Source organism: Poecile atricapillus, chromosome 4 (genome assembly GCF_030490865.1).
Source record: "Poecile atricapillus isolate bPoeAtr1 chromosome 4, bPoeAtr1.hap1, whole genome shotgun sequence".
Lineage (NCBI taxonomy): Eukaryota > Metazoa > Chordata > Aves > Passeriformes > Paridae > Poecile > Poecile atricapillus.
This window is the reverse complement of record NC_081252.1, coordinates 28328480-28400568: the sequence shown is the minus strand read 5'-3', so window position 1 is coordinate 28400568 and position 72089 is coordinate 28328480. Positions and strand designations below refer to the sequence as shown.

General features: G+C 43.2%; 1 protein-coding gene across 1 annotated transcript; it reads left to right on the top strand.

Annotated features, from left to right (window-relative positions):
- The first annotated feature begins 57790 nt into the window (after window positions 1-57790).
- Window positions 57791-62004, top strand: CXXC4 (CXXC finger protein 4). The gene has a single exon (XM_058837980.1). It carries the CDS (start codon window positions 57808-57810, stop codon window positions 59023-59025), a length of 1218 nt encoding a protein of 405 aa, XP_058693963.1. The 5' UTR covers window positions 57791-57807; the 3' UTR covers window positions 59026-62004.
- The last annotated feature ends 10085 nt before the right edge of the window (window positions 62005-72089 follow it).

Genomic DNA, 72089 nt, shown 5'->3' with positions numbered 1-72089 from the left:
CAAGTGGCCATGTAAGATTACTGAGTTGAAATTCATTGTGCCAAATCAGTTTGAAGATCTCTGATTTATTTAAGGGCGTATTAATTTGCTTTTTTTAGGCCATTATCTTCCTGCTGCTACGTCTTCTGTTCCTTGTCTTCATTGGCATCTGTGTCCTGTGGAAGTTTCTCAGCAACACTATCAATTCTCCTAAACTGTTTATTTTGCCTTGCATGAAATCTCGTGAGTTTAGATTGACTGCCAGGCTTAAATCCTGCTAATATCAATGATGGTGTTGGTTTTGGATCAAGGCTTAATTGTAGACCATGGAAAGAACCTTGCTTTTTTAGTTCCTTCTTGGACAGTAGTCTTGCTGAAGAGTGAATGGAACTAACTGCAATAGTGGGACCTGAGGTGGACTGTGATTTGGGATGCTTGCTGACCAGCTTGTATACAATAGGGTTTGAGCTGTTGTGTTGATTTGTTTTGAACCAGAACAAATGGTTCAGCTGTCACTCTGGGAGCTTAATGAGCACTTACGCCACAAAGTCTGCTCCTCTTTGTTAGATCTGAGACTTTATTTAAGCAAATATATAGTATGTTTAGAGAATAAATTGACCACATTGCATTTACCTCCTGAAGTTTCTTGTTTGTGGTGGCACTTCCTCATTTGCAGTTCTTCACTGTTGTAGGTCAAGTACCAGAATGGTCACTTCTTCCTCTATCTGCTTCCCTAAAAAATATAAAGTAAGGAGCACTGCTAGAAACTTGGGTACATTTTTGTACATAACAGTTTCTGTAATGTCAACTTTTCTATAGTCAGAAGAGGAATGTTCAGTTGAGGTTGCTCTTGAGCTGGTAAGAATTCGTTATATATAAATTAAAACTTTCATTGTTAATTATAATACACTTATGAGGGCTTCTGGTTTCCTTCCTGTAGGAGAATATTTTCATGCCTATTATATTTTGGCATAATCTATTTTTCTGAGAGGAAGAAATGTGAAAATTCAGTACCTAAGGTTGTAATTTTAAGAGATGCAATGAGAGACTAGGCTAAAAGAAAGTGCATCATTCTATATAATTTCATGGAGCGTTCTAAGAAAATGTGACAATTTTATGAAGACTCTTATGGAAAAATTCTGGTTTTGTGTGGATTCAGGTGACAAGGTAAATTTCATGGGATTTCTGAAAATGGCTGGATTTCACTGGTTCCATGAAATCTATGACAGCCTTGGAAAAATGCACAGTTCTTGTAATGGAGGAAATTTTTTTTTCAGTTTGCAGAACTTTTATTTTCTGTGTACATCTGTTCCTCTGACACATATTATGCATTCTGGACTTCTTCCTCATCTTGTAGTCTCTTCCTGTGAATATTTTAACCTTCTTGATGGATGCACAGTGCTCTGATCCTCAGATGATAGAAATCCATGACCGCCTACAAAGGAGCTTCAGTGTGTGAATGTGGGTGGGGGAAGGGCATGAAAAGTAAGAAATACTGAATACAGTCCTGGGGATTTTGTATTTTATGGTAATGCCACCTTATTTCATGCAATATAGGAGGGAAAATAATCAGGACTAAGGAATAGGAATGATTTATCATATTCAACAGGAGATCTAAGCAATGTAGCATCAAAAGCCACCTACCTGCAATCTGTAAAAATCCGGGCTTGTGTGGAGGGTCCAGCACAAGACCACCCAAGGAGCATATAAAGCTTCAGAGGAGAGCAAGTGTATTGTGGCATCTCAATTTGTCCTCTACGCAATGCCCTCGTTGGCTAGGACACAAGTGTGACTCTAGCATGCTCACATTGTTCCCTGTCTTCATAGAGGCAGCAGAGCTGAAATAGATCTTGCTTTTCAAGGAGAGAAATTAAGACACAGAGGAGAAAAGGAGCATATCCTCAGACAGGGCTTGAAAATCAATGGTGAGATGAGGTGAAAACTTACAGGAAGGCTGTGTCAGAAGGGCATGGGAAATGACAAAGAAAAAGCGATACTAGATAAGTAGAGGAATTGGAAAAGAAGGAGTTGTGAAGCAGATTAAGCCAAATCTATTCCAGGTTTTAAATGAAGAAGTCTGAACAGTGTCTTGAGACAAACAGGGAGCTGTCTGATTAGCTTTGATTCAATGATATTTTTAAATATCTTTGTGTGCCTGAGCAGCCAGAACTGAGAACATTCCTGAGTGAAGCCTCTTCTGGGGAATTGCCTTCCCCCCTTAGCTGAGGGAAGATGTGGAGAGTCCTGGTTTTGACTGGGTTAGAGCTCATTTTCTTCTTAGTAGCTGTTGCAGTGCTGTGTTTTGGATTTAGTGTGAGAATATTTAGTCTGTTGATGACACAGGCATGTTTTTATTTCTACTGAGCAGTGCTTACATAGAGTCTCAAGGCCTTTTCTGTGCCTCAACCTACTCCACCAGCAAGGAAGCTGAGGGTGCACAAGGAGTTGGGCCAGGATAGCTGATCCCAAGTGACCCAAGGGATATCCCACACCAAATGGTGTCATCGTGGTCAGCATATAGAGCTGGGGGAAGAAGAAGGAAGAGGGGATCATTTGGAGTGATGATTTTTGTCTTCCCCAATAACTGCCCTGTGTGAAGGAGCCCTGCTCTCCTGGGGAGGTTGAACACCCACCTGCCCATTGGAAATGATGGATGAATTCCTTGCTTTGCTTTCTGGCACATAGCTTTTTATTTGGCTATTAAACATCATCATCTTTTGCTACATTCTTTAGAAGGAGATTTTGACCTGCTGAGACCTAGAACTGCTCTTCTCACTTTTCAAAAAACCTACAGTCTAACTCTTCTTTGCTGCAAGTTCAAGGCCAGGCTGGATGGGGTTTTGAGCAACCTGGATTAGTGGAAGATGTCCCTGCCCATGGCAGGGGCTTGGAACTAGGTGATACTTCAGGTTCCTTCCAGGAGATAGCATTCTGTAAATCAGTGTACTCCATGAATTTTCTTGCTCTTACATTTTGATATTTTGATTCTCTTCCACCATTCCTGCCGGTGGGGAGACAGCAAGTGGATGCATGGGCCTTAGTTACCAGCTGGGGTTAAACCATGAGAGGGAGGAGCATCACAAAGCACAGCAGAGGTGATGGTAATGTGGGTTATTACTCATGCTGAAAATGGAGAAGACATGAATATCAGGGTCCTGGGTGATGTCATGTACCATTCCCACTGCCATGAGAAATGGGAAGCAGAAAGCTGACACTAAGGCTGGCTATTGATGCACACAAAGGCTTGTCTATATTTAGCGACGCCAAGGGGTCTGAGGTTCTGAGGGGCAAAAGGAAAAAATGGAAAGCAGTGACTGAGGTATGAGGGAGCTGTTTGTATTAACTGCCATGGTCACAGCTATTTGTGCTGCATGTTACACTGTTGATTATTGACTGCTATCCACTCTTCACTGAACCTAATAAGTTCCTAGGACCTTTATTCCCTTTTGCTCAGTTTCTGTAAATGCTAAATAGATTTTTGCCACATATAATGCTTTCCAGAGAAAACATCATCACCTTTTGTTATATTATTTTGAAGGCGTTTTCGGTCTGCTGGGACCAAGAACTGCTTTTCCCACTTCCCCATCAAACAACTTGCAATCCAGCTCTCCTTTGCATAATCCTATTTCAAATACGAATAATATGAATCCTCCAGTTTATACTAGCAAGGAAATTTGCGTGGTTATATTTCATCATTGCCTTAGAGAAGAAGGGCAGGGCAGCTGCCAGGCTGTCTGTACAGATTTTCTCTGCTGAAATCTAGTGAAGAAACTGTAGTTGTCTTGATAACATATTCAAGATTTTTTTTCGCTTCTTGTGCTAGCCAGGAAGTTGTGGCTGTGCACTTTTCACTTGCAATAGATAACAGCCTGCCCACCTCATCCTCACAGTGTACAGGTCAGACAAGGTCCTACTGTCTCTTCCTCTGGCTGCAGCATCCTGGTATATCTGGCTCTGTCTTGGTGACACTCAGATCTTTCCAGTGATGCCTAAGCCATCTCTAGTTTTAGTGAGCTTTTCAACATAGAAAGAAAGGGATGTTCAGCTCAAGGACAGCAAAGCCTGGAAGCAGATCTCTGTAACAGTATTGACCAAGTCAAACCTGTTCAGCCTCTCCTTCGGGGAGCCTGCAGAAGGAACTGTGAGAGGTTGGAGTGGGTGGTCTGCATCTGGTCTGTATTGCAGTGACCTCTCCTTTGCCAGGGAGCTGACACATGCTCTGCAGGGCTGATTACCAGCAGAGCTTCTCCAGTCCCACTCTTCATGTATGGCAGGGAAGGGTTGGAGTTTGTAACTCATCAGGGCTCCAGTGCTGCACCTGGTCCCTGTGGCATAGGAGTCAAAGCTCAGCGTAATGTCTTGTGGAGTCAGAACAGGATGTGTTGGTACATCTAGTCTAGAGCATAAATCAGTTTTGTTCTCTGAAACTTCCCAGTTGATCCTTTTCCTTACATCCAGTGTATGTTTGTATGTTTTGTCAAGTCAGGAAGAAAATGTCCACCTGGTGTAATATGTTTTGGTAGATTGTTCCTTTTTTCCCCAGAAGAAACTTGCACCAATATTCCTTCTATTCTATCAACTAAATAGACATGGCTAGCATCTACAAATTTATTCATGCTGATGGGCCCCAGTTGTTCAAAGTGTTCTGTTCACACCAGATGCTGCAACCTTGACCATACATTTGTGGGTTAGCACATTTGATTAGTATGAGTACAGAACTGGAGATCACAGTGCAAGGGCATGGACTATCTCAGCCTTTAATCTCAAATATACCCCATGGGTAAGGTAGATGGATTAGTACCATCACAGGTAATAATATAATTTTACTTCTCAACCTCATTGGTTGTCTTCAACTTGCGAATCTCCACAGATCCATGGAGAGATGTGACACCTGAGTTCACATAAGCAGAGATCCGTGTTACCTGTGGTGGTGGTTTCTTTCCACCAAAGAAGAACTAGGTGACAACCCAGGTATTTCCTTTTGAGTGTTCCCTTTCAAAACAATCAGAGGCAGTGGGACTTGGAGTGCCTGATACCCTGCTTTTTGCATGTATTTGACATCGTCATTTCTTCTCCAGAGTAAGCTGGCTAAATTGATTTGATTTTAAAGAAGTGAAGCACTGAGACTGTGCCTGACATTTTCAGAATTCCAGGACGCTGTGTTCTCAAATCAATATGCTGATTTAGTAACATAACTTATGCTCAGGAAGGCCATGTGACACTCTCAGACCCATCTATCTTAGTTGAGCATTTCTATTAGAGCTGTGCAAATCCTTTCCAGGACTGCAAGTGAGATTTTACAAGTAGAAGGGGGTAGTGTGGAATTACAAACACCCTACTATCCTCTGTACCAAATACCAGATTTGAATATACCCCTTTTCTTGTTTGAGTTTCAAGCAGGCTGTGACACAGGCCCATCTCTATATTGCTAGCAGTCAAATAGGCACATCCATAGATGTGCAGATATAGCAGTAGTAGCCTACTGCCCATAAAATATGCACCTCCATATGCAGATAAAGATCCATTTTAAAGCAGGCACTTTAGGGAATCAAAAGAAGCACTTGAAAAGGTAAAAGGTTACCTCAACATTTAAGTTTTTCACAGATTTAGATGGAATCAGAATAGTGCACAAATGTCTGCGTCTGTCTACATGAAAACAAACTCAGTACCATTTGGCCATGTAGCTTATTTAATATATATTAAAAGTGTTTGGCTGTAGGCCATTTATGTTTGATACCCACGGAAACAACATGTTGGAGGCAGCAATGGCTGAGTCACTCCAACAAAAAGTGACTTTAGGACACAGACAATGTGAGTGAGCTTCTTGTTCTGGCAAAAGTGTTGATAAAAGTATATCAGAAAAAAGGCTACTTTCATTTTCTTTGTTAGACATCTGATGGTGCAGCCTTCTTACATGGCACAATGCCTTGACTTTGCATTTCTTTTTACTTATAAGGTACTCCTTATAAGTAAATGAATCTCCTAATAGTGCTAGAACAATCTCTGTGTATTATTTCAAGATGCATGGAAACTGCTTTAAATAGTGAGATTGTTGCAGTGAAGTTGGCTATTTTCTAAATTGATATCACTTTTTTCCGTGTAGGCCCAGCTTTGACTGAGGGTATTTCAGTACCATCCTGTTTACCTGTAGGGACATTTGCCTGACCACAGCGTCTAAGAACATGCTTAGATTTATTTAAAAGTGTCTTCACCTTACCAAAGGACACACATTTTCTTCTCAGTGCCTTTTTCTACTCCAAGTAGCCCAAGTACTCTTGAAGGCATCACATCTTTTATGCCCTATGCAGTGGCTGGCAGAGCCCAGCACATCAGAATCCTTTGTGCTCACCAGGGAACCAGGATTTGAAGGATCACTAAACTTAGCCATTTTGTATATCAATCCACAAGGCAGCACTTTAATCATGTATTTTCAAGGTTAGAGTGTTCATTTTGGCCTCATACTTGCTAAGTGGCACAGAGATGTTATGCACAGTACATGGTAATGCTATAATTTATTGCTTTCTAAAAGCCACCCAAAGTACTGCACTGTAATCAAATAGCACTTCTTGATGACATTGCGTGCTCCAGATATAGCCTGAAACAGACTGACACAAATAAGTAATTTAAAGGTGCACAGCCAATCAGAAATTCTTGCCAAATGGAAGATTTGTGAATAAGCAGTTCTCTGTTTTTAAATGATGGCTTTGTCTTAATGAGACATTTGCTAACAGTGAAGCTATGTACGTGCATTCAGTCTGTCCCTGCTACTCTGAAGGAGGTAACTGACATGTCCGTATTCTGATCTGCAACATGGGACCAAACTGAGCTCAGCTTGTCTCTACGAGAGGAAAATATTCCTGTTACTACTTACTTGACTTTGGTTACTCACTAAAAAAATTTTTTATACTGGGGGAAAAAAGAATCAGAAGACTTAGACAGAAGATGAAAGTTGCACTCAAAGTGGCTGTTTCTAAGTAGGCTTGTTTTTTTGTTTTTTTTTCACTGTAGAACTTTGAATCCCCCACAATCTAACTGCTTTCTGCCTCAGTTGGTTCTTACAAACGTTATCAGGTTACTTTATAAAAGATAGTATGGAAGGCATTAGGTTTTATTAGGCTTGCATAATTTAAAATCTCTGTCTTCTGTCTACAGTGACTTTCAAAGTGTAACAATCTTCCTCATGAATTCCCCTTTTTATGTGAGGACCCACCAGTGACCACTTCCTACCATGCTCCTCCAGGAAGCCTGGAGCCTCCTTGAGTGGCCAGGCTTCTGCCTGTGCTACTCTCTTGGCTCTACCAGACATCTGAGCTCAATGTCTGCGTGTTTACTGCGATGATGTACAGCCCAGTCCAGGCATCATTTCTGCTACACTGTGCTGTCATTTGCCCACCAGTTACAGGAGCTGCTCTTCCATGCCTCAAGGTACCTTGTCCAGTACCTTCAGGTACAGAAAACAGCTTCAGCTTCTCGTGACTGGGGGAGATGGGTAAATCTTAGTGCACCTGTTTGCTGTATTTCTGAGACTACTGAAGAGGTATTTATATGGGTAGGTCAGCCACCACAACTGTGTGAGGCCAGAGAACATTTACTTTTGTCTGCTGGATTTTTAGAGTTCTCAGGGACAGGCATCATTACCAATCATTACTGACAACAAGTAAACAAAGTTCATAGTATATTCAATATTACTCCTAATTCTCAGTGTAATATTGCTCTGTGTCTTTGCAGAAAATGTAACTTGTGTCCCAGGAAACAATGGACCACATTTGACACTGGGAATATGTGCAACAACATAAATACAATTTTGGCACCTTAATTTGTAGAAATGTAATATTTAGGTACGTCTGGTATGTTTTTAAATGCTTTTCAGCACAATTCACCTGAAGATAATTTATTCTGTAAGGTAGCTTGGTGAACACTACAGTCTTGGAGTCCTGTGTTCTGTAGCAGAAAGAGAAGCTGGTGTATTTATGCCTTGTGAAGCCAGTGGAAGTCTGTCTGTTGACTTTCATGGGGCTCTGGATTAGATCTTTAATGAACATCTCCTGATATCATTATGGGAGCAAATATTGGAGCAGCATCATGAAAACTTCAGATTTAGTCGATACGGAGGATTTATTAAATTTTTTTTGAACATACAGTAGTTTGAAAATTGGTTCTTGAAAATTGCTTCTTCACCTGCTGCTGTGTTCATGCTTATCCCACAGTGACCTGAGCCACCCAAAAGATTATTTTGCCAGAAAGAAGTTGAGGCCAAGATTAGGGCAAATGAAGAAACCATGAAAAATAAAAGCAACCGTTTGTTTTGAAACAAATAGACAAGGTGCAAATCCAGAAATCAAATCTGAATGCGCCCAGAGATACGTGGTGAGAACTTTTTGAACCTGTTAATTTCTGAAGTGTGGTGTGTTGGGTTGCAGAGAACCTAGTAGTTTTGAAATGTAAACACATGGTATGTAAAACATAAACCACAGAATCAATGAATCATGCTAATTTCACACTGCCCCCGCTTTGGACTAATTAGCGCAAATTAAATGTTGCACTTGTCAAGCAGAGCAGTTTGTGCACCATGTATTGCATTAAGAATTATTTTTGGATCCATTTGCACAATGTGAAAATAGTCTGAAAATATTTTTATTTCAATTAGGGGTAGTTTTACAGTCATTAGAAGATTTCTTTAATAGGCTTAGACTCCCATGGCCTGCACAGCTGCATGAGGTCTGGTTTGCATTTAAAGGTGGGAAAAGATGTGGTGGGAAGAAGGACATTTAGCTGACTGGATTTACTTAATTACCCCCCACCCATTCTAAAATGCCAGACCAGGCTGGTCAATTATCTGTCCCTTCGTCAGAGGCCAATTGCTTAATTGCAAATTATCCATAATAATTACACAGCCAAATAACTACTGGATTTATTTTTAATGAATGTGGAATCCCTTAACAAGGATTTAAATGTACCCACCAGGATTAGTCAAAATCGACAGCCATCAAAGGGCTGGAATCTGCCACGCTCACTTTTGTAGAGGAGAGCATCGCTCTGCTTATTTTCCGTTCATTTTGAGTGAGATTCAGAGAAGTGAGAATGCTGTGTCCATGCTCTGTAATGTTTCCAGGGTCTAATATTTCCATTGTTTCAGTGAGACAGACTGAAAAAGAGGGATTACTGAAAATGGAAAAGGCTGTCAGAACGTGGGATGCTGTGAAGCCGGGGCAGAATATAGGACAGAGTGGAAATACTGCCTTTGCTGAAATGAGATGGAGCTCTGCCAGGCAGCAAAAAAAAAGGGATTGTCAAAACAGCAGCGCACTCCCCCTCGGAGGCATTCCTGGCGCGGGAGAGGAGGGTCTGCCCACTGCAGGGAGATGGAGGCCTTCCCTCTCGGTGGGATGCAGCGCTCGGAACTGGCCGGCAGCAGCAGGGATGTAATTAGCGCTGACACAAAACACAAGGCAAGGCTTTTGACGCTTGTTTTTCAGTTTTGACAGAGAGGAAAATCATAAGAAAGGTGGCTTTGTTTTGTTTTGTTTTGGTTGTTTGCCTTTTGCTTTTTCCTTTCTCCTCTCTCTCTCTCTCTCCCCCCTTAAATAGCTTTCTCTCTTCAAACTACCTGAAATCACTGGATACGTGGGCCACGTTCCATGGTGCTGCCCACTCCTCCACACTTGTCAGCCTGAAAAAAAAAAAGGTGTACTTTACTGAAATACTAAACGAAATGAGAGCAGGAATTTAAATATAATGCTCTGTCTGCTCACAGGCAGATGAAGAAGATTCAGTAGTTGAAGACGTAACAGAAATTTGGAGTATGAAGGAGGAAATAAACTGAATGCAAAGGAGCATGCAGAGGGGAACTAAACTATGTAATGTGGTGCAGGTAGATTAAAGTGGCTGAACTGCTTTTGAAATGGAAACTTGGCATCCATCTCTTCTCTGTCTTGCCTATATTGACGTCTGGAGGTCCAGTTCAGAAATGTGTCCCACTGTGCTAACCTCAGTGAAAAAAACACTGTAACTCAGTGTCTCCCACCACTATTACCCAGCATCTAAGCAAAAGCAGTCTCTCAGTTCTAATTTGCTTCTTCACTTTTATGTTGCCTGCTCTTTGTAGGTCATGTGTAAGCAATTTTTTCTGCTGCTTTTTCTAGGAGGTTAAGTAATTAACTTGGAGGAGAATGGGAAGCTGTGATCTCACCTCACTTTGAAAGGCCATTTCCTAAGATTTCTGCAGCATGTTTCTTCTTCCTCTGAAATTTCTTACACTGAATTCTTGCATGGGGAGTTGATATTCTTGACATAAAAGCCCCAGCTGGGATCTTTCTTGAAGCATCCTATGGAATATTATACTCCTAGAGGGACTTTAACAATGATAGAGTGAGGCATGATGAAATATTGGACTGTTTTGTTTTGAGGCTTTTTTTTTTTTTCTAATGTCTGAGCCCTGTCTATAATGGGCTTGTACCCTACTATGATGGGTGTCAAAGTTTGCTAGTGCAAACACAGCCTGATTTCAGATTCAGATATTTCAGATTGTGCTTAATGGCTCAGTGGTTAGAGGATGTAGTCCTGAAGTCCCTGAAACGTGTCTGGATCTTCTGGATGTCACTACATGAAACAGTAACCCCTAACTGGTAGAAACTTGACTTGTCATCTAAAATCTGGATTTATTTAAGATGTAGCTGATCCCCAAAATATAAATTCAGTACCATTCATCATTTTCATCTATGACTTTGAATAGCTTCTCCAGTCTGTCTCTGCTGTTGTCAGACAGTCTGACAGGTTTGTTCCTTACAGAGTTAATTAAGAATACACTCTGGTTCCTACACATGAAATCTGCACATTAAAATCAGTGTGGATTTCTACCTACACTCCTTGTTCACAGATAGGAAATGAAGACCCTGCACTATGAAAACAGTTGCTGGGTTTATTCTCTGTACCAGTTGCCATTAATGAGGTGGGCAGGAACAATCATCCATCCATTCTTTTAAATGAGCAGATATCTTCTTCCCTATTTTTCTAATTGATATATCTTACCCTTTAATGTTTTTATTATAATTTTCTCATTCCTTCCTCCTTAGTTTCTTTTTTCCTTAAATAGACATCCCAGTCTGCACTGCTGCTTGCTTTTCATGGTCATGGTGTAGTTTTGACTCTTAATCACATGAGGAATATCTGTTTCCAGTATTTCCAGCCCTGAGATAAATGCCTGTAATCGTTTAATTGTTAAGGGTGCCAGAAAATTCCAGCGCTGTTGTTTTTTCTTATATTTTTATTTTTAACTGGTAACTAGTGCATCTTCCAGCTTCCTCAGCACCTTCATATTTTGTTTAGGATGAACACTTTTCTGAGAGCAACACTAGGTATGGGCACCTTTTTTTTTCTTTCTTTTTTCTTTTTTTTTTTTTTTTTTTTTTTAGTTCTCTTTTCCATCTCTAGTGTGAATTTTTGCACACCAGAAATGACTGCAAAGCAACCTTTTCCTCAGCCCGTGTTTCTCAATGAATTTTCCCTTTCCATGTTCTTTGTCTTGTCACAATAAACAATCGACGGTTCCAAATAACGTTGTAATTAAAATTTCCTCAAGGAATAGTTGTTACGGAGAATAATGAGAAATGTCGGGGGGTTACTGGGAAAGAGGAAATAGAGGAATTAGAAGCAATAGAAGGTAATAACCTGGCCCCCCGCCCCTGGGAGGGCGGCTCCTTGTGACGCGGCCCGGTGGAGCGCTGCCATGGGCTCCGTCCGCAGCATCCTCGGAGCATCCCCGGAGCATCCCCGGAGCATCCCCGGAGCAACGCGGCTCCGCGGGGCTCCCCCGTGCCCGGGACACCTGCTCGTTCTACCGTCGGCATCGCTTCGTGCTCCAGACCTGGCAGTGCCTGCCGGGCCGCTCTCCTTGGCTTGCCGGGGTGGCAGTGTGTGTGTGCTGGGGTGTTCTCTGCTTGCTCTGGCCGGCAGCCTCGCAGGGGACTGGCAGATCAGAGAAACTCCGCCTTCCGTTCCCCACAGCACGAGCTTCAGCTGCTATTGCCTGTACTAAAGTAAGACTCTGAAGGCACTCTTAGCCATATACACATGTAAATTTGCTTTACAGCGTTGTTTGTTTTGCAAAAAAAGTAATGAAAATTTGCTGAAAAAAAAATAATGTATTTGTTTCTGCTCAGCCATTTAGCTCCTTAATGCCTCAGATTTTTTTTTTTTAATATAATTTAATCTATCCCATCTGCTTCATTTGGCCTGCTACGTTGTGCTTTTGCTCCTCCTAAATGAAAAATAAAGCATGGTGGAGCAGAAGTCTCTGTTGTGAGTATAGATTCAGGGAATTCAGAGAATCTCTTTGGAAAATAGATGCTAGCTCACCCAAGATAGAAACCATGGGTTTGTTTCAATTCCCTATTGCAACTATTACCCTATAATGTCAGTGCTGCTGGCTGTGCCCGCTAGGAAGGGCAGCAGTCTGCCCAAGAACTCTTTAAAATGCATAAAATCAGATTGGAGGGAAAACAGGACATTACCCTGGGTCATCCTGGCAAGCCCTGGAAAGTCCTACAAACAAAAGTAAGGAACGTCTCAAATGAGCTAAAGGAAAGATGAAGCTTAAAAAACATTTATAGCAGGGAAAGCACAGAGTGGGCTCTCAATTGATATGAGGTCCTCTTGTATTTGAATACCTCATTAGGAAGCTGCACCTAAATGAGGCACCTAAATATCTTAAAATATGGTCCCAAACAACTAAGATTTCAAGCTGTCTGAAAAGGGAAGTGATCTTCTGTTTCAGGATACAAAAATGTGGGATGAGCAGTTACTTTCCACTCCACGTGTTTAAGATTTGTCTCATCAATCACAAACCTAGGAAATAACAGTAAAGATTTATATTCTCTATGGTCTGTACTGGTTTAGTCTGAGAAATACAGAACAAGAAGGGATGTTAGAGGTCCTACTTTATGAATTAAATGTCTTATAAGTGGAAGTTGTATCCTGTGAAGTGATTGGCTCTGAACATGTGTAGCGCTCTGTGGGACTATCCCAGTGCTTGACTGGGTATGTGTGTGTCCCTTGTGAAATCAAGGTATGTCCTAGTTCAGCCTGGAAAAGCTCAGAGGCTGGGACAGAATCATTCTAGGTGTACAGACGTATTCTTTCCTGATGCAGATATTTCAATCTGTTGTTCCTTTAAAAAGACAAACCTAAGCTTTTTCATTCAATCTTAGGCATGACAAATTTGAAGTTTTAGAGGAAAACTGCTTTTGATTTATGATGCTGAGCTAAATTTTAAAATAGTGGGGAGGAAAAAAAGGCATTCCAAAGGTAAAATTTGGAGTTAATGATAAAAAAATTCAGTATCTAGACAAAATTATGAGTAGCCAAGAATAGGAATTAAAAAACTACTCTGCCCTCTCAGTACATTGCTACCATGACACTACAGTAATTCATTGCCGCAGAACATTCCCTTCTAGAACTCTCTAAATATTTTAAAGAATTTCAATTACATATTGCAGGGGAACATCTTTAAAAGCGTTCAGGTTTGCTAGCTTTAAGGACCTTAGAGGAATCCATATGCAGAAAAGCAAACAAACCCGGTGAGAAATGTACACTGTTTAATTAAAATACTAAGGTTTGGCACATTTTTTTTCTTACTATGACTTATTAAGGAAAAAATCCCTGCATAAAATCCCTTAAGTGTACAGATAGATTTTTTTTTTTTTCTTCTGAGCTTTGTACAAATGGCTTGTATTGTCACCAAAAAAAAGTCATTGACTTGGGAGTATATTTAGTTCTTTTCATATGTTAATGATTTATGGACTGTGTTGCACCATTTATACGATCAGCAGTTAGTTAAATGCTCATTGTCCTGAGAAATGTTGAATTCATTATGAGAGAGAGGAGTAATAGATTCCCTATCTTCATCTCAGTAATCAGTTGTTATGATAGATGCTCACTTGCTGTGGATGCAGGCAGACAGGAGAGCTGCTTATGAAGACAATTGCCACCCTCAGTGCCAGTCAGAACTCTCCGGCTCTCAAGTTTCATATGGAAACACACATTTTTGCTACACAGGTGTATGTAACTAGGAGGTGTAGCTCCCAGGCTGTTACAATTACACAGTAGGAATTTTCAACACAAAACAGCTCTCCTCCTTGCTCTTCATGCCAATCTTGAATGATTTCAAAGGGTGTGATTAAGAAGGGGAGGAAGGCTTGGATGCTTCAGTAACTTGGTAAGGGCTCAGTTATAACTGTCAGTCCTGTACTGCCTGTTTCTGCAGTGCAATGCATGGTACTTCACAGCAAATGAGTGCTATGTAAAGCATGGCATTCCAAATTTTAGTCTGGGAGGCAGTAAATGGTGTTTCTGTTTTCTAACTGGCATTTGCTTGGGAGCTGGACTTTTCCTGTGATGTCCTTCACTTCCCTTTGATGCTTGACTCTGATTTTGCCTGCTTTGCGAAGCTGCATAATATAAGTAGGATCAATCTTTAGAAATAGATATTTGCTTCCTTTCAAAGCCTAAACTGAGCCTACTTTTGATAGATTAAGGTTGAAAGGAGTTGTGAGAGGGTTAAGCCTCTACCATGATGATAAGTGACAGAGCCTTTTTTGGGAGTAATGCAGAAGTCTTGGTGCATCAGGAAAGACATGCTCATTCGTTGTTGATTTCTCTCATAGCAGGAATCAGCACTGCAAAGGAAGGAAGATCCTGGGCATGATTCTGAGCCTTGGTGACTAGACTTGGCTATACAGTTCGCTGAAGTACTCCATCTCTGCTTGCAGCAACCTAGCTTCTCCCAGTGAGTACAGCGAGGGATATGCACTGTAGGAGCTGATGAGGAGCTGTGCCTCTTACGTAGGTATGATCACCATTAAAAATTTGTTCCAAGTTTTGATCCTGCTGGCATCAGTGCTTTCTTGAAATCAACCAGGAAAGAAAATATAGCTGAGAGCAATGTGGCTATTTATTTTTACAGTCTCTTGTGTTTGTGGTCTCACTGGTGGGACCTGACAGTGTCAGCGCCCTAACTCAGAACATCTCTCAGCACGCACTCAGCTTACCAGCCTGGCCTGGGCTGTATGGTACTAATTAATTCTAAAGAAGGCTAAATGGATTTCAGGTATGATAATATTGATAGTGAGATAACTGAGTGAAATACCAAAATAATTTTGAATTGCTAGCTCAGTTGTGAGCATAAAGGACTCTGGCTTGTTCTTGCTTAAATACTCTCTTTCTATATTCCCTCGGCTGCAACTAAACTGCAGAATATTTACCTGCTTGATTGTTGTTTGTAAATCTAGGCTCTTACCCTGCCCCCCCCCCTCTGCCCCCCCTAAATCTTCCTTAGGTGCCGAGAGGAAAAAATAGCATACAAGAAAGTGGCTGTAAAGCATTTCTTTTCTGTTCTGCCGCTCTGTGTAGAGCTTTTTGTGGCACTCTGGGGTGCAGTAGGGCTTGAACAGTCCAGACAGTGTGCCAAGGCATATTCCTGTAGGACATTGCTAGAGATCCCTGCTCGTAAACCCTGCCTGCAGAGCTGTAACTGGAGAGAGAGAGAAAGAGAGAGAGAGGGAAAGAGGTGAAACAGAGAGGACGCAGAGGTGTGATTAAGAACTTACAGAGAAGACAGAGAGACAAAACTGAGAGAGGGAGCATAGTGAACAGATTGGTAAATGGAGAAGAACCTCCCAGCGCCAGGCTGAAGACAAAGGGGCTGAAGCAAAAAAAAAAAAAAAAAAAAAAAAAAATTTGCAATTTTGGGGTATTACATTAAGATGAAAAGCTGGGCCGCTCCCAACCAGCTTATGTGGAAAGTCCAACAGCTGGCTTGAAATCAGCAGGCAGAAGCTGTGAAAAAAAGGGAGAGGTAGTAGAAAGGAAGGTTGGCCTTGAGAGCAATAAAATGTGTTGTGCTTTGTGCAGGATTGAAAATTGTTTAGCTGAGAAGGTGCATTTGGTTGTGGACAAAATACTTAGAAATCTATAGGGAGAGATGGAAAAGGCCTTTTGCAAAGAGGCTGTGTGAAGAGCTTTGCATAGCGATCATTTGTAACAAAGTAAAAAGGGTGGTGGCATCATTAAAAAATGCTGGACACTTACCACAGTTTAATCTCAGGCCACTTGCCTGGGTATCTAAACATGGATTTAAGGGCACAGTTTTACATGTGTGAAAGAAAAAGAAGTGGAGCGGGGGGCTTGGTCTACCTTCTTTGCTGGTTGTCTGGGAATCAGATTTATCTGGATGTCAGGAGGCACAGATTACTGCTGTTATAGTAGCTTGTTAGAAACTCAGGTTTTCACTGTTGGAACTAGGAGAGTCTGAGATAATGGAAAGAGAAGTCAGTGGAGCTCTTGCAAACCTTGCTCTAGTGCAGAATCTTCCTGGATGTTTTTAGTTAAGAATCAGCTTCATCTTAGTTTCTAATGAGTGATTTGGAAGCTGTTGCCCATTTGTAAGTAGTGCTTTCACACTGATAATCTTGTCATGTGTTGTTAGTCTCATAATTTATTTCTGTGTTTGGCTAGCTATTCTCAGGCATGTACAGTCTAAAACTGAACATAAATTCCATACCAGCTATGGTGTTAAATACCAATTTTAATGCAGATTTTTATTGTGTTTGGCTGTGACTGAACAGAAACTAAAGAATACAGGCAGCATTAAGAGACTCTCAAGAATTTCAGCCATTCCCCTTATTCTGACTAGGGACATCATGAGAAACTGGAATTGGGATAAGTGAGTGGGGCTGGTTAGGGGAGTTTGAGGGTTCCTTTTCTTCCCTTCTTCAAGTCCTTGAAACTTTCATTAAATTATGGATAAACTCTCAATAAGAACAAAAGAGTAAAAGAATGACAGCTGAATTTTTAGACTCTGATGACCTAAAAAATTGCTTTGCAGACATAAAGAAACATAAAGGATTGAAATGTATGACTGTAAACATCCAGACATTATACTGTCTTTTTTCAGATTCAGCTTCTGATATTCACGTTCATGAACAGCCTGTTTCAGTGACATTACTGGGACAAAATCCCTGTGGTTGTAATTCCTGTTACTTCACTAACATCAGTTAAAGTCAGCATCTCCACACAGATTTGAATTTGCTTGATGAATTTTGTGAGGTTTGTGTTGTACATGCAACAAGATGTGTCTGCTGTCACTGTATGGATGTATATTGGAATCTGGCAGCAAGTCCTGTCAGCTGTGACAGGGGAGAGAGCCACAAGGGGAAAACAGAGTTAAGTTTGACCAAGAGCAAAGGACTCTATGAGATGTCCTCTGTGGGGAGGAGTGAGGAAGGGAGTTTGTGAGTAGAGAGTGTTGCAGAACAGCAGCTAAGGTCTCCCAAGGAACAGGTACTCAGAAAAGCACTGAATGCCTAAAAGCAGATCAGCCAATACCCTTCTATGAATTTGAAAGGGACTGTGATCACCAGACAAGTAGCTTTATATGTCTTGTTCAGCAAACTAGCATTAAGCTAAGTGAAGGAGGAGGAAACAGTTAACAAACCACTGCAAAAAGGAGAGGTTTATTACAGTTGGAAAGCATGAAAATCTGCAACTACAGTATTAGTTTTCTAGGAGAGGCCAAAACAAAGGGGGAACACTTGAAACACATAGATTTAAAATTTAGGAGTTGCACAGGTAATTTGAAATCCTTCCTTCAGAACCAGATTGTAATGGGCATCAGAGACCCAAACGGTGAACAGCGATGTTCGAATATCTTGAGTTAACCTTGGAAAAACAATAAGGATGGAGGAGGCCACAGCACAGAGGCAGACCAGACTTCAGATGCTGGAAGGAAAACCAAGGCAATGATCCCCTGAATCAGGGCCACAACCTATCACAAGCCCATGGGAGCGCAGGAGGCAGAGCAAAACTGATGACTCCAAGGGGAAATGTGCCAACATGCACAGAGCTCTCTTTAAATTCTGCCCCAGCACACTGTGCTATCTGCATGTGATGGCTTTCAGCAGGCTGTGTGAAATGATTTGGTAGCCTTAGCTGAGTCCCACCACAGAAATGCCAAGCTTCTTAAGCTGCTTAACAGGCTTGGCGAAGAGGATAATGATTAACCGTTTATTAAAGTCAGCCCCTCCAGGTCAGAATGAGGGATATTGGTAGTGAGAAAGCTCGTGCTGCTCTTGCCTTCCCAGTCCCTTTTATGCAGATAGAGGACTTTAGCCTTTGGGGAATACAGTCAGTGGTATTAAATTTACTTAAAAGTATGAAGTGCCTTCATTTCAGTGCTGAATACCACTGTGGGCCATTGTAAACTTCCCCCATGCAGTCTGAATCTCCTTAAAGGCAGACATGCACTGGTTTCTCAGAAAAGCTCTACTGAGAGCATGCAGTGTACATGTCAACTTAATTAAATGAATTTGTTTAAAATATGATCAATGGCGTGTGAAATTATATAATTATTCCATAAATACACGTTGTTAATTAATTAATATTTTAATTAAAGGGTAATTGGAAACTCATTGCATTGCTACCTTTTTTGAAGGACATGAATGTGTCTTTACCTCATATTCACTGATTAGACCAAAAAACCCTTTTTTTAAAAGACAGTATTGAACTAGACGCCCAAGAGATTTAAAAAAAAAAAAATAAGAAAGAAAAAAATGGCACACTGTGACAGCTATGTCCCAGTTTGCCATAGGAAAGAATTTGGCTGCCCTTTAAAATCTTCACTTTCAATCAGCCTTCAGTTTTTATAATATCCTTCGTGTCTCTTATTCTGGGAGAGTGATTGTCTCTCTGGGAGTTTTGCCTTGAAATGTCTCTCTGGAAAAAGAACTTGGAACAAAGTGCTGTGGACTAGTTGTTGGTCGAGAGAGGTTGGTATTAGCAGTTTGTCAGAGCTAGACATAAATCCCTCTTTTCCCCTCATAATAATTTTCCTCCTTCAGTTTACCTGTTTATTTTGAAGACTATCCATATTAACAAACCCAGACTCCCTATTACTCACTGCCAGAGCAGCACACCAATCCCCAGACCACTTTTTGTAACTGCTGGTGTGGAATAAATGAAAAGAAATGACTGGAAACCAAGAGAGAAATGACTGTGGCCCTTATCTTGCCCCTGGAAATTCATATATAATTCATACTGAAGCCAATAGGCTAGGAAGGGCAAATTTGAGGCCTGCCTGTGAAAAATTATCAAGGGCTCACAAATTAAGGCCCTGATGTTGCAAACTTGCACAATTAAATGCGAATGCCTTCTGTGAAGGCAGTGGAAAGGGTGCTGCTTGCAGGTCTAAAACGAACTCATGCTTTTGTTTGAAGCTTTGGGATGTAGACAAATAGGAACCAGGGAATTTTGGACAGTAGATAGTTATTCTGCATCTTTTGATCTTCTGCTTACCTGACAAAATTAAACTGGTAAGTTCCTGCAGCTGTTAACCACTCTGCAGCTGCCCTCTGGTCCTGGATGCATCAAGAGCTACTAAGTGTTTGACTGTGACTGGTCTCAAATGTTGGTGGTTTTTGATTTCTAACCTGTCCTGCAGTACCATACCAACAGTAGGCATAAAAGGTCCTAAGAGAAATTGTGAGTTCATCACAGTGACAGCACCTCAGTGTGACATGAGAGGATTATATGAGGCTAGCATAGAAACAACAAGGAATGCCATAACTAACAGAGGGATGAGTAAAATCTAAGTCACTCAGGAATAGATTACAGCACATTTAGGAATGGTAAAGAACCCAGTGTGCATCTGTTTGCACAGGAAAACTTACACAGCTTTTCAGTGACTCATAGATTTTTTACAACAAAATTTGTGATTTAAAATATTTTTTTTTAATTCCTAATTGCAAAACTGAGCTCACTTTATTGTATTCTCATAGAAAAGCTACCCTTATTTGTCTTTAAATCCAACAGTGAATCACAAGGCATGCCTGACTTATTCATGTGTGACATGTCAGGTGCATGAGAGCTTACATCACATGCTATGCCGATGCATAAAATTTTTAAGCCTGTCCTTGACAACTGAACAATTCAGCAACCTGGACACAAGCTGCAAGAATCAAAAAGTAGGACAAAACTACAACTGTTTATACAGCTTTTCACAATGCCATGGCAATGCGTTTTGCAAGAAGAAATATTTACTGAGAGTAAACACAGTTTAGAATGAGATTTAGTGTCTGTGTCTTTTCTGCTGAGATCCACACACAGAATGCTGGGTTTAATGCTGCTTGAAGAGCCTGAGCTTTTTCCTTGGTGAATCCTCTGTTTTTTGAAGGTACAGGAACATTTTGGGGTAAGAGAAAGTGTCCATGACATGAAGAAATACTTGCATGAGCAAAAGGGAAATTTAATGTAAGTTCTGCTTTTCTTTTTTTGCCATACTGCAGATTGTTTGACGAGAGTGATACCAATTAGTGCCAACGATAACATAGTTTATGATACTGACATCTGTCCAAGAGAAACTGGCCCAAAAACATCAAACTTATTTTGCAGATGTCACTGAATAATCATTAGGTGGTGATAATTTTCAGTTGCCCGGTGGGGAAAGGTTCCAGCATATCAAATGGCTGAAGTTTCTGACTTTCAAAAATGTTGCAGTGAGAATTTTCACTTGAGACAGCAGGCTGAGGGTTTGCAATCCATCTTTTGCTGCTTTGCAAAGCATAAGAGCAGAGGGAATGGTCTTTTCAGCAAGGCTGAAGAAAGTCTGAAATATTTGTAGGGTTCTGTGTTCTGACTGGATTTATAGGTCCAAATTTATCTTGGGGCTAGTTACACTGGCATCCCTGAATTTCTGTTTGTTTATCTCCATGCTGAATTTGCACCAACAAAAAATGATCATTGAGTAATGGACATTTTATTACACTCAGGAACTAGGTAAGTATTGGGGTGATTTTAGCTGTTATCTGTTTCATGTATTTTTATACCATCTGCAAACATTCAAACTTGAAAAATCAAAAATACAAACATCCATTTACAAGGACTCACCTAAATAAATGGCTTGATTTTTTTCTCCTCCCAGGAATGTCAACAGACAGGGCTTAGTGCAAGCTTTAGCCACACAGCAGCTCTAGTCACTGAGCTTCCTATTTAAGTGAATAAAAATGAAATTAGGTGTCACTGGACATTCATGTGGCTTGCACTTAGAGGTCCAAGGATATCCTAAGTTATACTGAGGGCTGTATATCTTTATATATCCTTTTGGGTTTTTTGTTTAGCTCCAGAATTATGTCCCTAAGAGAGAACATCTCCCACAATTTCCAAACAAAGCCTTAAATTTGGAAGGGACAAGACTGTGCAATACTCATATCAGACTCAAACTGAGAGATGAGTCTGACTAAATCTAAGCTGCTATTTTGTATACTTCTAGATTCCTCAGCCTCTTCCTGTCAGTGATAAAGGGATTGGGATTCCTTTCTGTGTAAATCCAGGAGGAGGACAAAGCCTTGAGGGAAAATCCTGTCTCTTCTTACACACCAGTGTAGAATTTACACCTTCTTACACATCTGCTCTTAATCCTCTTGGTCTAACTGAATCTGAAATAGTCTAACATGGAATAATTTACATGGATGAGGGTCTGAAAGAGATGTGTATCAAGAAAGACAGCAATCAGAAGGATATAAGAAAATAGAAACTAAAGTGAGGGGTAGCTTATTTATAATTCAGATTCACTTAGATTTGTATGTGAATTTGGCCCTTACTCTGTGAGGGAGAAAGCAAGACCCCATTGTTATTTCCAGTTCCTAAATGAGACAGTTGCAACAATATCAGTATCTTTAAATTGTTATGTACCTGGTTTTAGAAGGGAATTAAGAAATAGATATGATTCTTCTTTTATTTTTGAGTTGCATGCTGGAAAAACAATGCACTCATGTAGATATGAACAGAAATCATTGCAGCCTGTTAAAACAAATTAGGAAACATGTTTTCAAATCTTAATATAATTTCTAGAGGAAGGAGCCTCTTGACTTGAATGGCAAAGGTCTGAAAATGGTCAGAGTCATAGAGCTAAGTGGGGATCCCAATTACAGATTAGCAGTAATGCAAATGTTGCTGCAGAGGGACCACTCAGCTTCTGCAGCTCAGGAGCTGTGTCTGTGCCTAGAGCGCAGGCACAAAAACCTTCCTTTCATTATTGTTTTTAATTATCTGCACACTGACAGAGCTGGAATACCTGCTGCACACTGAGGCCCTTTGTGCAAGCCCATCAGCAGAGACTACGCAGCCAAAGCCCATATTTTTTGCCTTCTGCAGGTTTTTCAGCTAAATTTTGCTTTCATGCAGATGCCTTTCTTTCCCATTTACTCCTTATCTTCACTGGTTATTTCCCCTGCTCCACTGAACATACACAACACATGCAGCTTTATGGGATGACACCAGGTTTTGGCTATCCAGCTGTGATCCTGAAGTTCTCATGTGCAACTGTAAGACTCTTGTGTTACTGTGAGGAAGTGAGGGTGCACAAGGGTGCCTTGGGGCACAGACACCTTAGTGATGAGCAGTGTGTATCTAGCCTCCTGCCCGTTCATAAAAGAGCTTGCAGGTTTGGATGAAGAGGAAGAAGCTGAAAAGCTCTTCATTAAACTCAGGAATGAGGTGTTAGTCTGTTCTCTGGTCTTCTCATATGTTAGACTTACGTTCAGCATTCTCTTGTTCTTGTTGCTTATCCCAGTGTTTTTCCTATGTACTTAGCAGGCATGATATACCTTCAAGGGAGGGCAAAGCAACCAGGAAAACAAAGAAGAAGACTTGGCAAAGGGAAGGTCACTTTCTTGTAGACAGTCACTGAAACTAATCCCTTCTGAGGAAATACACCAGAGTTGTATTTCAAGTTGTGCTTCCAACTAGAGGCTTCATAGTTTGATGCCATGTGAAAACTGCTGGTGTACCTTTGATGAACCTGCTTGGTCATGGGTGGGACATGCAGCATTTGTAGCACTGGGACAATAAAAGGGCCTGGCTGAGCAATTTGTGTTCTGGGGCAGAACAGTCCAGGCCAAAGCAAAAGGACAGGTGAGCACAGGCAAAATGCATACCCACTGAGCAACAGTAAGGAGTGATAGCTGGAACTGGTCAGAAACAGGGAAGTGCAAGGAAACTTCACCCAGGTTTTTGGCCTCTTGGCAGTGCTGAGCTGTTCCAACATGACAGGAAAGAAGCAGAAACAAGATAGCTCAGCCTCTCTTCACATGAGCACCTTTTGCCCATTGCAGACCCCTTGCCTTCAACTCACCCTTATTGTGAGGAGTCTGAAGAATGATTAATAGCAAAGGATGCAGGCAACTTCTGATGGATGCTCTTGAGGTATCAGGGCTTGTGATAATGCAGATCCTCCTTGTTCACCTTACCTGCTTTCCTGACGGCTCTGTGCCAAAGATTCATGTGGCAGCAAATTTATACCTGTTGTAGATACATGAAGAATGACTTGTATATATGAGGGCATAAGGTACCCTTTTGTCAACAGAGAAGCAGGCAGATGAAAGCTAGAGTACAGCCTGGAAAAAGCTGTGTGAGTGAGGATGGGGGGAAGCAGCAAAGTTGGTTAAACCTGGTTTGGGGAATGAGAACCGACTGCACAAAGACTCTTACAAAAGCGTGTCCGTTAATAAGTGAGGAGGAGGAGGAAAGGGGTGATGAGGAAAGTCAGCAACACTATACTACTTTTAAAATAAAAGAAGCCTGGAAAGTAATACAGATCTCAGGGAGATAGCTCTTTGAAAGCATCCAGGGGATAGTGGGAATAAATGCAAATCAGCTGGCCGACGTCATGCGTATCCACATGAAAGTGTGTGGATATATACATTTCAGCATCATAAAGTCACTCCAGGACAGCAATAAAGGGACAAACTTTGTGAATTGCTAATCACTGTTCCTAAGAAATCACCAAGAGCTGTGGCAGCTCCAGAGGGCAAGGGAGGGGGAGAAGAGAAGGTGAAATTCCACCCTGAGCTTGGCAGGGCTGAGCAATTAAAGCCCAGTCAATCCAGGAGCAGTCCTCTGGGAAATAACGCAGCAAGTGAACGGAGCAAAGAAAAATCTTTCAGAAAAAAGGAAATGATGAATGGTGGCAGGTGGCCTGGTGCAGCTCTTCTCAAGGTGATAGGAGCAGTGCAAAGTGAATTTCTGAAAGTTAAGCTTTGAACCCTGTGTTGTGATTTGGGTCTCCATGTTGTTCTCTGGGCAATTCAGAAGGGCAGTATAGGGAGAAGCTCTACATGGATATATCTGCAAGGCACTTCTGATTTTTTGTTGTAGGAAGTGAGTCCAGTGAGGGGAAGGCAAATTCTATTTGGAAGTTAATAAGATGTTTGAATGTTAGTAGTACTAAATATCATAATGATATATACTGTGTAAACTCATACCAGTAGCACTGTGTCATTTAGGATCTAAATGAATACAGGAAAAAAAGGAACACAGAATTCAAGGGACAAAACAAGTAAGATAAGGGTTTAAAGTGTATTTTGATTTCTTACTGCCCATTTTTCAAATGTTTTCCTGATGTTATTTCATCCTAAATCATCTGCTTTACACATCAAGGGCTATGTTTCAATTGGAGTCTTCCTCTAAGTAACGCAAGATTTCTGCCCTGAACCCCAGAAATCTTGCCAGCTTAAACACTGCCAAAATCTGGGATGTCTTTGCAGGGAATATAAGCTTTGTCAAGCTTTTGGCAATTTTTTTTACTGAAATGCTAATTTCTGGTTATCTATGACTGAGAATATATTTATGGTTAGACCCATACCACATTGAGTTGGATTATGGCTGTAAATAGGTGTCAGGTTTGTTTTTAAGCTGGATCCAATTTTGGAACAGGATTTGGGCTTATTTGTACCATTGCATCCATGGTGGTCCCAGGGAGAGGGATCAAGAAGGTACCTTGGAGGGGACAGGGTATTATTGCCCCAATGGCAGCAGCAAGGACCCCCAGTTACCACTGTGTGAAGTGCTTTTAGGATTCATCATGTTGATGAGTCAGACAGGCCAGACAACAATTTCAGTTTTCTTGTCTTTCACTTTTTGCTCTTGCAGGGTTTTAGCATTTTATTTTTTTCTGGGAAGCAAGGGTATGTAGGGAAAAAGGAAGGGGAGATGGGATTTTTTAGGGATTTTTAAAATTTTTGTCCATCGATGTGGCTCTGAATGGCTGTGATTCAAATGCAGTGATACAGCAAATGTAACAAAGAAGGAGATACCAGGAAAGCTGGATAGCTGGAAAATAAGAGTGGGGAAAGTAATAAAAATGAGGATCAGATTGGAAAAAGAATGCAAAATACTTGATGTGAGGACAGAGTGCTTGGGAAGGGTGGAAAGGGAGAGAGAGCTCAGAGATTTCTAGCAGGTGTTGAGCCTGATGCACACATCCTTTGCACAACAGCGAGTGGCTAGGCAGGGAGAATACAAAGAAGCATGACTGACATAAGCACAGTCACCATGCCAATGAGCACAAGTGGCTGTATATATTAATAGGCCAGAGGGAAGATGTGAATGCAACAGGAGTGCAAGCTACTGAAGGTGAGCTCTATCATCAGCAATATGTGGAAGTAGGGTGAGAAATTGACATTGATTGCACTGCTTGCTCTCTCTGGGGAAAGAGGACTGTTCAGGTACTTTGGAAATGTGCCTCCCAAAGACAACCTGGCTATTCTGAGGTTGGAGCAGGGGATGGTGATGGTGGGACTAGGTAACATGAAGCTAACAGTGCAAAATTACCCGGTGGAGCTGAGCCTCTGCAGCAGCTGGGGACAGATGTTATATCATCAGGTGGCCTTTACTGGCTGGGCTTAGAGAGCAGCCTGCAGCCAAGGACTCCAGAGCTCCAGCTTCTCTCCAGGGCATCATAGCAGGGTGCCCCTGCCCCTGGTGGACAGATCTGGGCTGCTGTGTCCCCTGAAGGGGCTGAGCCCAGACAACCAGTCTCAGTTCATATGACACAGTTCATGATTCCAGAATTTAAACTCCCTGCTTTGTGCTTTCCCTTATTTCTAAAAGATAGGGTCAGATAGGAATGCACTCCCTATTTCCTGTCCTGATCTGAATGCTTTGGTATCCTTCCTCACCTCTCTGGCAGAGTAGCTGTTCTCTGCCTGTGGATTATCCTGGCCCTGTCACCTTCTCTGTGAGTTAATCACTGAGCACAGTAAACATGCAAACAGCCTGGGATCTTTTAACACTGGTGAGAGTTATTCTTGATTGACAGCTGGGCCTCCACTGGCACATTGGTTTTCATGGTATGAGGGTGAATGGATCTGTAGATAAACGGTGGAGTTTTCATAAATGCTTCAGGAGCTGTTGTGTGTCTTCTACATGTACTCACACTGGACTTCTTGCTCCATGTGGGAGACCACTTTGCTCTCTGAATGTGGATGGTTTCTGCTTTGACCGTGGCTCTTCAGTTATTGCTGTGGCTTCTCATCACTTCCCTCCAGCATTAGAGCTACCTTCCACAGAATTTTCTTTTGCTCGATAAGCAGATTCCCAGTTTTGTTCTCCACGCCTGTGCCATTTCTTTGCTTTGTGGAATATTGGCAAGCCATTTGCCTATTGAGTGTGTACTTGAAGCATCTCACCTAATTTCATCTATTTAATTCTGTCCTTCTGCCTGCCAGTGGCTGCTCCTGGTTGAGAAACATCTGCCTCATAGTTTGTTTTCCCCCCAGTCAGGTTTCCAGCCCTTTTATTTCCTTGCAAAGAGTTCTCTGTTGTGTTTGCACACATATTACGTAGCACCTGGTGGTTGTAGTAAATCTGGCAGGTGCAAATATGAAAACTAAACAGTTTCTGAGATATTTAAGAGCAAACCCAGCAATTTGTCCACTTTTAATATTTGTGTTTCTTTGAGGGAATTCCTTTCTTATGTTACAAACACCTGAAGACGTCCTTGTCTGAATTTTTAGTTGCTCATTTTTTAGCAGGTTTCTACACGTCTTTGTGATTCCTATCTTCATTCTCTTTTTCTTGTAGAGGTGGATAAGGAAAAGTTGCAGGAATGTGCTAAAATGCATGCAAAAAACCGAAAAAAAAGAAGTTGTGATATATACTAGCGTAATAGCACATAGTGAAGAGGGAATTTAGTAGGCTGGAGGAGTTTTCTAAAGCCCTACTCAACATTTAATTTTATGATTCTTAATGACAAATGGTGATTGTGAATATTCATGAATTTTTCCCTGGGTTAATGTCATAACCTTTGCAGTAAAAAGGCTGTTTTCACCGGTAATAACTACCTTTCAATTTATTTATGCTTGTTTTTTTCTTTTTTTACAGAAATAGACCTCAAATTAACATTCAAAATGCAGGAAAGTAATTTTGCATGTTTGTTTGCTGGGGGAGGGGACAATGTATTTTATAAGTCATATCATGTTGTGTCTTTATTGAGACAATGCAGTAGCTTACTTTCAAACTCTTGAATTTTTATCTCAGCATTATTAGAGTGCTGGAAAAGATGTCTCAATTCAGCTTTACTGAAGAGACAACTTAGCATGTAGTATGAAGAATATGTTTGTCTTTTTAAGCATGAAGAATTTGCCTTTCTTTTTTTTCCCAGTTGTTCTAAGCATTCATTTAGTATTTGATCAGTAATTACCTTATATCCTTTCCCCTGGACAGTATTCCCTCTTCTCCTTCCTTTTTCCTGCCTATGATTATATTTGGTGCCTTGCAGTCATTATGTCTTACTCTGCTGCACTGAACTGGATGTGCCCTTTATCTGTCCATAAGCCTAATTTATTCAAATCATTTTAAATTTGCTTGCTCTGTGCATGATTTTATACTTACGTGCTATCAGCAAAAAATTCCACTTTAAAAATTATATCCCCTGCGGGCCATTTATATAAAAGTTGAATAAAAACGGGTAGGGTGCTTATATTTGGGAGTACTGCCTTGTTCTTGTCCCTCTAGTCACCCTGAACTGTGCTGTTTTGCTGACACCTTGCTTCTTGTCCCACAGATAATGTTGAAGGCATTTGCTGTTGTGCTTTTCCTGTGCTGTGCTTTACCGATTCTACAGAACAATTTCTCTGTCTGGTGCAGCACCAAATGAATCTCTTCCATCTGGATAAATTATGCTCGTCACTTCACTTTCGACTCTCTGTTGAGAAATATAATGAGAGAACTTAAAGCCCACTTGACAGACATGACATGAACCCGGCTGCCTCTCCTTCCCCATCTGGCCATTTCTACGTGTTGTGTAACCCCATCCCATGTTAATGTTTCCAATATCCCTTCTGTGGCTGCAACTGGGATTACTGGTGAATGGACTCCTAAATCCTCCCTTGACTTAAAAAAGAAAAAGTTTTGTTTTGTTTTGTTTTGTGATACTATTATTTTTAAAAGGTAAAGTTGGAGTAGTTACTTTCTAGGCACCTCCAGATATACCATCCTCAGGAAGTTATCAAGCAGTATTACTAAAGGTTTGCCAATTTCCCTTGCTATTTCCTTCCAAATTCAGAGATGCAGTTAATCTAAGTCTCAGGTCCTGTCAACTTTTAATAGTTCTAATTAACTAACTACCTGTCCAGATTGGATGATAAAGCCTTTTAACATTTCATTTTTTCCCCTCATGAAAATGGATCCCCATTTCCGGGATGTGACCTTCAACTTCTTCTGTAAATACTCAGGCAAAGGATATTAATTCAGGCTCAGTGCTGCATCAGCCTCATCTGTCACTGACTTCTCACTCATTCCCTTTCATGGCCTGACTGATTCCATCCCTGGTCATCTGCTTTTCATATATCAGATGAAAGATCTCCATTGAGTTTCTTCATATCCTTGCCATTTTTAAAAAAGCATTTGCTACTCCATCGTTTCCTGCCAGTGTTTATAATTGCTCCATTTTGAATGCAATGTCATTGGCAGACCTGCTAAGTAATATAATAACAGTGCAAGAGAGGAAACTGAAACCGTGGTTGGGGTCTAGGTGGCAAACTTCTCTGGATCTGGTTATATTGAAGTGGAAGTGGCGCTACTTTTACAGCATGTGGTGCAAGACCAGAATCTAGCCTCGTATGTGAAATAGCTCATAAATTACCCAAGGCTTTTTAGCATGGCATAGTGGTGATGCTGCCTCGTGCTAAGGGCTCTAAACAATGTTTTGTAGGACAATCACATAGAAACATGAAACTTGCCAGAACACCTTTTGGAAGAAAGCTTATATTTCCTCATGAAGGAAAATGTCTGACCTGGTTGTGAAGTAAATCCCTTTTTTTTCCTGGAAGATTATAACTGCTGGAGATCTATGCTAGGCTATTTTGTTGGGTTTTTTTTGTGGCACCTCTTTTTATGTTTGATTACATGGTTATGTTTGATTTACTGTGTTGCATTCCATCCCACTGTCATTACAAGCTCAAGTCCCCTTCTGATAAACTTCTTCCTTTCACGCATGAACATGTTACACACCACAGGCCTGCTGTGAGGTTCCCCATATGCAGGGAGGGCATGGAGGGAGTTGCCTTGGGAGGGATGTTTCTGGTGTGCAGCTGAGGTAACTCCTGACACCTTTGTGACCCAGAAAGCACCTTCAAGAAGCAGCTAAAACGTAAACAGGCCCCCAAGCCTGCAGGCATTGCTCACCTGCTTTTGCAGATTATTAAGCAGATCGAGAGAGGGCAGAGGTGATGTAAAACGACCATAGGTTATCCATGAGGTCTCTGCAGCCTGCTTGAGAGACAGCAGGTTTGCCAGTGGGCTGCAGAAGGCACACTCTGCTTTGCACTGGAGCACGGCTGTGTAGTGGGGTGAGGGGTTTTTTGGTAGGACTAACTCTCACTCCAGCAAGGACGTGTAGCCACCGCAGCTTGTACCTCTGCCCTCTGTTTTGGAGGGTACGTACACCCTGTTGCTGGGATAGATAATGCTGCTGCAGAAGTTCCTTTAGCTTAGCAGTCAGTGTACCTTCTACCTTGCTTTTTTTGCTTTTGTATCTCAATGTACTAAATCATATTCTCTGTGTTGCTTAATACCACGTCTGGCATTCTTCCCTTCATTGTCAGTTTATGTACACATTAAATTAGAAAGCAGTCCTCTACCAGACCAAGCTTTGCTTCCTCCCCTTAATCTACTCTGAAGTCTAGATAATTAAACTCTCCCACTATCACTGCCATGGTCTTTCACATGTTTTTCTTTTTATATGCCATGCTTCACACCTCCTTCCACAGTCAAACTGTGCACAACACATTCATTTTAATACATCTCCAGTGTAGGTATAATCCATAGTGCTCTGCTGCAACCTAGGTTATCCCAGGCTTCAATTTTCAAGATGGGCCAGATTCTCTTTTAGAAACATTAGAAGCCTCTAGAGTTGAAAAAGGAAGGGGGGGAAACCAGAAATATTTCTCTGATTCTTTGTGCACAAGGCATGCTCAGCTCTAGCCAAGTCTTTAGTAATTTAAATTCAAAATCGTTCCAACTTTATTTAAAAATACAAATAAGGTGTTGTACTTCTGTACACTGTTGTTTTCCCAGTTAAACTTTTTCAGTCAGGGAAAGCATAAATAATGTAAAATATGATATCATTGGAGGAAAAAAATTTGGTGTTCTTTTTCATGTTCTGTAGTGAAAATACCACTAAATAGCATTGGAGATTTAAATATGTTGGTCTATCTCAGAATATGACCTGCTTCCAACTTTTTCTGAAAGAAATACAGAAATTCTCATTTCAGTTGTTTTCATTTTGCTGTCTGTGTTTTTCTCTGATTTGATACGTGATGATCAAAAGTCTTTCTGCCAACCAGTGTAGGTATTTTTTAGTGCCTACAGGGTACTAAATATTGGTATTTATGTTAAAGTTCAAGCAGTACATGGTTGTACTTTAGCACAGCACTCGCTTTCTTTCCCACGTGGGAAAACATACAACTTTGTTGGTAGTTTGGTTTCCTGAAGGTAGGTAAGGGGCCTGTGTAAGCAATAGCAGTGCTTTGCCTTCAGATCTGATAGTATTAAGAGGCTGAAATAGCAAGAAAAATTCCCTGAGATCTCAGCATATTGTGTTTGGTCAGGATTACTGAGAAAGGCAGTACTTTGAATATTTGTGGAGAAATGGCATTGGAAATCTCCGTGTGGTCGACTTACACTGAAATCCTAGGTAGAAGAGAGATCCACACCACTGCCTGCCCATGTACCTGCCATCACCACAGTCAGAAAGACTCATGAGGGCCTTGGATGTCTTCTGCTAGTCAGCTCAACACTGAGATTGGAAGAGTTGGCTTTTCCTTTTATTATTTCCAGCTGAAGTGCCTTCTCAAGGAGTCCCCTTTGGTGTTCTCCAGCAGCAGCCAGGACATCAAAGCATGCCCTGCATCTTTCCACCCCTCTTTTGTTGCAGAAGAGGGCCAGCTGCCTTCATACCTTTTTCTCCCTGAGCAGGTAAGTGACTGTCACTGTTATATTTGCCAGCCCCCCTGGGAGATTGACGAATGAAGCTGTGCTCCTGAGACCTGAACATATAATTTGCAACACGCAATTTATGTCACATCATACCTAGCTGGAGCTCTAGTGCCTGGAGTACCCAGAATACATCTACAAATAGATCATGTCATGTCAAAAATGAAATGGAAGGTGATAGTAATTGTGGACTATATAATTAGAAAGCAAGAGTGTCTAACTAATGGCAACACCTGGAATACCTGCACAAAAAGATAATCAAAAGTCAACTTGAAATCCAGTGAAAGCCTATATATGGCTGTTTCTTCCCCTTAAAAAAACTGCTCAGAACATTGCAAATTAAACTCTGATCACACTTCTGATGGTGTGAACCACATGGAAATAAAGCCTTAACAATAATCTGACTTTTCGAGAAGGTTGCATCCACATAAATGTACGAAGCTGGACATGGTAGGTTTTTCTAAATGTAGAATCTATCTATAAAATCATGTTGATTCTAAGTCTAATAAAGTTTCCTTGATGTTATAGAATGTAAAAGTCTGTTAGAAGTACAGGGTAGGAGGAGAAGGAGGAGGGAGAAGCAGCTTTAGGGCCATGTGAAAACAAAGCCTTTCTTCTCTCCTTTTAAATATTTCTACTGAGCCTGATTGAACACAGGATGAAAAGCTGCTGTCTTGAGATTTGAGGAAAGCAAAGGATTTCTGTTTCCACTATTACATTGAAAAGTTCTTTATTGCATGAAAGGTCATCCCTTCTAAATGTCCTCAGACTTGTGGCTTAAGTTTTGGGGGAGCAGGGCTGGTGATACCATGGAAATCTGTTATCAATAGGATGTGGTATCTCTGATTAGTCCACGTAATCAGGAACATTAGCTCTCTATATTAATTTTACATTGAACTTTAGCTTAAATATTTTGAGAATGAGATTTTTACTAGTAAAAGTGGCACAGAAGGGTGGTGTGTTTTGACAAAAATTCTCTGTTGTTACATGGTACGAATGGCAAAGTAATGATCTGAGGTGTACTGAGACTGGCAGCCACAGTGTCAGTATGAGCAGTGGGGTCTTCCAGAATCAGGCCCAAATATTTGATGCTGTTTTTGAGCTGATGTTTCTCTCTGTTATCTAGATTGTCAAAACCACACCTAGAATGCATTAGAGCCTTGTCATGACAATTGTTTGGAAAAAAAACCCAAAACCCTTCCAGAAAATATTCTTCTGTCAAAATACATCATTTTACAAAAATACAAAATGTTTCATGGAAGTGTTTGTTTCAATGAAAATTTCTCAGGGAAAACTTTGCAGAGCTAAACTGGAATTCTTAGGGAAAAAGAAAAGAGAAGAGAAAATTACTCCCTGGGAAATAGTGTGATCACCTGGGACAGTGATGACCCCATATATGTCCAGCCTGGGTGCAGAGGTGATTTGTACTGCATGTCTGCCTATTTACCTGTCTCTCCAATTTCTCTGAGCCCTGTCAGAGGTATTTTGTGGTGTGAATAGTTCACCATTCTCCAGTCCAAAGAGTTACTCTGTAAGTCAGGGGTTATATTCCTGGTATCCACCATAGAGGTAGAGTTCCTGTAGGGATAGAGCAGGACATAAATCTAAACTCACCTTTTCCATTTCTAAGCAAGCAAGCTGATCACCTTTTCATTACTCCTGTGGTGGATATAGTCCAAATGTCCCTCTTAACTTTTTCATTTTTTAAAAGATTTTCATTCAATGCTGGAGTAAAAGTCAGCTCTGAAACTGAGCTTTCTCTCCTGCCCCTGAAATAAATATGTTATAGTCCTATTTGCTTCTCAAGCACATTGTCCATCAGGTAGTCCCACCATGAAACCGGCTGTAGTGCAGTAGATGCTAGACCCAGTAATGCATGGTTGATATGCAGACCTTACTACTGGTCAGGGGGAAGGTTTTTGTGTTCAGTTGAGCAGAAGGGGAAATCCTGCCTACCAAGGAGTATCTTCATGTGTGGTCACATAATCTCCACAGTTTGAAGATGGTGCAGGCTCTTCTGTGAGGAGTAGCTGCTATTGTGATGTTTTTAGTACAAGACAAAAGTTAGCTTCACTTTAAAGACAGGAGAGGGTTGAAGTCAGCACCAGGTTCTGGCTGCTGCTATATCTGAGTTATGTAGTATGCTAATGAAAATAGTGTTAGCATGAACAATGCACAGTTGTGCTTTCAACCATATTTTCAGGCCAAGAGCACCCTCTTGCATTCTCAATCAAGTATGTATCAAAGTGGAGGGAAGCAGGACTGTAGTCTGCTTCCTCCTTGCCTTGTTTCATGCTATTTATTGTTTGAAGCAGGTGGGAAGAGGCAAGCAGGCTCATCTTGGACCCTGCTGTTGTAAGAGACTGGTCCAGGAACAACTCATACAAGATCTGTGATCTCATATTTTCCTTCGTCTTCCTCCCTTCATGACCAACCACAGCCTATCCCACAGGAAGTATTTCCAAGAGAATCTGTATCACTGACATCTTCTTCATAAACCACTTAAATACAGAATCAAAGACTCACCTTTAGACATCTCTATTGAAGTTGTTTTCAAAGAAAAATATGAAGAGAAAAACTCTGCTCTCCCGTATATGCTTATAAATCTGGTGCAGCTCTACTGAAATCAAGAGCTAAAACTGAAATAAATGCATTTCAAAAATGAAAAACATTCATAAATTCAACTGAAATAAATAAACCTGGAAATTTTATCTTCTGGCTCAGAAAACGACTCTACAACAGGCCTGATTCATTGTGGAGGAAAGCCAAGTCCACACCAAATGTTCATATTAATTTGATAATTTGATTTAGGACTTGACTGGTGAGGCAAGGTGACCCCCTAAAGCATTGAGTTCAGTCAGCTTGAGCTATTCTTAAAATGTTATAAGATTATTGAAGACAGGCACTGCTCTAACTGCAGAAGGGCACAGATTTGGAATGTGTTATTATTGAGTGACTGCGCAGCCTAGTCCCAGACTGTGATGCAAGTACGATGGGTGCTGAGAAAAATGGAGAATAATGACAGTGAGTCACACATACTTTTCCAGGTGCAGGAGAGACGTATAATATTCAGGTATTAGTTCACTATTACAATACTTGTAGGAGATCTTTGTTCTGTGTCCTGTTTTCCAAGCCCAGTAACATGCAGACCTTCCAAGTGTCTGGTCTTGGAAAGCTTATCCACCAAAAAAAGTGCCTTTTCCAAATGTCCAGCTGTGAATGACAGCCTAGTCCCAATCCCAGTTCATCTGATCCACATGACGAAGTGGATGGAATGATTTGCACAGGTAAGTTGCTTTGGAATAGAAGTGAAAACTGCAGTCTTGCATATTCTGTTCTTGAAGCTACAGGTGAACTAATATGTCACATTTCCTATTATAACTTCACATTGCAGATATAGCCTTATTTGGAGGAATAATATGGGAGATAGTGTTTTTTATTTACAAATTATTTCTTTGTGGTAATTGCATGAATTTGAGCACAATGATACGGGGTTTTATTTATTTAAAATTAAAAAAAAATATTTATTGAATTGATGTGTTCCATCCAACCAAAAACCTCCAATAATCTATTATTAAATCATTAAAATATTTTAAACTAAATTGGCTGTAATATTTTTACAAACAGCTAGCTTATGAAGGCGGTAGTTTCCTTCCATATGCAATAAAAAGCATTTCACATGCATGAAAAACTAGTGCACCAAATTCCAGGCTATAAATAAGGCAATTGTAAAATGTAAATGCTTAGAAACACTAGCAAACTTCAGCCAACAAAGCAGGGATCAGAAATTTATACCCTCGTTACTGGTAATTACAGTCGCATTCTTTACTGATCTGTATTCCCAGCCAAAGCATAAAAGTGTCCTGGTGCATTACCTGCTTGGAACTAAGTCACCCCCAGCACACATGTTCCAGAAAGCCAATCTGTGGCCATGCTAGCACATGGAGCTCTGCGTGTGCTGCTGTAAATGTATCTGTCTACCTTTTAAGCAAAGTAACTGAAAGCCCCTCAGGGTGTTCTTACGAAATGTAAATTCACTGACTTGGAGACCTCAGCATAAAATCGCTGCTTTTACTGGATGGCAGTTTAACCCCCTCCTTCCCCAAATAAAGCGAGGAAAAAGAAATTCAGTCCCATGGTTGTTTTTACATACATGCAGCATTTGTCATTTTTCTTCTTCCTTGACAAAGTAAGTAATTTGGGCATCTAAAAGTAGCTGCTTTTTTTTTTTTTTTTTTTAAACAGAAATCAGCAATAAATTCTTAATGTCCTTGTGACGGATTAATCTCAACCTGTCAATAATTCATATTTGAAGCTTCCGCTATTCAAGAATGAATTGTGAGGAAAGATGAGCCTTCTTTTGGGTTCATACTGACGCCTCCTGCCAAATATTAATATGCTGAAGAAAAAAAACCCCACACATGGGAACTTAAATTCATTAGCGGTTGTCTTGTAAATATTTTGACAATACTGCGTGAATCACATCGTTTTCTTTGAATGATGTGCAAACACACATGATTAATGTGTCTTAAACACTCTAACTACCTAGTCATGGTTACATAAAATTACCCATCCAGAGTGGCAGGCACCTAATATTTGACTTCAGGGGAACCATTGCAGTTCCTACATAACTGATAACTGGGCCGTTTTCAGTGTGGAGTGGGGTGCCAAGCACTGCCTGTCCACTTCCAAGGCCACCAAACTTGAAGCAAGAGCAAAACAGGTGCCCTAGTGATGAGAACTTGTTGCCTGGAAGACTGCTGTGACTTGAGCACCTTCAAGAGTCAGTCATTCAAGTGTAAAAGTAATTTTGTAGTAAGATGGCTTTCTTGACAGGACAGAAATTTCAGGACGTTACAGAACAGAAAAATAGAATAGAGAATAGAAAAAGTCCTCAATACTGTTAGCCAAATTCTGATCCTCTCAATTTGAAAAAGGAGATCTAAGAAATTACAGAAGTCAGAATCAAAATTTCTCACTGAATCATAGAATGGTTTGGGTTGGATGGGACTTTAAAGATCATGTAGTTCCAGCACCAGATCTGCATCCAACATGGCCTAGAACACTTCCAGTGATGGGACATCCAGAGCTTCTTTGAGCAATCTTTTCTAGTGCCTTGCCACCCTCACAGTAAAGAATTTCTTCCTACTATCTGATCTAAACCTATGCTCTTTCAGTTTGAGAATTCCCCATTGTCCTGTCACTATACGCCCCTGTAAATGGTCTTTCCTCATCTCTCCTGTAGACTCCGTGATTCTTGCTGGTATTGGGAGGCTGCAGTGAGGCCTCCCCGTAGCCTTCTCTTCTCCAGGCTCAACAGACCCAATTGACTCAGCCTTTCCTTGTAGGAGAGGTTCTCCATCCATCTAATCATTTTGGTGGCCTCCTCAGGACTCACTCCAAGAGGTCCATGTCCTTCCTGTGCTGGGAACCCCAGAGCTGGTGCAGCCCTGCAGGTGGGGTCTCACCAGAGCAGAGCAGAGGTGCAGAATCCCCTCCCTGGCCCTGCTGCCCACGCTGCTCTGGATGCAGCCCAGGACAGGTTTGGCTCTCTGGGCTGGGAGTGCCCATGGCTGGGTCGTGTCCATCCTGTACCCAGCAGCACCCCCCAGGTCCTTCTTGACAGGACTGCTCTCCATCTGTTCATCCCCAGCCTGTATTGATAAGGTGTAAACTTCCTCACAAAAAGCGTCCTTTTTTCTGTTATTTTTCATCCTGTTGAAAGCAGTTAATGGAAAGGCACCAGTCTTAATGCATTTCAATAAGCTGATTCTCTTTGGGATCTTTCAAAGGCAGTGATAAAACAACCTTGAGTTTTAAAGCATAGTGACATTTTATGTAAAAATGTTCTCCAGGATTTTTTCTGTATGTTGCTAATGATGTAAACAATAAGCTTTCTTAAATTTAAAAGTTAAAATGCTACTTCTCCTTGTCCAGTTCTCCAAATCTGTTTGGGCTCTAGTCATCATGTCTCTGTTCTTTCCATTTTCATCACCACCTTTTTTTTTCTTTGTTTTTCAGATGAAGTTAGCTTATTTCAAAGATTTGCCAGTTAATAGTTTAGGTTGTCTCCTGTCCTAAGTGCTATACAAACAGAGAAAGAAATGGTCCCTTCCCTGAAGGTCTTCCCTGATAATCTAAACCAAGGAGGAGCTGATGGAGGTGTACTAAAATAGGCTTTGCAGGTCATTGATGTTGGCTGGTAGGCTTGATTGAACAAGTTAGAAAAAAATGTCATTGGCAATACACTAATTGCAACATTTTATTTAGAGCCAGATCAGAGCCAGATCAGAGATGTGTGCAGAAGCCAGGGGGACCTTTCTCACTATATAATAAGGCAACAGGTCTCACTCATTCTGTTCTCAGGGCTGTGTATGAGCTGCTTGCTCAAAGCCTAAAGGGTACCTCATAGGGGCTACAAGAAAGGGCGCAGTCCTGCCTGCACGCTAGGGAATAAGTAAGAGAAAAGCCACCTGAGCCCTCCTGTTATATCATGCATTGTTCCTGATGTGCTTAATTTATTTCTCTGAGCCAGTGTAGTTCTGCCACTGTCTCCTCTGAATTAATCACAGCTGGTTTCTCAACCCAAGCAAATACTTACAGAAACTTGTTTCTCTCTCCTGTGAATGCATTCATGTGAATGTAGTCACATTTTAGATTAGAACTCGATGATATAAGCACAAGACACATCATTAACTACAGGAATCTGTGAATACTCATAATCAATAAATGGGTACATAACTGTTTCTTGTATTACAGACACAAAGCAATGCATAGTGTTTACTAACTGCTGTTCACTTCTAAATACTGCATGTTAGTCATTAATTACTGCCACAATTTGCAGGAATTATTTCATAATTAATTGGCCTCTAAAACACTCCACTATATCTCTTTCACAATTGGGAAGTGCTGTTCAACATCTGATTTTTCATACAAGTTTTCCGTACAAGCTTTGCTGACTCTCTTTGAACGTGCCATCTTGGCAGATAAAAACATGACATGGGAATGGCTACAAGAAATGGGAATGACTACAAGAAATGAGATAGTGTGAAAAGTTTTGGAAGCAGTGAAATATCACCATTAAATGTAAAATTAATGTGGCATTCCTACATCATGAAATTCTTCCTTCAAACTATGAACCAGGAAATACTGTAAAAAAAGTTTGAATGCAGACTACTTAATAATTTATCTAATTCAGGAATTGGTTCAAATTTTAGAAAAACTAATTTATTTGAATGTATTTGAGCAGTATGACTGACATAATGGCATAAATAATAACCTATACAGACTTGGCATCCTTCACTAACATGGATCCCAAAGTAAAGCATCATTTGTGGAAATGAAGCCTCTGCTTCAAGCACCTCTGCCAGCTGTATTATAGATCCAGTCTTCCCCACTACCTCTCGTGAGCCATTTATGAATTGCAAGGATTCAGCGTCACAGATGAGTGAGCCAGTCTCTGTTAGGAGAGAAGTATCTTCTCTACAGAGAGTTTCAGAGAGAGAGGGGGGCAGGCAGAGATGTAATTATTTATGTGGCACATAGCTCCTTATGATCTCTAATGACTGAAAATACTGGGAATGATTTTAAGTCTCATTTTAAAAAGCACCACAAAAAATAAGTAGCACAATCCCCACTTCACAGGACTCTTTCAAGAGCCAATCTCATAGTGCCAGTCCACACAACAATGAACATGTAGAGCTCTGGGAAAATCTTGACATTTATTTAGGTGCTTACAAGGGAGAAGAAATCTTCTGAAAATTTAGTCCCAGCTGCAGGGGTTGCAAGGCCTTTGGTAAATTCCTATCAATAGCTGGATTGTAAAGCTGGAGATCACACAACAGCCTTGGAGTAAATCAGTATTATGCACTGTTAATCCACACCCACTCTCCAGCCAAAACAAATAAAATAAAAGCTCTTAGTGCATTACAGTAATGCAAAGCCCAAGATAATACGGGGAACGTTCTCCCATGAGCCAGAATGCCTGTTCAGCTGAGGTTCTGAGCACTGGTGATCACAGCATGGCCAGGCACACCCAGGAAGAAGTGTTGGGGACAGAAAGGGAGGCAGAATAGGAGAAGTACCTTACCAGGGGCTGGAGAACAGTGTCATTCCATCTGTCACACCACATGTGCCAGAACCTAGTAACTTCTGCCTGCTCTGTACCGATCACAGCATTTCATGGTTACCTGGCCATTGCCTGTTCTGGCAAGTACTCATCCAGTCAAAACAGCTAAATGGCAAGTTGAGATACTTGTTGTTCTATTAAGTCCTTTTGTATTTATCACCTCTGCTTCCTTATCAGAGGCTGTTTCATCTGTGCACTGAAGCCATACTCAGAAGACAAACTGTTAAAGGAGAACAAAATCTTCCTAGGCACAAATTTCTACAGTGCATAGTGAGGAGGGTTGCAAAGTGCTTCAGTGAAAATGAGCTCTTAAGCTATGTATTAGATGAAGCTCTGAGTTTTTATTAGAGAAAAATGATTCTGTTCTATGTATTAATTTAAAAAGCAGATGGTGGTTGTGAAGATGGAGGAGGTCAGTATTGTGGTGGCTCCCTTTAGTAGTAACTGAAGATTGATACAGTTTGTTGTGGCTTGGGTATGTCGATAAGGGTTGAAGATGAATAGGTATATACAAAAATGAAACAAAATCACAACCATAGTTAGCACATGATCTGCTCTCTGGACTCAAAAGGACTAAATGGGTACTGGCACTGAAGGACTGACCTGCAAAAGAGGGCTTCCAGAATAAAAAGTTATACACATTACACAGCTAAATATGGTTGGAGATTGTATGGTTTCATGTTCAGCTCCTGTAAATACTTTAGTATACTTTCACCTCCAGGGCTGCCAAGCCAGCTTCCGCTTTTGCTAAATCAGATGGCTTTTTTGATAAATCTGCAGTGAATGTGGTGGTTTGTTGAGTATTGCACTGAGCTAAAAGTACTGAGACAAGCAAGTGTGGACCATCTAAGATGAAGAACATTAACAATTAAGCTTTGGTGGCAGTATTTGATAAAATAAAGATACATTACCTTAACTTTGCTGAAAGGACTGCTAATGTTGTGAAGTACTGGACATGATTCTGAGGAGAGTATGAATGTAAACTCAGACTAAATGAGTAAAATGTGAAGAAAGTTAATTTTGAATTAAATATGAAAATGGTTCAACTGTAGATTTAGCCTGAAAATTATTTGGAAAGCTTAGCCTGAATTTTTGCATAGTAACAGAAATGTTACCAGCTATTTGATGAATGCATCATTGCATATGAAAATGTTTGATTAGAATCCAGTGACCAACAGTGATACAGAGCACAATGAGGAATGCAGAAACAACTGGCTCGTATTAATACTGTAATAGCAAATACAGCTAAGCTATCAAGATAGTAGAAAGGCTTTCTAGCTTTAATACAAATTCCTAAATTGTTTTGGCATTGAACTCAGAATTGCACAGACAGACACATAGGACTCTGAATATCATAGGAACGCAAATTGCTGCTTTTGCTGAAACATGAAGTGCTAACCTTAATACTAAATGGAAAAAAAACGTGATTTGGGGAGACATCAGTAAAAAAGCCGAATGTTGTCAGGTGAAAAAATGAGGTCAAAGAAAAAGAAATGCACTTTCTTCTAATGTTTAAGGAGGCAGAACCATAGCTGAGTTTCAAACTGGGAGAAAAAAACTGCGGGAGATAAAATGATGCAGGACTCTGACTGAGAGGGCACCTAAATCAAAGAGGTAAGAATTAATGATCTACCCTGAGGTATAATACACATGGTGCAGTTTAGGTGGCCCAACAGAAGCAGCAAATCAAGCTTAGCGAGATGTTCGGAATCAGAAAAACTGAAAATAATAAAAAAAAATCAATTTATTGCAGAGGGAGAGAAATTTATAATAAATGGGAAGCAAGGTATAATGCAAAGTGAATACATGGGATTAGCTAGATGTATTGTTTTCTTCTTGAGCAATATGACTGAACATTAATATAGTTTCTATATGTGGAAAAAGTAGCAAGGCTTTTCAGGGAAAGCTTTAATGTCTTATTAAGATATGGTTCTGAACCGAGAACTTGAGGAGAAACACTGCACTTGTCACCCCCTCACCAAAATGATACCAGGGAGACTGAGTTAGGCCGGCTGATAGACTGTACACACAACACACAAACACCTTAACCAAAACCTTGGTACCCCAAACCATAGCTGTACAAAAAGGTCACTAGATCCTCTTAGTCCTTAGTCTGTCGTATGCATATGGCACTTGAGGGCAAAAATGAGTTTAGGTTGAATGGGGAAGTAATCCATCCCCTTTACTGATATATGCTAATGCTAGAGCGTACACAGAAGATAACTATATTCTGCTTCATATATATACCTGACTTCATCTGAAGTGCTTTAAAGGATGGTCAGAATGAAGAAAAACATCAAACAAGAAGCTTTAACTGAGATAAGAGTATGACTGAAGGGAAAATGCAGGTTAAAATTGTTGATGCTTTTTACAAATTACAGCAACTGAATCATCTATTCCCTTTTCTACTACTGCCAAGTCAAACAATGTACAACTGCAACTGAAAGAACTGTCCTTGTGAGAGAAACAGCCTGAGATCATTAATACATAGCTTATATTTTCTATACGGTGTCAAGCCATATATACACTTTTCCTGAGTCATAACCAGCGACAACCAGGACACAGCTTCCTAAGGAAATGGAAGCATTATGATATCTAACTTCTATCACTGTTACTGAGCCAGCAGACTTCCCTGCTTGCTAGGTCTATTTTACAGCCTACAGAATAAGTCCTTTTGGGTAAAAAGGACGAGAGGAATTAGTGTTATTAGAGACATGTGTGTATATGCATATTCCTGTGTATTCTAAGACTCTTCCTAGCAATTTAAAGAACCCTTTTAAAAGATACACCCAGTGTACAACAACGATCTCCAGAAATCCCTTCTTGGGCAGTCTTTAGTAGTACCTCTTACGGAAATTCCTCTTCCAAAATGGAGACTGTTGTGGGGGTTCGAAGCTTGGTTGCCTTTGACTTAAATGTGTTTGGAGTTTCCAGCAATGCAAGAGGTAACACTCTTTCCCTTGTACAACACACGTACAGCACTACATGCTTCTGTTCTGAGAGCTCTGGGTAGATTATCCTTAACAAAGAGAATAAAGGTGAGAGTTGCAGCCCTTTTGCTCCTTTACACCAGATAAAAGGAAAAGAGTAAATTAAAGCCACCCTCAGTATCCTTTGTCCAGCTAACAGAGATTGCTGGGAGCACAATCTGTGAGGGTTCCATTTTCCCTGTGGCATGTATGGGCAAGTACAGGGCTTGGAGTGGCAAGGCAAGGAAAAAAAGTCTGGGGAAAATAGCCTTGGAATGTTTATGAAGACCACAGGACCTTCTTAATTATATCATTGACTTCTTCAGCACCTCAGATTGGGGTGATCTAAAGCTCTAGGACACTTTCTTACTCTGGAATAACTGGGATTTTTGTCTTTTTAGTTACATTATTGGCAAAATATATAATCAATTAGAATCACATAAAACAGGGAGGAAAGTTCCTGTCATTTAAGTTACTTGGAGACAAAATTGTTTTCTTAAATATAGTGATATATATGAAATTTAAAGTATATTTTATATAATTTTTTTTTAATCCAGTAAGTGGAAACATAGAAAGGAGGAACTCTTGACCAGTTGAATGACCTGAACTGCAAAAATTTAAAAGCTACAGAGAAAACAAACAGCAAACAGAAAAAAATGCAATTGAACCAGAGGAAAGTGTTACAATAGGAAAAAATAGCTCTTTGGGTTATTTTTCTGGAGTCTGACTGCTTTTTATGACCAATAGATATTTCTGCATGTTCTTTCACTTTCTTTCTTCCTTCTAAATATTGTGAGTGAGGAACATGTGAGAGTTGATGGGGAGAACAATAATGTGGCTGTACATGAATGGATTGTGAAACTTCCTGAAATGTCCAGGCTGGGCTAGAGTACCTCCAATAACCATACATTACTCTTAATATATTTATTCGTGTTGGTGGCAAGATTACTTTGAGGGAAATGTTAACAGGTGTTTGATGGAGGAAGAGAGTAAGATTGCAAACTAGAAATTCCTGGAAATGTCTAATATAGTCAAATCTCACAAGTGGAACAGGCTCCTCAAAAGGGAAAGACTTGATGTCTCCACTAGACAGAAAGAAGACCAGTGAGTCAAATCATGTCCACCTTTCCTTTCCATGACAGTATTAATTTTTTTTCATTCCATAAGTATTTCTAGTCCATGCCAGCTGCATCTGCCTTTAAGTCCTTCTTCAAAATGAGCTCTTCACTGCAATGCCTGAAGGAAACACCTCGCCAAAGGAACCTAGCTTGATAGGTAATTTGAGAGGTGACATAATTTATGGTTAAAGAGATCATACAGAGATGAATCAGACCTAGTAGTAACCAAAACTTCTTTGATTCACCACTACTCCACTGAACATAGTTGCTATGAACATACGACTGTCCTACTAATGCTCGTATCTTCTCCTCTCTTTCCTTTTACATTGCTTACCACCTTAATAATTGTACTGCTTCTTAAAATAAATCTGCCATAAATATGGTCAGTATTTTAGTTTTGGGTCTTCTCTGGATCAGTCTTAGGTTGCACTTTGGAAACCTCTCGTTTCCCTGCACATCTTACAGCATTTGATTCATGAGCTTTGTTATTGCAAATGGATATTTCAGCAGTATGGTCAGGCTCATCTCACCCATCTTCACCTCCTAACATATAAATCTGAGTCAAGAGAGAGAGATAAGAATCATTAAGATGCCAGTCAGACTTACCTGTGACTTGTACTCTAAAGTAGGTTACAGTATTGACAGGTTTGGTCTCCCCAAGGACCACAGCACAAGCAAATGGCCATTGTATATATGTAAATGTACATATGTATATACAGGTATGTGTCTGGAAGTTCACCCTAGGAAGCAAAAATCACTCATGAACTTCCAGTGTTTTGTTAGGAAAAATGGATGGATTTGTTGAATTGGATCAAAAGCAGAGGAAATTCAGGTGAACTGATGGTGCTGAAGGGATTGCTGTGGGATGCAGTGGTCAAGGAAGAATATCAGCCAAAGAGAACAGTGAACTCAATTATGGATGCTTCTATGGGTATATTTAATTGTGGGGTGCATATATTATCTGTAGATTCATACATCACACTGGAATGAGCAGGATGCAGACAGGTATTTGAAATACACATTTGATAACAGAAATGAAAGATGAATTACCCTAAAATCCCCAAATATAAAAAGAACATTTGTCATGGCTGCAGCAGGAAGTGAACCACAGGAATGTAGATAGAATTATACACAGTGACAGATTTCATATGGTAGGAAAACATGGGAGTTTAGTACCCCTGTCAATGTGTGAAAACATACATTTCTTAAATATTCACTTGTTTTACATACTCTATGGGTCTTCTGCAATTCTATTGTTTTACAGTCACAGCATGGCACAAACAGAAAGCTCAAATGTTCCTGTTTCATTGAACTTTCTCTTTTGTCCATAGTTTGCAGCAGATTTGGCAGTGGTGTTTTTTAGCAGCTGAGATTCTCCAGATAGGAGAAGGAATTATGTGGGGGAAGGGAGGCAACAAAAAGCTAATTCTGAGGCTGTCTAACAAAAAGAAAGGCTAAAATGTTCCAGTCATTAAAGTCAAGATATTTAGAAGCCTTCCTGAATGATACATTTAATTCCTGATTCAGAACAAGACTATTCTACCACTTAACCTACAGGTTTACATGAGACTTAAATGATACCCAGTATGTCCAAAGAGTTACAGCTTGCAGCATGCATTGAATGGTCCATAAAGACATTAATATTTCTGAGGCAAACATATAATTGGTGTTCTCAATATCTTGCTTTTATAGATGCAAAATCAATACCTATATTGAGGCATACTAGTACTTTTACAATAACAGACATTTAAAGAATCATAAGATAACACTTGCAGTATGTCTAGAAGAGCTAAAGAAGAATAATGTATTGTTAAACAAAATTATCAATGTTTGAGGCATTTGACAACTGTAAAAACACTCCCTCACAGGCAGCACTATTAAATAATTTTAATTTGCAATAATAGTGAGATTCAGGTTTTCTAATGTGAAACATTAGAGACCTATGAAAACATCTAGAAAAATATTGAGGGAACACTTACTTTGTGGCAATCCTAATCCTAGGTGACAGACAGTGTTCTCAAGCTTTTTTGATGACAAAGAGCAATAACGCTTCCTCATGAATAGCTGTCTTATGTCAACAATCTGCAAAATCCAAAGTCATTTGAGAAAAATCTACATTCAGAGAACAGAGTCCTCACCTTCATTGAAAGATAGTTTCTTTATTGTGACTTTTTCTGTGTTGATTGACCCAGATGCCAACAAACATTTTTGGGGGATCTATTTTTTAAAACCCAAAACCAAATTATTGGCAGAAGCCAGCAGCAAAATCACAACAGTGTACAATTTTCCATATCAAACTTGAGAAATAATTACCGGACTCCTTACACATCTTTACTTTCTCCATGTTTTTTCTCCTGAAGAGCAGGATCATCATTTCTACGTAGATGCCAGGGCAGAGCTCCTTTCTCACAGCAGGACTTGGTTCAGCACAGCTGCAATAGAGAACATGGATTTACACTTAATGGGCCAACTGGCAACCCCTGGGACCAGAGAAGACCAGCACAGCCTCTGTATTAGTCTTGAATAGCATCATTTTGCCCTCAGGACATCAAATACTGCTGACCTCATAAGTCTGACCCACATTTTCTGATCAGGGCAAAGAAATACACATCAGTCTCAAATTAGCATTCTTCAGTGTCACAACCCCATTGGAACTGACATAAACAAAAGCAAGAAGCACTACTTCCCCTTTCCCACCTCCTGGCTTCCTCCTAGGATGGCTGTGGGCATAAAATGAAGATCATTAAAGAGGACTTTTGTATTAATGATTGAGTGTATGTTACAGTAATCAGATAATGGCTATATCAGCTTTCATTAGAAGTCTCAAGAAACCCATCTTTGCTATACATGATAAAATAATTTTTTCTAGATACTTTGACAATACTGTTGATTATAGCCTTAATGTTCACTTTATGTCTATAAGGCCAATTGGTTTTTGGTCTGTTTACTGCTTTGTGTAACAGCAAACCTGAATATTAAATAGGCTTGAGAAATTTTAAGAAAAACTTCGCATACTGAGTATGTGGAGTTCTACCCTAACATATTTGCATGGGTGTTATAGATAGATTGATAGACAGCCAGACAGACTTACATACAGTCCAGGTAGAAAAGAAATAGCCCTGTTACTTGATCTCAATTATTAGCTGAAATATCTTGGGCCATTAAGAACCAGGAGTAATAAAATAATAACATTAATCAACAATGGGCATTTCTGTCATCTGCTTAGAGTAAAGCTTTTGTGACTTGGAATCAAACAGATTCAGCAGAGCACTGATAACAAACAAATGTTCAAGAATGAAGCTGTATTGGTCCTTGTTCAATTGGCTGATAAAATCTCCTGGTCTGCCTATAGCATGTTTTAACAAGATTTCTGCGCTCAGGGCTTTGTTTCTTCTGTTCTGCAGATGCAGCCTAAAGCAGGTATGTGACTCCTCAAGGGGGCTAAAGTTACACCCAGAAAGGGCTGGAGCACTCAGTGAAACGTGCCCGCCATTCCGAGCACGTAGGACGGTGTGCCAGGAATCACAGGGAATCACACCGGCACACCAGTGTGTGAGTGAGAGGCGAGAGGGCTTTCTCTGGGGGCTCGTCTCAGCAACACAGCACCGGCTGCCATGATAACAACTCTTGCTGGCAGGAGAGAGCAGCTTAAAATATTTGTGTGACAGCAAGTTTGGACAGGATTGCACACGTGTGAGAAAGGATAGCTATCTTGTTGAAACAAGAAAGTTTGCTCATGTCCCTTGTGGTGCCTTCTGTGCTTTGTTCTGCCCTGATTTTCTTGTTAAATCATCACAATACTTTTTTCTCCATGTTTCTTAAACTCTTATCAGTTTGTGGGGGTTTTTGTGCTTGCTTTTCACTGTGTTCATTCTTCTTCCCAAGTCCAGCAACATTTTGTTGCTATTTTTGGGATTGTAGTGTATTCTTCTGACCCCACACTGGCATCTGGAATATTAATTCCCTTTTCCAGCATCTTCTTTCTTGAACCTCTGGGTCCACAGCTGTAAGTAGGTAAATATTGAAAAGTATTCGGGGAACTGAGGTAACAGTGGTAAAATGATGGAAACTGGTATTATCTAAACTTCAGCAATTACCTTCTCTGTGAAACAACACCTGCTGCTGAGTGTTCTGCTTTACAAAGGAGGTGCTTAGTTGTGGTCATCTAAATGCCAGACATTGTGCTGTGAGTATCTAGCTACTTGGAACACCTTTTAAACCACTCGATATGTGGAGAAGCCAGCTGGCCTTTGCACCCCTGTTCATCTGTAGAATACCTCTGAAATGAGAGAAAGAAGCAGATTCTGGGGACATCAGCAGAGGATGAGCAGTACTTCTCTGGGTCATCTGTCAGTCCTACACTGTGGAGCAGTGGAGTCCCGTTTTTATGCCTCCTGACAGTAAAGCCGAAGGATGATTAACATGACCTCAGGGAAGAGTAAGGGAAATGGCCATCCTCTGCCTGCTAATGCTTATTGTAAGTCAGAATGATGGCCTATAGAAGGATACAAGTGCTTCTGGCACTGAGACCATCTTTGAGTCAGGAGTGATTGTCATTCTTCCCAAGGAAGCCTTAACCATAAATAGCAGTATGTGAAATCAAGTATTTAAAAACATAAGCTTATTTCAGACTAGTCTTAACAGTGAAAGCGTGACAACAGATGAGGGGAGCAAAGTATTAACAAAACTGGATAGTAAAATATACATGTCTTTTTGTCAGAGTGTGAGAACTGAGATGAAAGCAGAATCTCAGGCTATTTCAATGAAAAAGTAGCCAAAGCTGTGCAACATCACAACTACAGAAAAAATACTTTTCTCTAGAGAAAAATCCTATTCAAATTTTCCATCCTATAGAAATTACCTGAAGCAGACACTACTTTTTCTTTCGTTGTTTTATGAGGTACTGAAAAAGTTTGATGTACTTACTACTTTGGTTTCAGATGCTCTTCCAGACCAACAGAATCTGGAATAGTTTGATGCAGCTATCCTGGGCATCCCAGGGTCAAAATCACAGCTCAGTGGTATGAGCTTGATTTTATATTGCTGTGTTTTCCCAGAGGTGTTTGATCACAGTGATATGAAAACCTGCCATGAGATGACTGTCATTCATCTGAAGATTGTGTTTGACAAAACTCTGCTTTTTAATTAAGTCTTAACTCTCCCCAATTTACGAAATGTGAAAGTGGAACAAGCTCATCAAAAACTTACATACAGGGATAGAGCAAAACCTGTCACTTCCAAGTACCAAAATTCAAGAGGCAGCCAAGCCAAGGAGGTAGTACCTCCAGAATGTTTGTAAAGGTCACAGACTAAAGTTCTGGCAATCTGGAAAATGCCTGAGTTGAACTTACGCATGAAATCCTTACTGTACCAGTTCTGTACATATGGCAGATTGCATACTAGTCTCCCCCAGCATTGTTTCCTCATTTAATCCCTGGTCCGTCTCAGCATCAGTCTTCCTTCACACAGTTGTCCCAACTCCACACAGCCATATTCCAAAACTGGAATTCCAAATTCCCTATTTGTACAGGTTCTCTCTCTGATACCTATGTGCTTCTCAAGCATCAATGGTCTCTGTTCTCTGGGATATCTTCCTTGCTTTGATAATCTGATAAAAGAGATCACTAAATTTGAATACTCTGGCTGATGCTGACATTTTGCTACTGTCACATCACTTAGCAGTTCCAGTGCAGGTAATATATCTACAGAAGGATTCTTATTCAAAAATCAGCTAGAATTAGACGCTTTAGAGAAATTTTCCCTGTTGCACTTCTAGCAATTCTCTTGTGCGCGAACTAAGATTTTTTTCTTATAACTCAGAAATATGTGCAGTTTGGCCAAATGAGGTATGTTCATGATGACCAAATTTCAAACTTTTTGCTTCTAAGTGCAAAGGCACTACAGCTCCTTAGAAAAGTAGTTCTTAGATAGTTATTATTTTAGCACAGAAAATGTGTTAGTTAAGAATGAACTCTGGAAACCAGCTGAATGGTTTTATAGGCTGCATACCTCTCAAACAGGGAACTTTAGATCAAATAGGTAAAACTTGACAAAAAATGGAGAAGTGTCTTAAAATAGGGTCCAAAAGGAAAGAAAAACTATCAGGAATCCTGAACTGTGATTCAAACCTTTCTCACAGTATTTTTTGGGACATGAAAGCCCTGAAAGAACAAATACACTTTCTGAGTAGCTGCCCCAGAAGAGTGTTGGTGCAATGCCATTTGAAAAAAACAGAATGCAGCCATAGCACTGAGGAGCCCAAAAGCTGATTAGGTGAATGAGTCCATGCTTACTGTGTACTGGCCAGGAAGTGGTTATTTTAAAGCCCCTTGTTAGTTGCTGGCATGACATCTCTGGCTTTGGATTCATGCAGCATTCACAGGGTAAAAGCCCCCCTCCAATAATGGGCAGCTCTTAAGAACCATAAAGAAATTAAACTATAGGACTGACATGAGCTGTCAGTCACAGGAGAGAGACACCAGAAGGTGCTGAGCTGATCTAAGCAAATCCAGATGGTTCTAGTAGCCAGCTCTTTGGACCCAGGTTTCAGAGTTCTCAATCTCTGTCCTGTCAGAGTCCCAATATCAAGACAATAAGGATCCTTGTATGCTTTCTTTTTCCTGGGCACTGCTGTTTCTCATCTGGCAGCATCCTATCAAATGCAGAGCTGAATTGTTGACTTGCATCGGTGATGGATCGAGCCCTCTGGGAGTTGGCATAATTGGAATCAGCAATCTGGATTCCTGCCTAGGAAGCATCAGGAAAGAGTCTGTACCTGAAGCAGAATCAAACCATATTCAAAGTAATGGGAATGTTTAAGCTGTGATAACTTTTTAAAAAATCCCTCTGCTACATTATTTTAGTAAATATTTGTAGGTGTCTGTAATAGGGAGTAATCTCTGCATTTTCTTTCAAACTAAAGGAGAGTAGTTTTCAGTAATACTGGATGAAAGCAAGAAATTCTAATGGGATGGGTTTAACCTGAATTTTGCTGGCAGATAGTGCTTTTCAGCAGTTCTCAGGTGTCTTTTCTCGCAGCACACAAAAACTAGTTTGTGCCTGGTCTTCACCCTTACCAATTCAAGAATTCCACAGTAGCTGGCAAGCAGTGAAGCATCCCCCTTTGCCAGGGAGCTGGGATGGGTTGCATGTGTGGAAATCAAGAGCGGCAGGTATGAGGGAGGTGAATAGGACCTGTCTGGGTACAACTCTGAGAATGAGGAATACTACATGAGGGAGGGAGGGAGGGAGGGAGGGAGGGAGGGAGGGAGGGAGGGAGGGAGGGAGGGAGGGAGGAAGGCAGGAAGGCAGGAAGGCAGGAAGGCAGGAAGGCAGGCAGGAAGGCAGGCAGGCAGGAAGGCAGGAAGGCAGGAAGGCAGGAAGGAAGGCAGGAAGGCAGGAAGGCAGGAAGGCAGGAAGGCAGGAAGGCAGGCAGGAAGGCAGGCAGGCAGGAAGGCAGGCAGGCAGGAAGGAAGGCAGGCAGGAAGGCAGGAAGGAAGGCAGGAAGGCAGGAAGGCAGGAAGGCAGGAAGGCAGGAAGGAAGGCAGGAAGGCAGGAAGGCAGGAAGGCAGGAAGGCAGGAAGGAAGGAAGGAAGGAAGGAAGGAAGGAAGGAAGGAAGGAAGGAAGGAAGGAAGGAAGGAAGGAAGGAAGGAAGGAAGGAAGGAAGGAAGGAAGGAAGGAAGGAAGGAAGGAAGGAAGGAAGGAAGGAAGGAAGGAAGGAAGGAAGGAAGGAAGGAAGGAAACACTGCATTAAGTCACAGAGATGAACTGCAGCTCAAGAGGAGCTGGGTTTGGTGTCATGGCAGTGAAAACACACAGCTTTCAGGTTAGATTGGAGCCCAGGTTCCTGAGAGTCCATGAAATAATTTGTAGCTCAAAGGATGTTAAAGAGTTATGAGGGATTGCAGGCAATGGGGTGCAGGTATGCTGTTATGGCTGTGGATGGTGTACAAGACATCTCCATGTTTCTGTGTGTTTCTTGCGCCAATGAAGTAAAAAAGAATTTCGTTTGGGAATTTTGAGAAAACTTCTGCATCTCTTTTTTAATTGACCCTCATCTAAGAAGGAGAGGACCGTACAGAGTGCCCACAAGACTAGTGCTAGAAGAAAGGCTGTGTCAGAAACGTGTTTCTCCTGAGGGTGGAGAAAAGCTGAGCCACGATTTCCATTTTCATCAAGGGGTGCGGCATAGAGCTGGAAGCAGGTAAAAGGACATGGTCCTGAATGAAAATCTACCATTTCCATTTCAAGGTGGGAGATTTCCTAATGAGAAAGGGAGGGCAGCAGAAGCAGCTACTTTTCCAGTCCCCGTCCACAGTTCTGTAACACAGGCCCACACCCCAAGGTTAGCCTGCTCAGGATGTGTGCCACGTGGACCACCCAGAGGAGAATCAGAATTGCAGCATGTCCAGTTTAGAGCTCTTGTCCCCAGCAGAAGGGAACCCAAACATAGCCACAGGGTCAGAGTCTAGCCCTGACAGTGGATCCATGAGCTTTAAGAGGCCTAGGAAAAGAGCACAAGAAAGGAAAGAGTAATGATACTGGAAAAAAACCCAAAACTCCAGCTTGCAGTCTAATGAACTGCTGAATTCTCCAAGGGTTTGCTTCACCTCCTTTTTCTATTTCTGGTACAATGCTTATAATACTTGATGGATCAGAGTAGGTTTACAGTGGTCACTTTGTAGATACACACTAGAGTCAGTAGCAGAATGAACAAGAACTGAATGTGAATTTCAGTTTGTTTCCTTTTTTTGCAACTTTCTTTCAGAACAAGCTCAATATTTACAAAGGCAGGGCAGCTCCCATGTTCCCATGTCACAACCTACTGCTCTAGCTGTATTCCTGCTAAAAATGAAATAGGAATGGTTTTAGAACAAAAATCAGAGCCTGTGATTTTTAACTTTATTTCCCACCCATCAAAGCAGAGATTAGGGTGAAAAAGATAATCTGGAATTGCTTTCTTAGGACTCATCATGAGACAGTTGTAGCTACCTCACCGATAGGCTCCTGAACATAACAGTCCTCTTCAGCTCCCAGGCTGAGGACAGGGTGTAAGATAAAACAGATTTGTATCCAAAAACAAAACAAAACCCAGAAATGCCCCTCTCCCCCCCAAACAAACAAAGCCCTCAAACTCTACTAAACAAAATGTTTTTGGGGAAAAAAACCAAAAACAAAACAAAAACAAAACCAACCACATCTGAACTGGGTTCCACACTTCTTCCCCAACATCAAAAAAGTGTAAAACTTTCCAGGCTGGAGTAGAAAAGTTATATATAGCACTGCAATTTAATTCACTTGACAATTAAAAAATACATGAAATGGTCTTCCTTATGCATGAGAAAAGATTATCAGAGTTTTCCCCTTTTCCTCTTTTAGCCTATTAAAAATGTAACTCCTTCAAGAGTAATAAATTAACTCGGAAAGGATTGCTTAAGTGAGACACAGGTTGTGATTAAAGGAAGTTTGGAGTTCAGGAGAAGTCTGTGTTTGAAAAACGTCCTTAGTGTTTGGAGTATTGCATATGGCTTTTGACAACTAATTTGGGAGAAAAGTGGTACGGAATGAACCTCAACAGGAAAAGCTCTTGTTTTTTGTCACTTCGTGACATTACTGAAACACCGTTTCCCCTCATTTGTGTTCCCCCCTCCCCATAAGTTTGTGTTAAAATGTATCAAAACAGAAAAGACTTTGAAAAAGGCAGCACAACTGTCATAAAGGATGACGCTACCTAGTTGGGAGGTTATGCTTTATTATGTAAATCCATGTTTAGGGGTATTTTAGAATGCATATCATATGGTTAGAGGCAGCTAATCAGCTAGATAAACTGTACTGCTTCCAAATGAAGTGTACCAATCCATAACATAAATGCCAGGGGCATGACTTCTTGCAGATCTGCGACCTACCTGATTGACCAAAACTGTCCCTCATCTGTACCAGTCAGTCTCACTTGATGGAGCATTGGCCACGAGGCTGCTGGTCCTTGCCAAACCCCACTGTTAAAATTCACCTTGTGTTGCTGCTCCTGGGAAAAGGTTCCTGCAGTGTTCTCCCTTGAGGTAATTCTGTAGAGTTGAGCACCCCGAGCTTGAATTCAGCTTGGAGTAGAAGGAAATAAAACTTCAGTCTGCACATAAATCCTTCATTGACTTGCATATAAAACCAATGAAATTTCCCCGTCTCTTTCTGTAATTTACAAAGAGTTAAAATTATTTTCTTGGCAGAAATATACATTTCTTAACTGTTTAGTGCCCATGCTGGCAGCACCAGGCTGCAGCAATGGCTCTGTAAGTACCTCACTCTGGAGGTACCAAGAGGGGCTGAATGAAGAACTTGCGATGCAAAATTTATTCAGTGAATATAGGCCCTTTATTGTGCTCGCAAGAACTCCGGGGAAGGCAGGTGGGCTTGGCTTTTTTTCTAATAGTTTGCTGAAATTCTTTAAGGAACTGTAGTGTGTTTGCATGCAGTACCTGTACATCAGTGGCTTGTAAAGAGATGCGTTTCAGTGTTGGCAGTTCAGGTGCGGGGTACGCATGGCCTGCCAGGACAGGTGCCATGCACCTCCTGGGCTCTGGCACCTCAAAGGGCAAACGTTGGGAAAGTACTTCTGGTGAGTGTCGAGACACTTGTGTAACATCCACGGTTCAGCTGGCTCCATTTCGCCTAACTACGCCTGAAATCTGCAGCTCCTCACGCGTCTGAAAAAGAAAATAAAATTATAGCGCGCTCGGGGGTTGGTAGTCATTAGAGATCTGCGAACGCGCGTGAAAAATTACATGCTGCGTGGCCGTGCGCTGACCGGGGCACCTGCCTGCCGCTCCAGCCCGCCGGGCAGAGCCGGGCCGGGCGGGGCCGGGGGGGAACCGCCGCTCCCCTCCGCCAACTTCCCGGGGCACAAAGTTTGCCGGCAGTTCCCCGCCCGCCCGCGGGGAGGGTGACAGGGCGCGCCCCCGCCGCCGCCCCCTCCCCTCCCCTCTGCGGCGCGGCGCGGCCCCGCCCCGCCGGCAGCCCCGCACCGGGCGGCCGCGGCCGCAGCGCCCCCGCCGCGGGAGGGAGCGCAGGGGGCGGCGGCGGGGGCGGCCCCCGCGCTGCGCCGCGGCCCGTGCGCGCCGCTCGGCGGCGGCCCCGCCGGCGCTCGGCAGCGGCAGCGGCGGGTGTCCGCATCCCTGCGTCCTCCCGGCGCGCTCCCTCACCTCGGCGGCGATCGCCTCCCGCCCGCCCCCGCCCTCCCCTCCCCCGCACCGCCACACGCACACGCACTCCCGGCGCTGTGTGCGAGGGCGGGCGCCGGGAGACGGGCGGCGAGCAGCGCGCCGGCAGAGGAGACCACCGCGCACACGCACACACACACAGACACACACACGCACACTCCCTCCCGCCCGCCCTCCCTCTGTGCCTGCTCCTTCCTCGCCCCCCGCCGCCTCCCCTGCTCCCCCCTCCTCCTCCTTTCTCTGCAACGAGCGAGAGAGGGAGAGGGGGGAAAAAAGCCACTTACAGGTATTTGTTTAGTGGATCGGCGGCTTAATTTATCCCCCCCGCCCCCCCCACCTTCCCCACCGCCCCTCGCAGTTTGTTTACAAGTATCAAAGTTGTAATTGAGGAGCTGCCAAGGCACATCTGGATATTTTTCTTCTTCTTCTTCTTCTTTGTGTTAGGGACTGATGTGCAACTAATTAAAGGCAGACAGGCTGGTAGCGTCTGCACACTCAAGCCCCCCCAAATAAAGAGCCTGGTAAGTGACTGGTTTGCTTTCCCCCCTCATCTTTTTCCCCCTTATTCTTCGCGTGTTTTTTTCTTTTGTTTTTTTTTGGTTTTTGTGTGTGTGGTTTTGTGTTTTAGTTGTGGGGGTTTTTTAGCGGGGTGGGTCGTTTGTGTTTTTGTTTGGTTTTTTTTTTAATTTTGTGGGTTTGTTGGGGGCTCTTTTTTTTTCTGTTGTTCTTGTCCTCTGGGATCGTAAAAGTAGATTAATGCTAGACTTGGGCAATAAAAGGCGTCGCTATATTAATTTATTAATTAATCTGCACCCGCCCCTCCTCCTGAATGTTAAATATGACCTTTGATCCCTCTGTCTTTGGCAGAGCAGACATGCAATATTGAACATGTACGGTCACATTTAGCTTAAGCAGGGACAGAATCGCAAAGCCCGGCTAGCAATTTCTATTTATTTATTTCATTCGTGGAAAAGAAGGCGATAGTTAGAGGGAGAGGGAAATCAATAACTGCGTCTCGGGTACCCTTTTCATGCTCCGGAGATGCATCGATTAAACAATAATGACCCGGTTGGTGGGCACCATCATTTTCTCGCTGCTGGTGGCAATAAAGCCTGCGAGGGGATCGCGAGGAGAGAAAAGGTAGCCAGCGAGGGAAGGTTTTGTGGAGAGAAGCCAGTTTAATGCTGGGGGAAATAGGGCAAGAAAATGCATATGACTTCAGGCATAAAAGGCTGAACGCTAACATTTTATTCCTTACCAGATGCGTGGCTTTCGTACACATGGCTGGCAAAACTAGTTTTATTGAGTAGTTGTTATCGGGGACATGCAGCTAGGTTTTCCTTTCTGGAAACGGGAGAGGTTTTTTTTCTTTCGCTGTAAGCAAATCCTTCGCATCCCTCCACAAGACGACGCTTAGCCTAGAGCTTTCCGGGGCAGCCTTTGTATTGCCACTAGACCTCTGAAGGCAGCGAGAGTCTGGGTTTTTCCCTGACGTGGAAACACAGAGGTGGCTCCTGCGAGCTTGGGGTCTTTTTTTTTTTTTTTTTTTTTTCTTCTTTTTTTTTTCCCCCGACGGAAAGACGCCCGCCAGTCCCCAGTGCAGCCCGGGGTGAGGTTCCTTCTTTAGATTTACGCTCCCTTCATCTGGATTTGTTTACATAAAGCCCGCTTTCAGTGCACGACGTTGGGAGAAGATGAAGTTTTTGCACTCGGTAGGTTGGGCTGCAAACGGTTCATTAATCTAATTATGATCGTAATTACCGTAATTGATAACCATTTTGAACTAAACATACCGGAGTCTGGAAACTAGACGTAGCCCCACAAGTGCCTCAAGAGTGAGCGTTTCTGATAGCCCTACATCAGAAAAGATGCTGGAAATCCGAACTATTCAGGTAGAGCATCTGGAAAACAAAGAGGCAGTGTTCATAAACTGAGGGCTTTTTAAGTTATGCTTATGTTTTGCTTTAGTTCGCGCAGGCTGCCATAATATACCTTCCTCGTTGCCACGAATTAAAATACCCTTCACCTCCCTGGGGGAAAAAGAGGGCGGTGGGAAATAAAACGGACGCCGTGTCCTTTAGCCCCCTCCTAAACTTTCCTAGCCTGAAGCAGAAAGCCATCTTTCCCCGCTGAGGTCTAGTTCGGCAGGTACAGCGACGTGCCCTCCCGAGCGCTCCCGGGCTGTCTCTCGGCGCAGCCCCTGCCCCGCGGCGCCCGCAGAGGGGCTGTCCCCGTCTCGGTGTGCGTGTCCCCAGACCTCCCTGCGCAGTCCCCGGCGGCGGTGGCGGGGAATCCTCCCCGAGAGGCTGGGATGAATACTCCGTCGTTAGTACAGCTGCAGGCGCCGGGATCACAGGCTGTGAAATTGCTTAAGTATTTTTTTTTTTAAACCTAGCCCCGTGCCCCCCGCGGCCTGCAGGCAGCCCCCCCGTACCCGGAGGCGGCGGGGGGGGGGGTTGCCGGGGGAGCCGGTGCCGCCGCAACCAGCGCCCGGCGGAGCCAGCTGTGCCGGCAGGCAGCTAATGACCGCCGGGCTCAGAAGGACACCGTGGCAGCTGGCGGCTCCCTCCCCCACCTCCCTCTTTTTCCTTTTTTTTTTTTTTTTCTAATTCCTTTGATTTATTTCCCCCCCCTGCCCTTTCTCCCTGCCTTTTCATTTTTCCCGGTGCTGGTAGGTGGGCAGGTCCCGGCCCCCGTGTCGTGTCCCCCGCCCCCCATCTCGTCCCGGGACCGGGCTTGCTCCACCCGGGCCGGCGCTTCGAGCCCTCTGCCCGCGGGTAGGGCGGCGTGTGCCTCCCACCCGTGTGTGCTCCCCCCTCCCCCGGGGTGGCCGTGGGCGGCCGTGAGCGCCCCCCGCGCGCGCGCACCCCCTCGGAAATGACTTTTTGTGTTTCAGCTGCGGCAGCTCCCGTGAGGATGCCGGAGGAACGGCTGCCCGGCCAAGCACCGACCGCGGGGAGGATGCGTCCGGAGGAGGAGGAGGAGGATTAAGCGACCCCCCCCCCGCCCCGTCCCTGTCCCCCCGGCCCCCAGCCCCCTCGTCCCGTCCCTCCCTGCCGCCCCCCTCGCCCCGGCCACCATGAACACCAACGTGTGCGTGGAGAGCGGCCCCAACCCCGAGGCGCCGGGGCTGCCCAAGGACAGCCACCTGCCCGAGGGGGCCCTCAACAGCCTTGTGGATTACAACTCGGAGATGGAGAGGTACCGCTCCTTCGCCACCTTCTACAAGACCAACGGCGGCGCCTTCCCCCAGGCGGCCAAGATCGCCCGCATCACCACCCCCATCTTCCCCAGCGCGGCCGCCGCCGCCGCCGCCCGCATCGGCATGTCCCCCTGGAACTGCGACACCGCCACGGCCGCCGCCGCCACCGCCATGCTCTGGGGCAGCGGCGGCGGCGGCGGCGCGGCGGGCGGCGCGAGGAAGCCCTCCTCCTCCTCCTCCTCCTCCGCTGCCGCCGCCGCCGCCGCCTCCGCGGCCGCCGCCGCCGCCTCCTCGCTGCACGCCGGCAGGGGCGGCATGCACCACCGGAGCGACTCGCAGCGGCTGGGCAAGCCCGGCTGCCCGCCGGCCGAGCAGCCCGCCCTGCCCATGGCCAACGGCAACTTCCTCTCCACCCTCGCCCCCGAGCACTGCCGGCCGCTGGCCGGCGAGTGCATGAACAAGCTTAAGTGCGGCGCCGCCGAAGCCGAGATCATGAACCTCCCCGACCGCGTCGGCACCTTCTCGGCCATCCCGGCGCTGGGCGGCCTCTCCCTGCCCCCCGGGGTCATCGTCATGACGGCCCTGCACTCCCCCGCCGCGGCCTCGGCCGCCGTCACAGACAGCGCCTTCCAGATCGCCAACCTGGCGGACTGCCCGCAGAGCCACGCCTCGGCCTCGCCCGCCTCCGCCCTGGGCGCCGCCGCCGGCGCGGGGGGCGGCGGAGGCGGCGGCGGCGGTGGCGGCGGAGGCGGCGGGGGGGCCGGCGGCACCGGTGGCGGGGCCGGGGCCGGGGCGGGCAACCCCGCCAAGAAGAAGCGGAAACGCTGCGGGGTGTGCGTGCCCTGCAAGCGGCTCATCAACTGTGGAGTCTGCAGCAGTTGCAGGAACCGCAAAACGGGACACCAGATCTGCAAATTTAGGAAATGTGAAGAGCTTAAGAAAAAACCGGGCACTTCGTTAGAGGTCAGAGGAGATGATTTCTTTTTCCCCAGCCTCCCGCCGTCCCTCCTCAACCCCCTGCCCCCGCCCCTCCAGTGCTTCTTGTCTAGCTTCAAGATGCAGCATCCCTTCTCCGAGGCCTCCTTCAGGCTCTGAGGGAGCCCCCGCCGCGGGCGCGGCTCCCCGCGGCGCGGCCCCGCCGCCCGCCCCTCTCCGCCCCGCAGGGAAGAGAAACGCCGCCTCCCGCGGCGCCCCGCCGAGCCGGGCCCCGGCCGCTGGCCCCCGGCCCCGGGCCGAGGAGGGACGGCCGGGGGGCGCCGGCCCCCGCCCCGCCAGCTCGTGGCCCTTACGGAACGAAGCTAACCTGGTTTACCTGCCGTGCTGTTTCCATAAGACTGCTGGCTCTCTGGTTCCGTTTTCTTTTACTTATTCTTTTTTTCTTATTTCTCTCTCTACCTTTTTTTTTTTTTTCCCCTTTTTTAATTAATGGCAATCATGACGATTCGGGGAGGTTTGTAGGAACGGGGAGGTGGGAAAGGGAAAGTTTTAGCTGAACACCAGGCTCTCGCTGTCAGAAGTTCAGGGAAAGCAATGGCAAGTTCATCTCCAGGCTGGCTGGTAGCAGTTTGTCCCAGACAGACAACGGGCCATGGATCCCAGTAGTAGGTGAAACGCACCCAAGTGATCTCTTTGGCAATGTCTTTTATAAAATAACCTGCTTGTGGTGTATTAAACACAATGGAAGAATAGCACAGGTATGACTGAACTGATTTCTGACTGAACTGTATGTGCGATTATTTTTACAACGTTTCCTCTGAGCTGACAATGTATTGTGTTCCCCAAAGCTGTAACAACAGGTTTTCAGATTTGCTAGACGTGCGAGAGACAGGCAGATCCCGTGTCGCAGACATTTCAGTTATTGTATCGGGCGCGACAGACAATGGGAACCAAAATACACAACCGTGAGGAAAATGGCAATTGGATGGTATCATTAGGGGAAGGAAACAAGTGAGAGGAAAGAGTAGTAATCATACTTAATTCCTTGTCATTATTAAAATTATAGTGTTGCTGGTTCGACACGCATCTCAGATGTGTCTGAAGGTGTCGAGGATGATGGATTTAGTACAGAGGAGTAGTTTGTGGCGGGTGACACCAAGATTTGTAGTCACAGAAATCAGCAACTAAGTGAGAAATTGCAACTTCCCTCTGTTGTGTGTGTGCGCCTGTGTGTGTTTGCATAGCGGTTTATTCCCTTGCTCATTGCTTGCAGGAGCTCTCTCCAAGAAGAGATGGGATGAGGGATTCCAGGGAAAAAGCAACACTTAGAGCCAATTAATTTGTTCTGTATTAAATAAATTGAGATAACAGTGTTGGTATTGACACTGCCATGGGACGAAAGCAACATTTGGGGGTTAACTGACGTTTGGCTGATAGCATTAACTCTTTCCTAACCAGCCTCATCAAAACAACTAATTAATTCCTTCTTCCAAGACTGAACTGTCCTTGCTGAAAGTTTCATTTGTAGCTCTGCATCCTTTTAGCTCTTTTTTTGTGAATAGTGACCCAACATCACTAACACAAAAACCAGGATGGACTTCCAAGGGGATAGAAGCTAGACTGGGTTTTCAGCTCTTGTTATCCTCTATAATATCCCTCTGTTGATTCTTTAGCAAGTTTGCAACAAGGATAGTTAATGCCCTGCTCTGTTAATGCTGAGTACAGCCTAAAAGAGACTCCCTGAACCAGAGGCGTGGAGAATTCCCCCCACACGACTCAGCACTGAGAGTGCCTTTGTGTGCCAGGTTCCCTCATTAGGCTTGCAAACAGGGTGCTGCTGGGATTTAATATTTGTGATAAATGATAGGTCCTGATGGTTTATCGATTTGTGCAGAAAGTGAGCTATCTCTGGAAGAAACGAATTTGTACATTATCAGATCTTCCTGTGGGTTTGTGTGCATCTCTGAGCACGTTTCCAGAACTACCTTGCTCCTGACAAAGGTGTTTGGTAGCGTTAAAAACTTTTCAGGCATGCTATGAGAATTAGCATCCCGTTAAAATTGTTTAACCACTGTGACTAGTAAAACCTATGGTTTAATTAGCCACTTGTGTGCTCTCATAACCACCTGCCTCCACCTCTTCTTCATTCTTTCTTTCCCCCACTTGCTCTCCATCAGATACATAAACACAAAAGCTCCTCTGCTGCTGTACTGTGACTCAAAGGAAACAGGTTTCTCTTTCCAGCTGTGGAGATGTCAGCAAGGCATCACTTCTCTGCAGGTCATGGCCCATCACAAAGTTTTGTCACAGGATATGGCTAATTTCTTTACAGAAGTGCTGTTTCTCAGGAGGAGAGGAAGAATAACTGACTTATATGGTTGTTTTCCTTATGTCTTCTTTCTTTATAAAAAACTTAACCAATACGGTGACAGGAGGGCTGCCTAGAGCACAGGTGCAGCATCAGTGCTCTGGCTGTACGGCCACCAGCTGTAAGGGTGTCAGAGGGTGACAGGGCCTCCACGAGGGCCCTGCAGCAGTGGTGTTGGTGTTGGGGGTGGGCAAGGACAGTCTCCCTGCGGAGTGAGTGGCTGGAGGGACTCATTTGGCCTGTGCTCCTGGGGAATCCACAGCTCTGTGGGGATGATCCCCTGGCACCTCGGTAGGCACGCTTCCATGGATATGTGTCAAGGATTGAGGGGCTTACATTCCACTACACACTTAGATGATTCTTGACTTGTGCTCAACAGTGGCTGCAAATTGCGGGGGTGATTTATGGCAGGGGGTGGAACCATGTTTAAAAACAAATGAAAAATTAGAAAAAAGCCAATAAACTGTCATTTCTTTCCTTTTCCCTTAAATCTCTTCTACTGGTGCAATGAAGGCATAGGATATAACTTTCAAGGATAGGATATGGGGTTGAAGACAGATTCACGTGAATGCTTTCCAGTTCCTGACCCTTGCATTTTTCATGGAATGCTTCTTGCCCAGCATTTTTTTTTAAACACTTGAATTATTTTTTCGTACTTTTCTTGTACTGTTTTCACATTAAAAGTGTCCCAATGCTCTAGTATTTTTCATAGAATGTTATTATTACTAGGAAATTTTATGTACGGCAATAATAAATCTATAAAAATCAGATTGACGTCATGTTGCACGCTGCCTACTTGTGTATGTATATTCTGTGTTCATTCAGATTTACAATCAGTTTAAAGAGACATAATCTTTATTTACCCATAGAGAGTACTTATTTTCCTCTGATTGGTGCACATGCCTGTAACTTCTGCTGCAGGTTATGAAGATTAGGTGCCTGACGGTAGATTACATCCTTTTAAGTGAACCCCATTCAGTGTATGAATCTCAGTTGCCCCAGCGCACATTTTCATTAGCGTGGCAGCAAGCTCAGCCAGAGAGGCTGACTTGCGTTGGCAGGGGCTGAAGGGTCTTGCCAAATGTGAAATATCAGCTGTTTAGGCATGCTGTCGTCGTAGCAGGCACCACTTGCTCCCTTTGTAACAGCCCAGCTAATTGATATGTGCGCTATTAAAGTGAGCGTTTGCATACCAACCTGATTGAGTCAATACCAGCCTCCCAATCCGAGGCACCTCGCTGAGCTGCGCTTCGAGCCAGTGGGATTTTGAGATGGCCTTCTCCAGGGATAGGTTGTGATGATTGATTTCAGCAGGAACGGCGTCTGATCCTGAAAGTCTTAACACCATATGGCATTGCCACAGGGGAGAGAGGCTGCGCTGGCAACCTCCGAACTTGCACTTCGTGTTGCGGTAGCGCGTGTGAGCGCTGTTAAGGGAAGACTGCTGAGCTCTGTGGATAGGGGTCAATTAGTAGGGGCCTCAGAGGAAGCAATTTCCCTGCCGTCTATCTGGCTTTAAATTACATGCACAAGTTAAGTGACGGCATGATGGAATTGAGCGGTGGTGAGGGGGAACTGTAAAGTCTGATAAGAAGCAGGCGGCTAACACGATCCAACGGGCTAACTGGAAGGTGGAAAGGAAGACCACCTTGTAGCTCGTGTTGCCGTTCATCACTAAACATCAGCAGCGTGGCTCTGTGACAGGCTGTCTCTCCTGCCTGCCACTGCCTCGTAGCCCTCCATCTGGCCGAGGCTCCCTGTGTGCATATGTTAAACACTTTGCAAAAGGGCAAAAAAGCAGTCCTTGTTCCCGGGCGTTTACAGCTGGAGCAAGAACTGCCGTCTGCCCCGAGCACAATTTACATTGGCATTGGCTGCAAAGCTCTGATCAGCCCTGAGTGCTGTTTTTCTCCTCTTTCCTCCTTGTTTGTGCCCCTGGTGCTCGGCCAGGGTTCTCTTGTTCTTCTGTTTGTGGGTCTGAGCCTGCAGGGAACGTGCCTGGTGCTGGAACTGGCTGCTAGCACCATAAGAGAGCCCTCACTGCGTGACTGTGATGCTCTTGCTTGGGGCTTCCAACGTGGTATATGATCCTGCTGTGACAGAGTGAGCAGGGAGGGGAGGAACTGAGAAGCAGTGCAAGATCTGACCTTTGTTGCTCATTTTGCCATGAGGTTTTGTCATTTTCGTTCAGATACTGCATGTCTGGGATAAACATATGTTCAGTGATGAGTTTTCCTTTTGGCTTCTGGAGGTTCTTGGGGACAATGCCAGGCCTCCTACTGCCACCTCCAGCAGAGACCAGAGCAGCTACACCTTTGCTCACCAGTGCCTGATCTCTGCTGCTCAGAAATCTCCTTGAAGAGAGTTGACCTTCTGTCTTAGGATCACATCTTGCAAGGCAGGAGTGTGCTGCAGTTGGTGGGAGTCACAGGGGGGAGGAATAAGTTTAGAGCCCAGAGGAGACAAACTTTTGGTCTCCTTGATGTTCTTTGAGATTTCTTGATTTCCTCTGAAATATGGTTGGATGGTGCCTGGTTTACCGTTTCGTATGTTTTTGTTTCCCTTTCCTCATGTGATACTTGTAAAGCAGAGAAAGTGCCCAAACCCCATGACATCACTGTTCAGAGTATAAATAGCTGCTTGATAGACTGCACACTGTTGTTAAAGGTGAGGCAAAAATGAAGTTGCTCCTGCCTAAGAAAATCTCTTAGTGGTGGGATTTGGTACTGAACTGAACAGAATTTCAAGAAATTCTGCAAAACTGTAGGCCAGTCAGGGACTTAACAGCCTCTTTCATATAAACTCTGCTTTCTACTTGCGTTGAAAATTGCTTGCTTTAAGTCATTGGACTATGATTATTTGCTAGTGAAATTGTCCGTACGGTAGGAGAGGTTAACTGGTTGCGATGGTTCTGAATTTTGATTGCACTGAGAAGTTCTTTGCATGGTTTTCTAAGTTGTTCTAGTATAGGTTATGCACTTGTGGCATCAAGATTCTGTGCCAGACCCTGGATTTCAGTGTTGTGACTGGTTAGTCTATTTTTTTAAGCTGTCATAATGAAATCTCTTTGTATTGTTTAGGCTGGGCAAGCTGCATGTGTCATGAGAAAGATGATGAATGAGGGTGGTTTGGGGGTGTTTTGTGCAGTAATTAGCATAATAAGTGTATTTTTTTTCCCTCTTTTTTCCCCCAAATCGTCTAGATCACTTTGAACTAGATATTTCAGTTAGAGGTACATAAACCCATCATGACTTGGAGTCCTATGCCAGCTACAGGATGTTTGGAAAATCATTGTGTTTACAAACACAATTCTGTGTTTGTACAAATTGTTGTAGACTATACACATCATGCCTGATTCATATAGGGAGACTGTGTTTAAGTTGGTAGATATGTGAATGTCATGCTACATGCCACTGATAAGGAGTGGGCAACAGGAAGGAACAGTCTTGATTTTTTGTCTGCTTGTTCATGTATGTGGATATTATCAGATTTTGGGGCCATTTTCCATGCAATTCTGTTTGATAAGTGCACACCTAACACCTTTACTGAAGTCAGGGAAGACCTTGCTCACTTGGAGAATGGATTAGCATGTCAGCAAGCAATCCCTTAATACTGGGGAAAGATGGGGAAGAGAAACTTTTTTTTTTTTTTTCTTTCAGAAAGCAACACCATGGTACTGGTTTTTGGGTTTTCAAAGAAAAGTGCCCCAGAGAGAGTTAAAAAAAAGGTTGATATTAGTTTCTGTATATTGTGTCATGCATTTATGCATGGCAGTGACTCAGAGCAGGTCTTTTCCAAATATCCTAAAAATTCGTAGTGTTGAAAAGAAAATGAGTAGTCTTCCAGCTCTTAACATGCATATATATTGTAAGGGTTAGGTTTGGTGAAATAATTCTAAGCAGGCAAACCTAGGATGTACACCTTAAAGACTCATCAAATACAGCATAATCCTTTTGATCACTGATTGCAATGGGAAATGGCTGCTGCTTGCAGAGGGGAAGGCTTTCAGATAAGCTTTTTGGATGTACCCAAGTGAGTTGGGAGCAATAAGGAACCTGTGTCACTGTAGCCTTGGTGGCTATAATTCTCAAGCCATCAACTATGTGCTTAAAAACTGGCAGCAGACACCATGTCTCCTGAGGAGTACCACCACCCAGGGAAAGCGTTTCTCTGCTTCTGTAGAGTCTGTGTTTTTGATAGCTCAGCTGCTTGGATGATTGCACTGAACCACAATGTCTTGAAGCATGTGGCTTCCTTTGCTGCTTTTTTTGCCATTTGAGAGCCCTGACTGCATGTCTGCCTTCTCTCTTCTTTTGGGTACTTTTATTGTTTTCCATAGTAGTATCTTGTTCAGTCACATGCAAACACCTGTCCTGAAACTGAATTACTCTGCGGTGTAATCTGAAGTCATCCCCCATTTCAGCATCCTGTGCTTTCTGTTGTGTGTTGAGTTATGTTGCACCATACTTTAGATGCGACAGCCATTTAATAATGTTGAAGCCTTAGCTCTGCAGGGGCTAAAAAGATCCCAGCAGGCTTGTTAACTTCTACTCTCAGACATTACGGGAAATATTTTCTCTTCCCTGCAACTCTTCTGCATCCTCTTAATTAACACTATAAAAATCCATAGCCAGGTATATGTGAAGCCTGTTTAATTTTTTTGCAGTTTTCCAGAATTCCTCTGTTCCTTCCTATTTAAGCAGACAGTGGTGCCAAGTGAGATATGAGAACGTAAAAGGAATAAAGGCAGCCTGGGTCATGCCGGCTGCAGTGTTCTTGTCAGGCAGCATACTCGTCAAGTGCCTTTCCTGTACTCACCGTAGGATCTAATTTTTTTCCTGCTCTACTCAGTATTTTTCTTAATCTCTGAAATGCTGGGCATTTTAAAACTTTGTACCTCTCCTTTCTCAGGACAATATTCTTTTCTGCTCCAGACTGCTGTGGTCGTGGTGTCTGTTATACTTCTATGTAGGATCTCCACTAGCTGGTATCAGACTTGATTTGACTGGAAGTTATCTTTCTATATATTTGACTAAGAAACTATCTGTGACAGAGATCAGAGAGATTAGTCACTGGTTTAGGAAGTGGAGAAGCAGTACTAAAATTTGAGGTGGAGAGAAAACCTTAATAAATACTGGAAAATGGGGTAAATCCAAGGAAGTTCAGGATGGTTACCACTTAAGATGAGGGCAGAGGAGGAGGAAAGATGAGCTGCAGAGTGCTCAAGCAGAGGAAGATTCCAGAGTGTCTGAGGGCTGGTTGTAACGTGTGAAGCCTCAGTGAGGGAATGCCTGCTCCTCCACAGGGGTGACTCAGTTACCGTGGGACAGACTGAGCACAGAATGGTGCAGTGGCAGGGCTGAAGATGCAGTGACATCTCCCTTGCTGAGAAGAGCATGAGTTGTATTTGCTGCTGTGAGTAATAAATTACTCAAATTCAGGTGAGGCAATTGAAGAGCTCACCAGTAACCATCTTTCCAAAACTTCTGCAGGGGAAGGCCAAGATTTCACAGAGCTGAAGGGAACCTTAATGAGGGTAAGCAGGGCTTTCCCCATGCCATTGTTGATACCACAAACCAGTTTCTTTAATTGATTTTTAAAAATTGACTGGAGTTTGTGGAAAGAATTTGGATATCAGGGTGAGCATTTGGTATTGGTGGAGTCTTGTCATCCAAACAAGTTGTTCAAGGGGTAAGAAAATGATAAAGGCATACATACAGAAGAGCCGACAGATGTTCAAGAGAGAGGGGAAGCTTGCAAAGGAGAAGCTGAAAATTATGATTTCTTGTGCGAGGACTTCTTGGTCTTAAAGGTTTCTTTGGTGGTGTGTACTATGTTTCCTAGGAAAGCTGGAGCGTGCTGACAGCGTATCAGTCTGGCACTATGTTAGCACAAAGAACTTGCCCCATTGTCATGAAAAAAAAGGCTACAAAACAACTACAGTTCAGTAACATTTGTCCTTCTGCGCATCCTAACTGTGGTGGGGGATTGGAGATTGGGTGCAGCAGCCTTGGCAGCTACAGGCTTGGAAGAGAGCTGAAGAGCTCTCAGAGTCTGTGTAGAAGCTACAAGGAGGGCAGAGCAAGAGGCACTTGAACAGGTTGGAAACAGAAAAGGAGAGGCAAGGAATATACATTCTCAAATATGTGATCTCCAAAGTAAGTAGTATTAGTGAAAAAAAAAACCCACCAACTTTTAATTTTAGAGTGAACAAAACAGGAGAAAAATATATTTGGAAGGGTTGTGTGACCCACATGGCAGGGGGTGAGAGAGGACTCAATGACACCATCTTTGTAATGATGTAAAACCCATTCCCTCTAAATTACCAGTTCAGCTGAGCTCTGGGAAGTGGTGAAATGGTTGGCTGGTTGCTTGGAAGCTGATGTAGAGTAAATTGGGGGTCAAAGTCCAGTGGAGGTCAGAGTGTCATGTAAATAATTACTGGGATGTGTCTTAATTGTCATCCTTGCAAATTTCAGAAGACACCCATGGGGAAGAATGGGATTCAAAACCATTTACAATGTACTGTTTCCCTCACCTGTCAGGAATTGTGGTGACCTGTTGTATAGGAGTTTGTGTTGCTGCTCCTCTTCCTGCATCAAGTCAGACAATACATGGTGCTCCCCTTGATGCTTGGCTACGAGAGAGCCAGACTGGCACCTGTGATGAGTGTTAGACATTGGTTGATTATACTCAGTCCAGATATCAAGGGGTGCATTGGAGTGATGGATTTCTGTATTTCTCCTTCCCTTTTTTTTTTTTTTTTGGTGAGCTTTGCAGAAAAAGATACAAGCAAGCAGAGACCAAGAATTTAATGGATATATTTTTCACTGGCTCTTTTATCAACAGCATATGAAAAATCCCAAAGGACAGAAGCAGTTAGCTAACCAATGAGGCATCATAGCTGATTTTAGGTTCCATGCCGGAGAAAAAGATACTGAAGCCCCAGCAGCTTAAGGCGAAAGAGATTTAAATTTAGGTTTGGTACTGAGAAACGTGCCTCTCCTCTGCTTGGAGACCAGTCTGTAAGAGATTACTGTACCCCAGGGCAGCAGTTTGGAGGATGATAGAGATGTCAGCCTGTGAGAGCAAAGACTTGTACCACTGGATGATGAACCAGCAGGGATTTCTCATTAATGGAATGAATGTTAACAAGAATAATTCTGTTTTGTGAGCTGGTGTGTGTGGGAAGGATAAATGATAGGGGCTGATGGATGGTCTTCACAGAGATTTGATTAGGGAGAAGGTGAATGGCAGTGTGTGTGTGTGAGAGGGGGAGGTGTATGCACGTGGTACATCCATTGCAGTAGGCAGGCACACTTCTAGTTGACAGTGTCTGACAGAGAAGTCAGCAGAAGTAACCAGACAGGTCCTAGGCAAAAGCAGAAGCCAGTCACAGGTGTGGATATTTCATTTCTAGTGTCTTGTGCATTGTAGGTTTGGGTTTTATGTTGCATTGTGGTAACAAACCTGTATCCAATAATTTCTCTATAAAACTTTTGTAAGTAACAGAGCTTTCTGCTTCCTGCTAATAAAGCATTTGACTGTTGATATTAATTCCCACAGTCGGTGTGGGAGCACTGAATGACACCTTTTCTGACCTGCTTAGTATCATTTTTGGCTCTGAAGTAACGCTCTTAAAACTTACATGAGCCCTTCCCAGTTCCTGAAAAAGCAGGAGACAGGCCAGACCTACTGGTTGAGAGGCCAGGCAGGCAGAACCAACAGAAACAATCCCTCATCCTGCCTGAGGCCTGCATATGCTGCTGGAATGCAAATAAGAAATGAAAAAAAGCAGAATAGTCACATAAGCTGAGTAGGCACTCCAGCAGACTTATGAGCTCCACCCTCAGGTACAGGGGTAGCTGAAAAGTGAAGGAACTGCATGAACTGCTCTATAGAGACGTAGACACGCGGAAAGAGTCCCTTTGGCAGTGAGATGTGGGAGACCCTTAACCCGAGAAGCCGAACCTCTGATCCGTTCCCTGCTGCCTTTGCCAGGAGGCCATTAGGAGCCCCCGGCTGAGGCCGGAGTGTGGCCAGCTGGAGCCGGGCGGCAGATGGCAGGAGGCAGATCCAGCCCCGGCAGCGGGATGCCAGGCGCGGGGAAGCCGGCGGCCAAGCCGTGCTCCCCTCGGGAGCGAGCGAGACGGCCGAGGTGGAGACTTGGCTCCGTCCCTCGGCTCGCTGGCCAAAAGGGCTGCACCGGCACAAGAGAGGGAGTGCGCTGGAAGGCGTCCACAGCCAGCTATTCCCAGCCTGGGAGGGGATGGGCAGAGCAGATATGTTCCTTTCCAGCGCTCTGCCTGCATCCGTGTGCCGGTACCCTCTGCGCAGCGCTGCGGTGCTTTAGTGACTCGAGCTGACCCCTGGGGCTGTTGAGGCCGATGGTGGAGCATGTGAGCTGCACTCCGCAGAGCTGAAGGTGATGCTCACCGGCACTGAGAGGGGCTCCAGGGGCTCCGTCACTAACATTTCCTGGGACTGAGCTGTTTTTTCCTTTGACAGCGTTAGTCTGGATTCCTGATGATTTCTGATCTGTAGTTGCCGTCTGTTTTCCCCAATGGCATTATGCATTTTTTCAGATCGAGATCCCATTCCCCCAGATTTGATCTCATCTCTATAGTAAAAAAAACCCCTTAATATATAAAATAAACTGTGGTGTGCAGTGAATGTAAATGAGGGATACCTTTGCTCCTTTTTTCTACCGTGGAGAAACACATTACTTCTCTGACTAATCCTATTGATTTGGCTGGGGAGCTATGGTCTGCTGCTGATGTCAAGTCCAAGTGGCAGGATCCGGCTGTACAGTGGCAGGTCTCCGTGGCCGTTGGCACAAATCCTTTATTCCCCAGCTGACTCCACTGAAATCTCCTAAAGTTACCTCTGAGCTATTTGAGAAGAGCTGGGCTTTCAAACCATGACCCTGACTTTGGAGTACATTTTTAAAATTTCCACTTGCAATGTCCTGTGGCAGAGGTTTGCTTTTCACTCGATGGAGCTGGCAGCAGAGAAAGTCAAATGAGTTTTCCTAATCTGGTATGTTCTAAATCTGGTTTGTCTCAAATACAGCCTGAGAGATATGCAGCGCAAGTGGAAAAATAACTGCCAGCACGCAGATGCGTGTCCTCTCGGAGCAAATAAAGCTGACTTTTAAAATAAATGTTAAATCTCATCCTTGGTATGAAGGGAGACAGGCCTGTAGCTCAGGTATGGGGAGAAATATTTTAAGGTGGGCTGTGGAAGAAAGCTTACCACCAGGCTTCTCACCCAGCGTACATGTCCCTTTTTATCTGCTAAGTCCAATAATAAGCTTGTTATTAGAGGACATCTGTTACTGCCTGATAACACGCACAGAGAGCAGGAGCACAGCGTTGGTGGGCAGCCAGGGATTTTGGCAGCTGTGGGGAGCGGCAGCTTCGTGGACTGTTTCACACCTCATCCAGAGCTGGGGCAGCACATCCCTCCCCTGGGCCTGTGGCTGGGTGGGAGGATGCTGGGAGTTTGAGGCGAGGGCTATTCCTGCACGGAGCTCCCCTGTGCCAGCTGGTGTGCACGTGTGTGCCAAAGCCTCATCCACTCATCCTCCTGCAGCCACAGCTGGCCCCCTCAGTGCCGGGTCAGCGTGGTGGGTCTCCTGGCATTCCTCCAGGACAGGCAGCGGAGCAGCTGGGAAAAACGTGCCACACGCTGGGCTCTGCTTTTTCCTTCTGCATTTCCAGGGGATGTAGTTCACATGCTAGTTTCTTGCCCCCAAGCTTCCTTGCCTGAAGAAAAACGTTCAAGGAGACTGTGTGAGCTGAATCTGAGCGTCATGAGGTTTTCCCCAAAGTCATTGCTGTAGGTAATGTATATTTATGAGCGGAACAAAGTGGGCTGAAGATACTTTGAAAGGCTGTTTTCCTCTCAGGGTGGCTTAGCATTTAGGCAAGTAAGGAGTGGAGATGCTGTCCAGACTGTATTTGCCAGTGGCGGAGCAGGCTGGTGCAGGACACATGGCATCTTCCACCTGCCTTCCTGCGTGTCAGGAGATGCTGATACTTTGTGGTTCAGGAGATGGTTATCCTTCCAGTTTCTGGAGAGAGCCTACAAGAAAACTGGAGAGGGACTTTCTACAGGAGCACATAGTGGTAGGAAAAGGAGAAATTACTTTAGACTGAAGGAAGGTAGGTTTAGATTACATGTTAGAAAGAAATGCCTTATAGTGAGGGTGGTGAGGCACTGGAACAGGCTGCCCAAAAAAGCTGTGGATGCCTCATCCCTGGCAGTGTTCAAAGCCAAGTTGGATGGGGATCTGAGCAACCTGGTGCAGTGGGTTTTGTCCCTGCCCATGGCAGGTGAGTTGGAGGTGATCTGTAGGGCCCTTCCAATCCAAACCGTTCTATGATCTTACAGTGCTCTGCAGGTCAGGAGACAGCATCCCTCTGTTGGGCTTTAGCCCGTCACTGTGTGACACAGCTCCATTCCAGCAATGAGACTGTGCCTGTACCACCAAGTGTGCCCTGGGCTCAGCTCTTGTCAGGGGAAGGGTCTTTCAAGAGAGGGAACTTGGGGATAAAAAGTGAGTTTTGAATTTGCACCAGAGTCTGCACTGTTAATGTATGAGCATTGCTGATGTCATTTCCAGGGTGACCATCAGACACCTGAATTAGCTTGTGGCACTAGCAGTACAAGTAAAGGCCAGTTTGCTTTCCTGCTGGTGGTCATGTGGGCTCTGTGAGACTGATGAGGTGCACAGCCTGCATTCACGCAGTGTAAGGAAAGCATACTGGCACTGGTTTATGGCCAGTGATGGTCAGTGTTCGCTCGGCTGGGCTGCTGATTGGTTCAAATTGCATTTCACACAGGGGCCAGG

Coding starts and splice junctions, on each gene's coding strand:
- CXXC4 (XM_058837980.1), top strand. CDS start 57,808: ATGAACACCAACGTGTGCGTGGAGAGCGGCCCCAACCCCGAGGCGCCG.